This window comes from Silene latifolia, chromosome 5 (assembly GCF_048544455.1).
Source record: "Silene latifolia isolate original U9 population chromosome 5, ASM4854445v1, whole genome shotgun sequence".
In the NCBI taxonomy this organism is placed as follows: domain Eukaryota; kingdom Viridiplantae; phylum Streptophyta; class Magnoliopsida; order Caryophyllales; family Caryophyllaceae; genus Silene; species Silene latifolia.
Genome location: NC_133530.1, coordinates 37,628,904 through 37,700,992, shown reverse-complemented (window position 1 = coordinate 37,700,992; position 72,089 = coordinate 37,628,904). Strand labels below are relative to the sequence as shown.

Below are 72,089 nucleotides of genomic sequence, written 5' to 3'. Positions count from 1 at the left end.
TGAAACGGGCTAGAGCCGCCATCCTCCCGGTCAGCATCATAACCTCTTTTCGATTCCTCGGCTCCGGCAGATCCAGGATTGCTTGGACTTTGTCCGGGTTGGCATCAATTCCCCCGGCGCGGACAAGTACGCCGAGGAACTTACCCGCCGGACACCGAAGTTGCATTTCATTGGGTTGAGCTTCATCTTGTATTTTCTTAGTGAACAAAATGTCTCGTGTAAATCGGCCAAGTGCTCATTTGTCGGACTTGCTTTTTACAATAGCGTCGTCGACGTAAGCCTCAATGTTTCGCCCTTTTTGATTTTGGAACACTTTGTCCACTAGTCTTGTGTAAGTTGCGCCGGCGTTCTTTAAACCAAACGGCATCATTTTATACATGTATGTGCCGTTAGCAGTGATGAATGCGCATTTGGGCATGTCTTCCTCGGCCATGAATACCTGGTGATACCCCGAGAAGCGCGGCCCGAGTTCAAGATAGTGTAGCTTCGCCGTCGCGTCGATTAGACTATCTATCCGAGGCAAGGGATAACAATCTTTGGGGCACGCTTTATTAAGATTGGTAAAATCTACACACATCCTCCACGCCCCGACGACTTCTTCACCATTACAACATTAGCTAACCATTCGGGATAAGTACGGGGCATGATAAAGCCCGCCGAATTTATCTACCTCGGCTTTGATGGCTTCATCCTTCTCTACCGAGGAGTTCCTCATCCTTTGCTTGACGGGGCGGCGGTGGGGAGTACGTTCGGCTTGTGAACAATTACCTCCCGCTCACGCCGGCATCTCGGCCGCCGAGTAGGCGAAGACGTCTTTGTTCTCCCTCGGCAGTCAGGAGAGCGGCTCGAATTTTGGCTCCAGGTTGACACCGATAGTCACGGTGCGCCCGGGTCAATTTCCACCTCTTCGGTCTCGGCCCCCTCGACCATGTCGACAGTTGAATCCATGAAGTCGCCCTCCTGTTGCAAGGATGGGCTCTTCCCCTTTTCTGACTTCTTTGCCACTTTGAGGGATTGCATGTTGCATCCTCTGGCAAATACCTGGACGTTGACCACCTCGTCCTTCTCGTCCTTGGAGACGAGCTTATGCGCTTCCCCCCGGCCCGAGACATACATCAGTGTCAGGGCCCGGACGGACATCACAGCGTCGGTCTCGCTCAGAGTGACTCGGCCTATGAGAACGTTGTAGGAGGACGAGCCGTCAATGACCACGAACTCAGCTAGGACATTCCTAGCCACGTTCCCCTCGCCGAACATCACCGGGCGGTCGATTTGACCCGTGGGTACCAGGCCGGCCCGAGAAACCGTCACGGATTGGTGCGGGGGCTCAAGTCCTCAATCTTCGTGCCGAGCCCCGAAAGCACTCCCCGAACATAATGTTCGTGTAGGCGCCGTGTCAATCGTGCACCTCTTGACCAGGTGGTTGAATATGTCCAAGTGGACTACAAGTGGGTCATTTGTGAGGGGCGATGACTCCTCGTAGTCCTTCTTCCCAATAGTTATATCGGGGATGTTGGAAGCGGTGGCCGCTGTGTTGGGCACAAAGTTGATGGCCTGATACAGCTCGTTCAGGTGCCTTTTGTGCCCATGAGCGGACCCCCCGTTCTCGTTGCCCCCGATGACAACATTGATTACTCTTATCCGTTCGAAGACGGATTTTTTATTCGAGCCGCCGGCATCAGTCTTTTGGCCTTTGGCGACATATTTGCCGAGGCTCCCCTTCCGGATCGCTCTTCGATGGCATTCTTCGATGCCGCGATGCGTCGATTAAGTGGCTTGGGTGTGGCCATGGTACTCACAAGATCGGCTCGTGTCACCGTCACTCCTCTACCTGGGAGGCCTTTCCCACTTCTGACCCTCGTTCTTGCTCAGGGCGAAGACCTCGGCGGCAGATACGACCAAGGGGGTGTGGCCATTGAAACGTTTCTGGTAGTTCGGTCTCGAACTCCCCCCGGCGCCCGCCGAGTCCCGTTTCCTGGCGGATCTGTCAGACCGTGACCTATTATTGTCACGGCGTCTTTCATCTGGGTCGTCCTCCCGGCGGCCCTTACTCTTTGAGTGCTCGGCCTCGCTGGGGCCCACCCAGGTTTTGTGGTAGTCCTCCACCTTTATGGCTTGATCGGCCATCTTCCTGGCGGAGTCTAAGTTCAGGCCGCCGCACTTGATGAACTCGTTTTTTAGGTCTCCTCTCGGGAGGCCTTTCATCAGCGCGAAGGCCGCCAGTTCATTGCTCACTCACGAATCTCCGAACCTGGCGTCGAACCTCTTCACGTAACTCCGGAGAGATTCGCCTCCCTCCTGTCTGATAGTCAGGAGGTCCGATGTCTCAACGGCCCTCCTTTTATTGCAAGAATATTGGGTTAAAAATATATCCTTTAGGTCGGCGTAGCAGTATACCGACCCATCGGGTAGCCCCTTGTACCAACTTTGTGCCATCCCCTGCAGTGTTGTTGGGAAGACTCGGCACCAAACCTCGTCGGGCTGCTCCCATACCGACATGTGAGACTCGTAAGCCTCAACGTGGTCGGTTGGGTCGCCTTCTCCTTTGTACGCTATGGGTGGCAACTTTAGCTTAGTCGGCACCGGGGTCTCTAAGACGTAGGTGCTGAGGGGCTGTCTGACCACGTGTCGAACGACACGCGGCGATCGACTCCTCGCACCCCTAGTCCGGCTCCCCTCCCCGCGGCGGGAAGGGCTTCTTCTCCGACTCTGGTGAGTCGGGCTTCTTCCCCGACTCTGGTGAGTCGGGCTTCTTCTCCGACTCAGGTAAGTCAGACTTCTTTCATTCCTCCGGGGAATGCCTCGTCGGTGCTGCGGCGACGCCGTCCTCCCGTGAGTGCGGGAAGGACTTAGGTCTGCCACTAGCGCTCTGGGCTCCCCCGGCGTCTTGACAGGGCCAGCTTCTTCCAGTGCTTCGTTCAAGTCTCTTGGAGTCACATTATGGGCCCTGGTCTCCTGGACGGGTTCCGCCGCTCTTGTCGGTGTGACAGTGTGAGCCGGCGTACTACTAATTAGGTCCAGGAGTTGCTTCAGTTTTGCCGCATCAACCATGTGTCCCATGATGGTGACCTGCTCGGCGGACAGCGGCGTATCTGGTATTATTGGCATCCCGAACTCCGGCTGAATTACTAGGCCGGTGGAGGGCTGCGCAACACCAGAGTTGTGGACGGTATCCTCTTGGTAGAATTCGGTTTCGTCAGTCACGAATACCTCTTGTTGTTTCGACATCTTCTTAGCTTTTTGGGTGGGTTTTTTTTTGTTTGGGAATGAATGTGACTAGCTTCTAGTATCTTTCCCCACAGACGGCGCCAATTGTTCCGGGTGTAATTCCAGAGCAGTTATTTGTTACCACCCGTGCTTGTAGAATGACGTCTCTGGTTGGCTTCTCCTTTCGGTCTCCTGAAACAGTGAACAAACTGAGGGCTCGGCTTTGGACCGAGCGAACTCACTCCGACGCTCAAGTTAGTAACTTAGAGAGGTAAGTTGTTGTTACTTGGCGAAGTGTGTGCTGTAGAGAGATAAGGAAGATATTACCAGATGAATAGTGATTCTTAGGTTCGATTGTGGATCCTTTCCTCAATGATAGTTGAGGAGTATTTATAAACTTTCACCTTTTGTCACGTAGTGGCCAAGTGGCTAGCAGGTGGAAAGACTGAGCTACCCTCGGCCGAGGGGCCATGGCAGGCCGACGGGCCCTATTGACTCGCCGCCGAGGGGTCTTGGATACGAGTTCGCGGATGTGTGCCTCGGCTGGCTGGTTGCCCCGGCCGGGACCCAAGAGACAGGCCGACAGGCCTCGTCGGTTAGGCTGTCTAAGCCGTTGACTTGCTGTGGGTATCTCTGACCTTGCTCAATATGCTGACTTGGTCAGCGGGTGCAGAATATGCCCCATTAGTTGCGTTATTTGATAATAAGATATTGTGACACATATATTGACTATAGATTATATATTAATTATATATTAGGCCCAATATATGTTTAGAATATCCTCAAAAAAGCAAGTCCAATTTCTAACTAAGAGTGTTTAGGCGGGAAAAATTTGTAGTTTTCTTATTATTTTAGTAGATAGGAGATGATAAAGATCATAAAGCTCAACGAGTGTTCAGGTTCAAGATGGAATCGCCCTAGATGATCAAGCTCAACGAGTGTTCAGGTTCAAGATTGATTTGACACCGCTGTTTGTCCAAACTGATTCTAAAGACGGGTTAAACTCACTTACAAGCTACACATTTACACCCGTATATCGGTATATGCCTAATTTAGAAATAGCCACGGGTTGGGCCAAGAAACTTAACCAGTGTTATTTAAGTTCAAGATTGAGTTAGGCCCTGTTCTTTTGGACTGAAACTAATCGATCCGAATCAATCAACTTATAGGATCGAATCAGATTGAATCAACTTATAGGATCGAATCGAATCGAACTTATAGAATCCGAATCGAATTGAACTTATAGGATCTCGAATCGAACTTATAGGATCTCGAATCAATCGAATCGAATCGAATCGAACTTATAGGATCTCGAAGTGAACTTAAATTAAGTGAGGTATAGGATCCGAATCGAACTTATAGGATTCGAATCGAATCGAATCAACTTATAGGATCGAATCGAACTTATAAGATCTCGAATCGAATCGAACTTATAGGATTCGAATCGAATCAATCGAATCGAACTTATAGGATCTGAAGTGAACTTAAATTAAGTGACTTTAAGTCCAAAAGAACAGGGCCTTAATAATGTTGTTTGTCCAAATCGACTTCAAAGACGGGTCATACTTACTTACAACTTTACACGTTACACCCATATATGCCTAATCTAGACTTGAGCACGGGCTAGGCAAAGAAACCTAAACCCTCGTGGGGTAAGGTAGAGTCGGTCTGGGTTGGCTCATGCTTGGTCTTAACATGACCAATTATGCCTATTTTTTTTTTAGCGGGTTAGGACGGCCGAGCCAGACCCAACTTTCTGAGCCCTGAACCGACCAGTGAGACCGCGACCCGCAACTTAAAAAGTACTAATGATATTTGTCTAAAAATGAGTCAGTTACCATTTTGATTTAAAGGATCTCATATCCAATTCCAAGATGAACTTACACAGATGCCTTACAAAAATCAAACACAGATTCTAAAAGTCATGGCATCTTGTGCACACAAATGTACAATAATATGTCACATTTCTGACTTCATTTACAAGGAAAAATCTTTTGATATGAATGTACACTCAGAAAATTTCAGATTCTTGTTGAACTAAATAGTCACAAAATTGAAAACTTTGCATATCACCCTTTAAATTTCAACACTAAATTATCTTTGCTTGAAAAATTTATGTTCCTACTTCTACCAACCAACCTGAAAAAGCATAAAACAAAAAAAAAACATTCATTACACTAACCAACCCCACTATTAATTACTTTGGTGTTCATCCTCTCCAAATATACTCCATTCAATTCAATGTCTTCAAATTTATACATACATATACCCTATCTGCAAATTCTCAAATAAGACGGTCTCATTCCGTGTTAAGTATATCATTTAGCCATAACATAAGTATGTTGTACAACATTGTTACATAAAATTAATCGCTAGCTTAACTGGTAAAATCATAAAGAGTGGTACTTACGATTTCTGTTCAAATCTCGTCAACATCATAAAGAGTGGTACTAGCTCTATGAACATTATTCAAGCTGAATTAGTAAAGAAAGGCTTCAATAATAACAAGTCAAAGGGGTAATGAATAATGACAGAAGAACACAAATTCTTGTATTACACTGTCTTACCGCGATTTCAACTTTATTATCCATATTGTAAATACCTAATATCGTTGAATTAATATCCGAGTTGGTTTTACAATAAGACAGTCTCATACAAGCGTACTAATAATAGTTAAAACCTTAGAACAAACAAATTAAAAATCAAAATTTGTTGATATACACTCTAGCTACATAGCTAACATACATAAGCTGCAAACTTATCTATTATGAAGAGGATTTGGACCTGTACGAACTTTCCTTTTATCATCTTCAAAAACATCTTCACCTGGCTTTGGACCTGTACGAACTCTTTTATATGAAGACGGCGAGGAAGGAGTGAAAACCCCATTATGCCCTTGTTGTTGATGATTAAACTTGTTAAATCTGCCATACCCAAGTACAAATTTGGGATCTTTAAGGATTATCATGATCAGCAACAAAAGAGATAATAAACAAGTTAGATGCTGTTGTTTTCTGAGACCCATCTTTTTCTTCCTGTCCCAAATCATATGGGATGGTGATGGAATAACATGTAAATAATGAGACCGTGATAGTCTATCACGTATACTCGGGGGTTTACTGGTCGTTTTTGCAGGAATTTGAAAGGGAATTTAATGTAAAGTCTGCTGGTTTGTTACAGTAGTAAAGAAATGAGATGATTAAAAAAAGAGGTGGTGTTTTGTTGTGGTATGTTTGGATTATTGCATTAATGTTGGCGCTTATTTATGTAAAGAAGCTTTGAAATTTGGAATTTAGGAAGAAGATACTTGTATGTAGTAGTCAATTGGGTGAGATGCATAGGGTTTTGGAGCAGCTGCTGTTGCTGTTACTGAAGAAGATGTTTTAGTAATGTTTATTGGAAACTTCTTTTGGTTCTGATTTCAGAGCCTAATTTCTTGCTACAAAGTTTCTTATATTTAAATGAAGTGCACAAAGAATGAGGGAACATGTAGAAGAGAAAGAGAAAGACTTTGAGTTTTGTAGACTTGTTATATATAAAAAGTTGTTTAGCTTTGCTGTAACCTGTTCAGACTTTGGGAGAGCTGTGGGGAGGCTAGAAATGGTAATTAATTGAGTCGGTTTAGTTTCGGGTTGGATCAATGTATTTGGTGTTTCGTTCCGAAGTTGTCCTTTTGGTTTCGATTATTGTTGTGACTTGTGATGGTACCATGCTCTTTTCAGCTGAAAGGAACTGAACTGAATATAACTGAAGTAAGAGTTAATTTGTGAAGAGACGAGTTAAACTTAGCTGAATGAAGTTGAACGGAACTGAATAGAGTTGATCTGAATTTAATTAAGCCAAAAAGAAAAGAACCTTGCGGATCAGGTCAGGTTTGGTTCATCAAATTCTCATATTTAAGTGGTTCAGTCCTTGTCTTTTATGTTAGAATTGGCAAACGCCCCTTTTAACCAAGGTAGTATATGAAATTTAAATCGGGAAATTTTGAAAAATTCGGAATTGACCCGACCCGTTGTACACCAATGCAGAATGCTGAAAATATGGTTTCTTGGTGGCTGGAAATTTAATGCAAAGTTATGGGGCTATTTGTTGAAAGTATTGGGCATGTACTCATGTGAGATGAATGATAAAACAATCAATTGGTCTCCCTTGTGACGGGTTACCATTTGTGACGGATATTTTGTGAGATAAAATGGTAACAAAATGGGTTAGTGGAGAAAGGGGACCACATGAATAGTGTTGCAGAGAGAGAAAAAGTGGGTACATTGTGAGGTAAAATGATATCCGTCTTCAGCTTGTGACGGATATGTCATGTCTTCAATGAGAATTTGTGTAAAACAATAGGGAGAGTCAGTCATTACTTTAGGTATAATAGTTAGTGTAGTGGAGGTTTGGGGTTTATGATTTTGTTGAAAAAGTTGGTATTATGTCTTATTTTTTTTAAATGCTTTTGGTGGCTTGTAGTATAAGGGAATGTTGCCTTATTTAAGGAATTTTTTCTTTGGTTTTACATGGATAATGCAATGGAACATCACCTAAAACTAAAAGGACCCTAACCTTTTTCTCCTTAAAAGGTTGCCACAAATCAGGTTTTGGGTGAGAAAATATTGGTTTAATTTATCATGTCCCAATTTTTTGAATCGTTTTTTAAAATAATGCTGAAAAATAAAATAATTATTGTTTTGGGTCGGAATAAAAGTTAATTGTCAAAATGGTGTCCAACTAGGATAGGAACACCCAAACCTAAAAAAAAATATTAACCCCAACCATATGCCCCCATATCCATCACCATTTTCACCCAACTTCACTCTAACCCCACCATTACCACCATTACCACCACCACCACAATCACCACACCCCACCGCACCTACCAACCCGACATACCACACGCCTGCACCCACTGACCCCACCCATCCATCGCCGCGCCACAGTCATCGGAACACCACCGCACCCACTATTCCGGACATCAGACCACCGCCGACATCCACCCCACGAATGCCACCGCCACTTCCATGCATCCTCCCAACTCTCCAGCCCCGCTTTCCGAAATCACATGTCACACACACCAAACTCTCTCATCTGGGTCGCTACACTCAATCGACGCCGTCGTTTACCCAGACGTCGTCAGTGACGTCGTTCACCTCCCCTAGGCCTCTCTTGCGTTTGTTGTGGGCTGCTAGTTGCGTGGTGGTCGTTGGGAAATAGTGCCCGGTTTGGGTCAGTGGGTGCAGGCGTCGGGTATGTCGGGTGATAGGTGCGTTGGGGTTAGAATGAAGTTGGGTGAAAATGATGATGGATATGGGGTATATGGTTGGGGTTAATTTTTTTTTAGGTTTGGGTGTTCCTATCCTAGTTGGACACCATTTCGACAATTATCTTTTATTCCGACCCGAAACGATAATTATTTTATTTTTCAGCATTATTTTAAAAAACGACTCCAATTTTTTTTATACTACTTTAGGAATTATAACACTTAGGAGGTGTTAAGTAAAAGGCGGATTGAGAAATTTTTAGCATATTCAAGGCTTTTAGCATGTTTGACTCACCAATCTACTATTTTGAGTGTTTGGTAAATGATATATTAAAAGAGTAGATTGGATCGGAGCTCAATCTACTGTTTTCCAATGCTGCTCTACCCAGCATATTCACATTAGTAGATTGTGAAATATGAATCCGTCAACAATCTACACATAGATATAACAATCTATTAACCAAAATCTGCTAATTACCAAACACTTCTACTAAATCTGCTAATTGAAATATACTAGTCAAACCTGTTAATCCAATCTGTCATTTATAATCTGCTTGACCAATCTACTTCTGCTAATATCAATCTGCTGATTACCAAACAGGCCCTTAAACAATTTGTTTTTCGTCAAACAACTGCACTTGCATTTTTCTTGAAAATTCGAGTTTTATTCTACTCGTAACTCAGACAGAAGTCATAGTAAGTCTTAACAATGGCAAAATTCAACTTCTCTGATCCATCATAAAATAGAGGCGTTGATTAACAAGTTCAAGAGATTTTCAGATTTTTCAAGTCCAATGAATTTGCATAAATAAGTATACGAAACTTTAACTTGTGGCAACACCAAGTACTGCTTTCTTAGATTTTAGGCCTTGTACATTTATTTTGTGTCAAACCAGCCACAGGGGCAGTAAAATATCGGAGGTGGGAATTCTAACCTAGGACTTACTGTCCACTAATGCCTTTTTTCTTAACCATTAGACAAAGACATTTTCGATTCTTACATCGATATTTTGGAGTATTATGGAAATTGGAGTATATCATACAATAATTTTTTTGTTATTATGCGTTGTCATACTTTAAAGCGATATCGACCGTAGTTATGACTCAAGTAGTCGTAGTGCAAAAATGAAATTCATGATTATTGCTTGAGGCCGACTATATTAATTGGAGGACAATACATAATAGCACAACTACATATAGATCTGGCAAACAGATCAGGTCGTGTCGGATTTATGTTCGTGTCACATGTAAACGGGTCGTGTCGGATTAATGCTCATGTCGTGTTTATGTCGACTCACTTACATAAATGGGTCATCATGCTCAACCCTAATCCATTAATTTCGTATCGAGTTCGTATCGTGTCATGATTTGTCAGCTATAACTACATGTATACACACGTAGAGATTCAAGTGAGTCCTCAGGAAGTGAAAGTTGGGTTGACAAAAGTAAATGATAATACTAGAAGATTATTATTATTATTATTATTATTATTATTATTGGGTGTAAAATGGTGGGGACTATTAGCTGTGGAATGAAGGTATTTCGACGATGTCTTTCTTAAGGGAAATGATGCTGTTTTTTGTTTACTTTTATCCTTAATGCCCTTGTGAATCATGGATGAACATTGATTTAAAGAATGTCCTGGATGTGATACGGATCATTTCACCTTTTGTCATCCATTCTCATGTCTATTACGAGTATTAATTTTTTAGATGTTTGGGACTTCTCCCGTAAAACATCACTAGCCTTTATTATGCACACTTTAAAGAGTGTAATGATAAACGGAGTAGAATATTATACTTCTTCAGTTCCGGTTATTTGTTTACCTTTGATTTTAGCCCAAATATTAAGGAAGAAGGTAGATGTCAATTATTATGTGACAACTGGACCAAATTAGGTATGGAGGATTAAATTGTCCATCAAAATCATTTCCAAAATAAAAAAAGTAAACAATTAACCAAGACGCCAACAAATAATCGGGACAAAGTGAGTATAATTCTAATATTGCCTAAAAGTTCAAATGGCATGAAGCCTTTGATTTACGCTTCACTAAGGCATCAAAGTCAAAAAAAAAGTTGATATTTTACTTAAAAAGGTGTTTGATTTTAAACTTATCGGAATATCATTTTTTTGAATATCTGTCTTGTGTCTATAGTACACATTAAGAAATTAATCACAGAAAGAAAAAAAATAATGTTGTATATCCTTTTCTAATTAGTTTTTTTATGTGTGTTATTGGAATACACTTAGAATAACTGTTGTAATTTCTCTATAAGACCGTCATATTAATAAAGAGTAGGTTGGTCTGAATGATGAGTACTTTCATCTGCTAAACAAATGGTAAAATGGTCAGGGGTTCGATTTTGACCTCTTGCGAATAAAATATCAAAAACTTAGAAAAAGTTGGTTAGTATGAGTGGTAAGTAATTTTTCGATTTTGGCTACCCGACTTGTCGGTAATTGCTATGGAACTCCTTGTCAGCATAAGAAAAAGTAAACACCAATTCTCATTGAAGATGGACACTTTTCGTCACAAGTTGAAGACGGGCCAAATGTCGCCATTTTAACGACAAAATGTGACCATTTTAATGACTAACTGTTATAGCTTAGAAATTTGTTTTGGTAATTGTTTATCTAAAATGGTTACATTGACGTCTTAAAATGGATCAAATTTTACCATGTCTTTAACTTGTGAGTTGTGACGAAATTTTACCCCGTTTTCAGCGAGACTTGAAAAGTAAAACCGTTGCATAGAACAATGTGGACTGAGTACTACTAAGGACCTGTTCTTTTGGATTTAATTTCAGCTCTATTCAGTTCAGTTCAGCTTTATTCAGTTAAGTTCAGCTCTTGTCTTCACAAATTAATTTTTATTACAGTTCAGTTCAGATCCAATAAATTCAGTTCAACTTCATTAAATTAAGTTCAGTTTAGACAGTTTTAATTCAAAAGAATATACTCAACACATTGGAAATGAGAGAATAAGGCTAGGACAAATTGAGCCCATATGATTTAGACCAAGCAAACCAAACCCAATTACCCTCTAAACTAGAACCTTCTACCCATCACACTTTTGGGGGAAAAAACATAAATCTTTACATAAACCCTAAAGTGCTCCAATTAGGGTTTTTCAGTTAATCTGCAATTTCATTTACCAATAACCTTCACTCTGATAAAATGGCAAAGCGTTTGATACCCATGTTGAATCGTGTTTTGGTTGAAAAAATTGTGGCACCTGCTAAAACTACTTCTGGAATTCTGCTTCCTGAAACCAGCGCTAAGGTTGTTGAAATTTCTTCAATTTTTCAACATTATTGTGTTAGATTATTGTTGGGTTTTTGATTTTATGTAACTTTATATGTTTAATTTATCTGGGTTGTTGTTGGAAAGTTGTTTTCTTGTGTTAAATCTTCAAATTTGTGCAATTTATTGATTTTATTAATGTGTATACTTGTAATTTATTGATTTTGATTTTGTGATATTGTGAAAAATAATGCTGGGTATTATTGTGATGTATTAGTTGTATTGTTGGTAATTAGTTTTGTGGATTAAAGTTTTGATTTTGATGTGGTACTATATCAGTAAATCACATGGTTAATCGAGTTTCACTAGTAATGTATAGGTTGATTATACCTCTGATTCGATAGGTAAGCGGCGGAACGTATAAACGAAACATAATCTCACTCGACTAACGAATGAATGTATCCCGTCAGACTGAGATTACTAGTGAATTTTGATTACTAACGAATGAATGTATCCGACTAACGAATGAATGTATCCCGTCACACTATGATTACTAACGAACGAATGTATCTGTTTTCGTGCCATACATTTGAGGACTGTAAACGGTGTTTTAGTCCGTTAGAAGTGCGTTGTTTATCTAGTACGATTATATACACTGTTTCTTCTTCGCGTGAAATTTCAGCTGATCACTATCTCTTATGTTAACTTGGGTTATGTCTGTCTCTCTGATATTTGGGTTATGATTTGGTAATGTAGCTGAACTCTGGGAAAGTTGTTGCGGTGGGTCCAGGTCTTCGTAATAAGCTGGGGGAGAATATTCCTACTTCTGTCAAGGAAGGGGAAACTGTTCTTTTGCCAGAGTATGGAGGCACTACAGTGAAGCTTGGCGAGAAAGAGTATGTCATCATGTTTATTTGTTCTTATGCAATCACCATAATTTGTTTGTTGATGTTGTTTGTTGTTTATCTCAAAATTGTATGGTATTGAAAATTCCGAGCGTATGCTCGCTCTTAACACATTATCGTGTATCCTAGCCAATGATAAACATCCTTCCTATTTTCCTCAGATTCTACTTTATTATACTCCGTATATGGGAAGTGGTGGCTCACAGCTCACTTGTCATATTTCTTGAATGTATGATTGTGGTGGTAAAATTTCTGTTTTGTCACAGTCGTGATATCAGTGGTATCGGTTGTTGCCGTCTAATGTAGCTAAATTCGCCTTAAAACGCGGTAAATGTGGGCGTTGTAAACATCAAAAACTTTAAAATTTGGTTGAAAACATCGACGTTGCAGTCGATATTTAAAACTGTGGTGGCACGTTTGAACCTTGGCACTGTGGTGCCTTGAGCACGGATTTAAATTTTGGCCACGTCTCTTAGCCGTGATCAAGTTTTCAAGATTATGATGACCGCATTTAAATGTTTCATTTGCTGCATCACAGCTAGATTTCATCATGAGGACTGATTCAAAGATCAAGGCTAAAAACGATTTCTAAATCCATTTGGTTGAATACTTTGTATGATCTTTAATAGTCAACATTTCTTGTAAATTAACCACCATATCTCTTGTCTCGTATTCATATCTACGTGGTCAGCCACTCAAGTGCCTATTTGAATGTAATTCCACTCTGCAATGTGTTCTACTTTCCTTGTTGCTAGTCAAACTTGTATGCCAGTACAGGGATCCTTATATTCTGAGTTTTGATTTTGTGCCACAGGTATCATTTGTACCGGGACGAAGATATTCTCGGCACCTTGCATGACTGATGATAGTTGCCTGCCTTTTCTGGACGAAGATAATCTATTGCTATAAACACTATCGAGTATCAATTGTATTTGCTTAGGTTTTTCAAGGGGCACTAGCTAATTCCGTCATTTGAACACGGTTAAAATGAGACTAATCAAAATTGTTGTTTGAACTGCAAATTATGCTCTTCATTTTCAGTACTAAATGATATGATGGATTACAATCATTTCAACACTTATACTTTATCCAATTGGTTATATTGATTGTCTTAAGGTGCCTTTGGGAGAGGCTTTCCTTGAAGGAAAGAGCTAAAGAGCAGCATTGATCGTGCTGGTTGCGAAAATGGAACTTCATGCGCTGCGCCTCTTACGGTTGCAAATGTCAAGATATTGTCTCCAAAGGCTTGAGTCCACCCTCCAATCTGTGAGTCACACCCCCCTTATTAAACCATCAAATTGAACTTCCGAACGGTAATATTCGGGTCAATAGGTTGTGGCATTGCCATCCAACATGCACATTTTAAGTTGGGCCTGGTCAAGTCTTCGGTTCAAGTGCATATGGATTGACTCATGTTCCAATAAACACTTATAGCGCATGACTCACGTCGATCGGGTTTGAATCGTGTTTGTGTAACTCAGTGAAAGACCGTCTCTCACAAAGTCTGTGTTTCTTTGATAGAAGAAGAAGTAAATTGCATTTTCAGATCAGTTCTCTAAGATGACATTATTTTGGTGATTGGTCATTTCAGGTCAGACTATTTCCGGGTCCAAGATTGTTCAAATTAGACGGCTTGTCCGTTCTTGGATATATGTTGGGTCTGATCTAGTTTTTCTGTCTTGCCAATTTTACGGAATTAAATAAAACGGCGAACCTGGTTATCTTGTAACCAAATATTGTATGGCACGGTCTCGTTGAGCCCCATTTCCACTGCCAATCGATTAGCAAGGGTTCGTGTTCCGGTTAGTGGGATCACTGTATCTTGGTCACCACTGTTTTAAGAAAGAAAATCATTTGGTTAACTGAGCTGGTTTAGTTTTTAACCTGGCTCTTTAAATTAAATTATTGTTAAATTAGCAAGTTAAAGAAGTATTTACCTGTATAGAAGAACCCGAACACCAAGCCTCATTAAAGTGGCCAGTAAAGGAAGCGTAGACACTTCAGTGTCGTCCACATGATAGTTTACAACACTGTTTCAATGTGATCAACAAATACATGATAGTCACTAAGTAACGTTATTTTAGGATCTGAGTCCAAATCGACAAATATGGAAAACAAGCATAATATTATGTTGAAGAAGTGTTACCTGCTACAAATAGTCCATTCAGTGACACCCACAAGCTGTGCATGTAAAGCCTTCTGCACTTCTTGCTTTTTCAGGTAATTTGTTGTTTTATCTTCTTGACAAGCATCAAGTTTCTCATCCTTCTGTTATGTTCAAATAAATATCACAAGGTATAAAAACGGATAACGGACTAGCAGGTAACCGCCCATATGTAATAGAGATAACATGATTCGAACAAGTCAATTTGTGAAAGGAAAATGATGAATAAACGAGAGTTTAAATGATTTATTCTTACCAAATAGTGAGCGAGAAAGCGCTTTTGTTTGTATAAACAAACATCAACAATAATGTCATAAGGATTGAGGTAGACGCTCATTTCAGAATTCATTTTGTTCAACACCATACCGCATTCCGGTGTAAAAGCTTGTTTATAATATTGTCTTCTAATTTGTGAATAATTGCATACATTTTGTAGAAGACCATATGTTGCATCTGATATTATACCATGTGACCAAAGGTACTCTCCTCTTGAATTGAAGTCTGTGTTGAATTCTAGTAACGGATTTCCTAGCTGCACCAATAAATTTATCGTCATTTTCGAATTATTTCAAAATAAAATTTGATAAAACGGCCCTAAAATAGGCAGGAAAGTACATGTTTTTCTGCTTTTGTTTTGTCAAGTAACAATTTGAATATGTAAGTCGTCTTTTATGCTTTTGTGTTTCACATTACAAATCGTCGTCTTTTCACCATACGTATCAGTTATCACTAACAATGTATGAACTTGAAACAATTTAGGAACTTACAGCAATTCCCTTGAGATTTGATCCGAGGTTCGTCTTTAAGATCAGGTCGGCAAGCTGTGGTACATAATGCCCTGTTTCATCATTTTAAATTGGTTTCAATTTTAATAAACAATACTTTTTCCTGGATAAAAAAAAACAAGAAGTAAAAAAAAGGTAGTTGAATATAACCTGCATAACTCTCTCCTGTAATAAACAAGTCACTCTTTTTGTATTCAGGAAATTTAGTAAGCCACTTCTGAAGAAATTCAAGATTGTCTTTTGCTGAATGAAATAAAAACAAACTCAAGTTTATTAACTCACACATGGGAGAAATCACATAAAATTTGTGTGTTGTCGCGTTCAAACAACGTGGTTAGACTTTAGGTCACGTGTTTGAATCTTGTCTTTCTTTTCTATACTGGCGTTTGCGCCTCATTAAAATCAACTGATGAGAAACATGAACTAGGAAATAACCTGTAATTTCATCATTAACACTGTTATAGAATGATTTGTTAGAAGAATAGGAAAAACCAACTCCTGCTGGTGTTTCCAAGTATAACATATTTGCTTCTGGAATCATCAACAACAAAAATTATACACCCAATTAATGAATTCATATTTTTTTTTTCGTCGAGAATCTTGGTATAATCCAATACTCTACATATGATTGTTGTTTGTACCTTTGTTCCAGCTGTATTCATTGGTGACCAAGCCATTTTCACTAGGTCTGAAAGGTCCATGTTCCAAGAAGGCTCCATATCCAACAAGATGAACAACAGGCCCCTGAATTTAAAATTAAATATTAAAAATTAACGACATTAACAACTTCATTATCGTATGACATCAAAGGTTCGGATGTACACAATCTTGATTTTGCGTTGATAAACATAAATATCTTAAGAGTTTTGTTTACTAAGTGTCTTTGTTGAACACTTCTGTCTAGTAAAAAAACAGATTTGGAACGTTATAATACAAAAATTGCACCAAATGAACGAGTGATATATGTAGTAGAGAAAACGGGTTTGTGAAGAAGAAAACCTCCATTAAGCCAAAGAACAAGGGGCTTAGAGTCTGGATTAGTTTCGGCTTCGACAAAGTAGTAAAAGAGATGTCTTTGTTGGGCTTCGTCAACAGTGACATATCCAGCAAACTGCTTGAAATTCACTGTTGGTTGTCCTGGTAAATTTTTGATTAACTCAGTTTCAGGATAAGATGTAACTCGAGTTGTATAATGTATGAGAGTTGAAAAAAGTAGGAGGCATGTTATGGGTGACATTGATTACTAGAGGGAGTTAAAGTAAATGATTGATTTGTGAAAATGTTGTGAATAGTGTACTTAAGTTGATGGGTTTATATAAAGGGTTTGATTTGAGGAAAGGTGATTAATGTTATTTAAAGATTGTATTGGTGAATTCTCAAAATTTATTAATTATTGGTTTTGAGTTAGTTCATACTATATGTATAAGATGAGATTTTAGAGTATGGAATGGACACCATGGGGGTTACTAATTCGCTGAAATCCGGTGGATAGTGACTTGGTTCATTCACATTTGTATGATTATATTGCTTACTTGATATCTATAAATCGGGTTCTTCATTTAGTTTGTACTGTGAATTGAATATTAAGGTATTTTGATCAAGTTTGACAATCTTTAATTAAGCGAAAAAAGCTTGAAAATGCACCATTTTAAGGCATTCAGCCTCAACAAATGATATATCAGGTTTTATTTTGGTTCGTTTTTGTGTCCGAAGAGCAGAAAGAGTCAAGGTCAATACAATATAATGAGAAGAAGAATTCAAAGTTAGAACCTAATATCTAACCTATTAAGGTCCGAAATGGTGCTGTAAATTGATACGTATAACCGCCTCACAGTGTGTACGTAAGATATTAGTCAAATTCATAATGCTTATCTTGCAGTCACGTTCTTATTGAGGCAATGACATTAGTTTGTTGCAATTTTAAGACTGACATTAATAATTTAATACGTTACCCTAATAATAATTCAAATGCTCCCACAGCCCGCCCAGGACTTGATATATAACATGCCTTTTTTTGTTTACAAAAAGATGTTACCTTTCACAAATAAGTATTGCTCTATCTATCTCGATTATTTATTTATGGATATCTCAATCATTTGTTACTTTTTATATTAAAAATATTTTAATCATCCATATAGCTTATTATCTAATTGTCATTCAACAACAATATCTACAAATTATCCCTTATATTTTCTCATTGGTGTTTGTGTCAAAACTAGAGGTAAATAAAAGAACAGAATGAAGATGCCTATGACTGGCACAAACTTTAATCCATACCCAACTCCAGGAATTTCCATTATTACAAAGGGCTAAAAATTCTTTTAGTTTTCTCTCCAAAAACTCATCTAGCTTAATAAGTTAGCTAACTCACAATCGTGTAGTATTCAAACGTATATAATGTAGTAACTGACAAATGTTAAGTGTATTATCGAAAATATATGCTACTTCAGATGGTGTACTACTCGCAAAGAAATTGATTTCCTCTTAATAACAAATAATTTATGTATTTTTTATAATCGTGCACGTACTTTCTTTGTGAGTCATGGATAAAGTTGCTAAATTTTGCCTTTTTACTTTAGAAATTGTTGTAAAATAGTACTCCCTATGTTCCGGTCATTTGTTATCCTATTTCATTTGGGGTTTATTGATGGGTAATTAATTTCTAAATAATATAATGCGAGTTCGGGAAGTACGAGTATACGCTTGTATAATTATTTACGGGATTGTGGAATGGTTTTCGTTCGAATAACTATGACGTGGGTCTCGCTGCGTAATTTAAATACTTTTAATTCGAATTTATGTAGAGTTACAACTCTTCAGAAATGCATCCCCAATTTTCCTATTTCCCAAATCATTTCTATATAAATAGATAAAGGATGTGAAGAAAAAGTTACAGAAAAATATACTCTTCTAGTGCATCAAAAGAATGATAGAACATTCTACACAAAATATTTCTATATTACTTTTCTGAAAATCAGAGGGCAACATCTTATCTCAATAGGAAATTCGGTTTCACCCAGGCACTAATAAGGCTCGAATTATTCTATTAGAAAAGCGAAGTCGATTCGGTGCGGTCTTATTGTCAATTCCTGTTCGTGCATATACAATATCTAACAATAGATATATCATATTATATAGTATTTTTTATTAGTTATAATTTATATCCTAATTCTAAAGTTTATTTTTATATTAATTGATTTTAAATCAAGTAGTTCGTAAAAGCTGGAGACTCTATAATCGCTCGAAAAAAAGCTTCCTTTAATAATATACTAGATTTAATGCCCGTGCGATGCACGGGCCTATTTTTTCGATATTTACATAATTTCTTTACTTGGTAAAACTTTTTACTGTTTAATCGAAATCTGAAAATCTAAAAAAAAATTAAGAAACTTCTCTATGTGAAAATTATGTCATTAATAAGCACTATTGTAGTTTCATAGTTATTTTTTCTGGCAAGGTTCTATAATTTTGAATCTTAAGAAATTTAATAGGAGTACTGCTTATTGTTTTGTGGTACATACAATTAGTTAGTGCCATACATAGAGAGACACAGAGTTAGCAATTTTGATTTCTAATTTAGATTAACTTGTAGTGCGAATAATTGATTAATTATTCTTTTGATGGGTTTGTTGGCCATTGGCCTTTGTTTTAAGATTTTGCTTGACGGCTTTAATGAACACCTTTCTTACGATTGTAAAACTCTTTTTCTATTTAGAAATTAATTTGAAGTGATCGCAAATTACGTATAAGAAGTATTCACAATGAGAGCTAATAGAGTGCATGGTCGTGGACTCGTGGTCCTCGTGGATGGTTTTATTTCTTTTTCCTAATTGAATTGGTAATAGCTATTAACTATTGTCAACCAGATCTATTGTTTACTTCTTGTGTAAATAAAGGTAAAAAACGAAAGAAAAAGGGTGTAAATCGATTTCCCTAATTTTAATAATTATCAACACTTATTTTTATATAAATAATCATTCTTAAATTGAAGAGCTCCTATATTACTCTATTAGACAATCCATTACCCAAATGACTCGACTATAACTGAACCTACACGAACCGAAGATTATCTGGTGTTAATAGAACCCTAAACGACCTAAGTAAATGCTTTTAAGTAAAGAAAATCTTCCAAAAAAAAAGCTAACTCATAGTGGGTTATGTTTAATCGTTTGATGAAGGGCAACAAAAATTACACTTTTTCTCGTTGTCATATATAGTTAGGATTGTTTTCAAATTCTAGAGTATTTTATATGTATGTATGTACTCCATATATTAGTTAGGATTCTTTTCAATTCTAAGGAATTTTATATGTATGTACTCCATAGTCCATATATTATCACCCTAAGACTAATTTATTTGAGACTAATATAACTCTTAATCAATGGAAGCTCAAGATACCAAATTTGTGAGGGAGTTGTCAAAATTAAGTTTTTTTATATCCTAGGCATACCGTTTTTATCACTAAACGAAATAATGTATATTAATGAAATAATATGGTATGTCCTCATCCTCAACTTCAAATTGAACTTATTTGACTTTGAAATTGCAAACCTGTGATAAAAAGATAGTTAAGTTAGTGCTTAACGGTAAAATCCTACCGTACACATATTATTAATATGCAAGAATTTTATGCCAACTAAAATTCATATCTTCGTATTATCTTCTGTAATTCATGAAAGCAAAATATTACTCCGTATCTAATTTACTAATCATAAGAGCTTTAGAAATTCCTTAAAGAAACAAAGATCTATGAGCAGGCCCGTTCCTGAGTATTCTGGGGCCCTAGGCAAAATCGTAGATCGGGGCCCCTTTAAAAAAAATTATTACTGCATAATAAAAAAAAAACATACAACGTCAATTTTATTAAAATCCATTGTTAACTCGTGGTAGATTGTAATCGTAAAAAACGGATTCTGCGAGAATTCTGAGATGCAAAATCTTTGATGATAACATTAACTTCAATGTCTTTCAAAAACTTCCTTCTCGATTGATAAATTGCAACATCATTCAATCGTTATTGTGACATTGATGACCTCAAGTCGGTTTTGATCAACTTTAACTTCGAAAAACTTTCAGTTGAAGGCACTGTCACTGGAACTGTTAAAAAACTTTTATAAGCAATAGAAGCAACTGTTAAAAAATTCTATAAGCAATAGAAGCATTCAGATAACAATTTGCACTAATAACAAACTAAAGAATTTCAGTCGCTGACATTATATTTGACAAGGTAGATTGTAGCACTTTCAATTCAGAATAAAGATCATTTAAGTCAACAACGGATACGTATATAAGTAGAGTGAAAAGTAACATAACATTCTCTCAATTCATTTTCATCCAAAGACTTTAACTTACTTGAATCAGATACAAAACCAAAAATATTTTCAAAAGTCTTTAGTTGCTCAAATCTGTTTTTTAAAGAAGAAATTGCCATATCAACAACAACAAAAAAATACTCATGCCTAAATAAATCTTCAGGTGATGACTCACTGGTTTTGTTCATCGTCTCGATTGTTTTCATCAAAATGTCTCTTTCTAATAACACGACGCTTTGTCGAAAGGGTATGTTCTACATCCATATCAAGTGCTATACTTTTAGCAATGTTCATACTAGATGTGAAACCTTCATCTCTAAATATTTCAAAATATGACAACATGCCTTGAACTTGTTCTATGGTGTATTCATTCACATGTATTAGATTTTAGTTTCTTGCTTACCACATATATAAAAAACAAAATTTCGTACCAGATAACAATATCAAACAAAAACTGAAAACGCTTCACTTTTCGACTTTGCATCACTACCACAAGAATCGTATAAAACTGACAAAGTCATTCTTATCTGAGGAGCTTGAAATCTAATAGATTTAACACTTTTAATTCGACTCTCCCAACGAGGATTATTAGATAAACATTTCAAAATAAGTTCAGGAACATTAGCAAGCAAAATTTTCCTTCTTTTTGTATAACCAGAAAACAATGTATACAAGCGTTGAACAATTCCAAAAAATGAAATAGCTCTAGTTCAAGAATGTGTCATATAGCTAAGAGCAAGATTCAAACTATGACAAACACATGGCATATATAACGCACTCGGGTTTATTTCAAGTAGACGCATTTAAAATATATTTATTTTTCTTTTTTTTAATATGATTTTTTCTCTTTCCTTATTTCTAATTATACTAATATTATTATAAGCCCTAGAAGAATGGCCCCCTTTCTACCCAGGGCCCTAGGCCACCGCCTCTCCAAACTACCCTCAGAACCGGGCATGTCTATGAGTAAGTAGGTTACATAACAAATACTCCCTCAGTTTTTTTTAATTGTCATTCTCACTTTTTGAGACATTCACTTCTCTCTTCAATATCTCTCAAAATATATGACTAAATATGTTGAAATGTATACTCATATTAAAGCTCGATTCGTAAGGAATTTTATGGTGTAATTTTTATAATTTTTCGACCAATATATTTTTGTATAAATTGCATTCAAATGTTCACCTCGTAAATTGAAAACGTCAATTATTTTAGAACGGAGGAAGTAGTAGGGTAAGTATTCGTATAAAACGGTGCTTATATAATTTAATGCGTAAGACAAACTAATCTACAACTTAAGACATGTTTTGCGCCATTCAGGTTTGGTATGTGTACAATTTATGGTGTAAATGTTGTCTCTTTTTATGCTCTTAAGATTAAATCTCTCCAAGTTTAGATAAGATAAATCTAATTTAATTAATTAATGGTCAATAGACCCACGTAGTCAATAAAACACCGAAATTAAGAGAAATTACCTTTTATGCACGTTGAAATTTACCTCTTATCAACCATGGTGTGCTCATCGGTTTGATGCTAATATCGTATCGCTTTCTGAATAATACCTGACATAAAAGGCCAGGAATGTATTAGAATAAAATAAAAATAACGATAAACAAAAATCGACTAATTGCACGTACTACATCAAAAATCACGTAATTAGATAAGCAAAAATAAATCAGTTGCTCATACTATATGAAAAGTCACGTAATTACATTAGTAACAATCTACTAAACTGTCAATAATAATATTGAAAATAATTTTGATAAACGTAATTTAGACATGTATTGGCATGACAAATATGGGAAGGGTATTTGTATTATATAGGACAATGCTATAAGAATCCTACATTGATCTGATGTTTCCCAAACTACATCTTAGATAGATCTAATGTTTCCCAAACTATATCTTATATATAATAGCAGTAGCTTGTTTATCTTCGGTTTAACTAATCATTATTATCTACAGTTTTTTAAAGTTTTAAAAATTAAGACTTTTATAAAAGTTGAACTCGCTATAATCGCTCGAAAAAAGCTTCCTTTATTAATATATATATATATATATATATATATATATATATATATAGAGAGAGAGAGAGAGAGAGAGAGAGAGATTGAATCATGTGAGGCACCCTTCTTAGGGTGAGGCGGCTGGACACCTTCTAAACCGTCAGATCTAATAACTATAGACGCACTTTTGATGATCCGCCACGTGTCCCCTATTTAATCATACACTCAAAGCAAATGCCAGCAAACAACTTCATTTACGACATTTTACTCTCTCTCTCTACTCTCTCTCTCCCTCTCTCCCTCTCTCTGTCTTTCACTCATTTACTCGCTTCACTCTCAACACTCAACTACCGTTTTTCGATTAACCGTTCATCATAAATCTGAATCACACGCAGTTCATCATCTGATATTTTGATCGCGATCGTCATCATCATCATCATCATCATCATCTCTGTTCGGTCGTCCTTTTTCGGATCTATGTATGTGATCTTCTCATTCGTATCACTATTTTTCTTCATTTTCGATCAATTATTGTAGATCTACTATTTTAGGACGCTTTTCAATCTACTATTTTTTTCGATAATGTATTACTAAATCATTTTCATTATAATGCAGGTTTTAATCATCCTCGAAGAATTATCCGATCGATTTAACGCAACAAAATCAATTTCGGAGCATTTTCGATCTACTATTTGTATGTCCTGTTCGCTCTCTTCAATACTTACTTCGTCAATTTTTGTTTATTAGGTTTTTCTCATTGTTCATTGCTTAATATGTTTCGTTTTTGTTAATATTGTGCTTTTTTGTTGTTGCTGTTGTGGTGCTCTGTTGATTCTGCAATGTCGATATAGTTATGTGTTTTTGTATCATGAAACTTGGAGGTGATATTGTGAATATTGGACTGATGTGTTGTTGTTAAACCTGAGTTAATTTTGTGAATTTTGTAGTCGTTTTTGTGAATCTGGTGGAATATTTTGTGAATCTGGTGGAATATTTTGCGAATCATTCTCATTATAATGCAGGAAGTTAAACCTGCCTCATGATTGTAATCTTTTTATGATGAGTTTATGTGAATGCTTGTCTGAAGCATAGACCTTATCTTGCGAAACCTATAGACCACTTTGTCCATAGTTGGTCATTTGTAAAACTTCATCTGAATGCTTTACCTTGTTTTGATATGGCTTTTAATCCTACTTATCTGGAATGTACTTATACGAAACATGACATTTTGTGTATGTGTATGAAATGTATTACTTATTATGTTTTAGTTATTTTCATTTATTTTTGTCTGAACTGTTTTAGTTATTTATATGCCTAGGTCAATTGCTCCTGTCTGCGTATACATTGCCAACTATGGACACTTGGTGTACGGGTCGGGTAGTCGATATCTTTGAAGAGGCAAGTTTGAGCTCATTACATGGATATGCTATTTTGCCGGACAGCTTCTTGTTGTAGGGACTAATCTTGGTCATTTGAAATATAATTTAGTAGCTACATTCCCTATCACGCAAGGGTACACTTTTAAGTCTTACAAATGTGTTCTTAAGGTATTACTATGCTCAAACTCTGCCTCATCTGTACAATTCCTTGGGTTGTATTAAAACGAAATTTTAGGTTACCTTTCTTTCCATGTACTAGTAGAAAGAATATGTATCATAGATGAAGATGATAACGATGAAGATCGATCCCTACAAACAAGCCTTTCTCACGACCTATATTTTTCGCCATATCCCAACATTTGTGTTGCTCATTTAGCCCGGCCTTCTAGTTGTGACGGTTTCCTGGCTAAATGAGCAACACCAAATGGTGGGATATGGCAGAACATATATGCCATGAGAAAGACTTGTTTTGGAGGGATCGATTATCTTCATCGTCCTCATCTTCATCTTTGATATATTTGCTTTCTTGTACATCTAAAGAAAGCTTGCCTACAATGCCCTTATAATACAACACAAGGAATTATCTGAAGCAGCTGAATATGAGGACAAGTAATACCTTATGAACACAGTTGTAGGACATAAAGTTGTACCCTTGCGTGATAGGGATGTAGCTACTAAATTATATTTCAAATGAACCTATTATGTTTAGTTGTCGGTCGGTGTACTTAGGTCTATCATCGTTAGTATTTAATCTTACTTTTGTATACTTGCTAAGGCACCCTTGTATAAATATGTAATCAGTAGTTTTCTATTTCGGATGTTGTATCAACATAATGTATGAATACTATGTTCTATTAATCAAGTTTATTTTCCTTTTATTTTGTCAATCCTCGAGCATCTATCTTTCATAATAACTTCGAATACAACTTTCATAATAATTTAGCTGGCATGCACTTGATGAGATTCTGTTCTGTCTCTCAATGCTGTAATGTTGATTCATAATTACGTGAATCCTATACTTGATTTTGTGAATCTTGGAGTAGTTGTTGTGAAACCTAGATCTGCCATTGTGAAACTTATTCATTTAGTTACTAACCTACTATGCGTTCCTATTATTATTTTTAGTGAATTATGGAGTCTTGGTGCAAAGGGTGTGTCGTTAATGCTTTTGAAGAAGACGAATCGTCATTTCGTGCAGCTTATGTCTGTCAAAAACAAAACGCAATCAGTTTGTCTTTTAAGGAAGCTGATTTGGCAGAAGTTAAATTATCTTCCCCTCGCTATCACTCACAACATTCTGTTTTCAATATTCAAGGAGTTATGCATAATATATTTTCTAAACTTGATGCCTTTGAAGACAAGGCAAATATGGCTATTGTGTGTCGGAATTGGTCTCAGTTATTTCTTATTCATCCCAATGCTCCGGTGTAACCATTTGCATATTGGCTTTCTCTTGAAATCAACCATGTGGAGGGTATTCTAATTATTCATAGGGGTGCTAACCTAATATTCCAAACGTGCAAATGTTTTTTGACCGATAATATGTCAGCTAAATTCATCCTTCATTTTCACCAATATAACCATCCAAGTGTCATGAACCTTCTGAATGCTATTGATCGCGCTACAATTTATGAGAACTTACGTTCTTTACCTCCAGTGATGTCTACTGAACGAGCCACTTTGTAATTGCTATTCTTTGTCAACTTATTACGCAATTGTATAGATGCATGTTCTATTGATTTACCTTCTATTATGGACCTATAGCCTACATTTGTATCCCTTTTCCTAAAATACTATCTTTGTAATTTTCGGCATTGAACTTTCTATCTTGTTTGCCGTGTTCTATTGTCGATAGTTTATAAATATAATGTATGACTACTATGTTTTATTAATGAAGTTTGCTTTGTGTTCTTTGTTTTTTGTGAATCCTTGCGTTCCCTATTGTTTCATAATAACTTCAAATGACAATTTCAATAATAACTTCAATAATAACTTCATGCCCCGTTGACATTTCCGGCCCCCTACTGTTAACCCCGTCCCCCAAAAAGGGTTCACCCGTCCCCTCCTAGGGTGTCTTTTGGTCTTGGCGTTGGTCGAATGACTATGTACAACCGCGGATCCGCCTAACCCAACCCTAAACCCTTTCCCGTCCCGTTTTGTTTTAGAACACCCGACCCCTACTGTTAACCCCGTCTCCCAAAAAGGGTTCACCCGTCCCCTCCTAGGGTGTCTTTTGGTCTTGGCGTTGGTCGAATGACTATGTACAAGGGAAAGGGTTTAGGGTTGGATTAGGCGGATCCGCGGTAGCGGATCCACCTAACCCAACCCTAAACCCTTTCCCGTCCCGTTTTAGGACACTCGGCCCCCTACTGTTAACCCCGTCCCCCAAAAAGGGTTCACCCGTCCCCTCCTAGGGTGTCTTTTGGTCTTGTCGTTGGTCTAATGACTATGTACAAGGGAAAGGGTTTAGGGTTGGATTAGGCGGATCCGCGGTAGCGGATCCGCCTAATCCAACCCTAAACCCTTTCCCGTCCCGTTTTAGGACACCGGCCCCTCTATGTTAACCCCGTCCCCCAAAAGGGTTCACCCGTCCCCTCCTAGGGTGTCTTTTGGTCTTGGCGTTGGTCGAATGACTATGTACAAGAGAAAGGGTTTAGGGTTGGATTAGGCGGATCCGCGGTAGCGGATCCGCCTAATCCAACCCTAAACCCTTTCCCGTCCCGTTTTAGGACACCCGACCCCTACTGTTAACCCCGTCCCGAAAAAAGGGTTCACCCGTCCCCTCCTAGGGTGTCTTTTGGTCTTGGCGTTGGATCAAGAACAGTTTTGGACTATAAATCATATAGCTTATTTTTGAATCCTATAGCTTATTTTTGAGACTGGGGTTTATTTTGTGCATCTCGGGTCTTATCCCCGGATTCGGACTATATAAATTTTATGCCTTATTTTGTGAATCATAGAGGTTAATTTGTGAAAGTGGGGAGTTATTTTGTGAATCTCAGGTCTTCTCCTCACATTCAGACTATATAAATCTTATGTCTTATTGAAAAGAATCCTTGAGGTTATTTTGTGAATTTCAGGTCCTATCCCCCCCAAAATAGACTATATAAATATTAGTTCTTATTTTTGTGTATCCTTTCAGCTTATTTTGTGACGCTAAAGATGATTATTGTGAAACAGGCTACAAGATGAAGCGACCATCACAGGCGGTTGTTGAGCAAGCTGCCGCTCCTCCGCCAGCAAAAAAATAGAGGGTGCGTACAGAGGGACTGCCTACAGTGAGGACTCGAATGTCGCCAAAAGGGTTGTACAACTTTCTGAAAGATACGAAAAATCCACCGAGCGATCAACAGATTCAAGCTATAAAAGACATGGGCTTTGGCGGTCTGTTAATGATTGAAACAGACAAGGTTCCCGGGGACCATGCTTATTGGCTAGTGTCAAATTACAACCCAGCAAAGGGATGGTTATTTGACAAAAAAACTCCCTGTATTAGAGGAGGACATCCATCTTTGCATGAGCATTCCAATGGGTTCAAGACCTGTTGAGGAAGCGTCACATGTGGATAAGTGTCCTGCTTATTTAGCTACGTTGGAAAACTTCCGAAATCAATATCCACACAAATATATCGATGATCACCACGTCTTGAACAAATTATCCATGCAGAAAGATGGTGGAGATAACTTTAAACGAAATTTCATCGTTTACATATTCTCATCTCTGTTGGGTGGTGTGCAAGGGAATCGCGCAAGTTTGAGGATTTTAAAAAGTTTAGGTGATACTTCATCGATTCCGAATTCAATTGGTGCAATTTCATCAAAGCAGTTGGTGACCAAGTTGAGTCTTGGCAAAAGGAGGAGTGGAGAGATGTCAAACGCTTGAAAGGAGATAATTTTTTTGGTGGACCCATTATGGTGCTCGTGTACATTTACTTGGACCGTTTCGTCTACAAATCAAGATTGGTCGTAAGAAAGTTTCCAACTTGTTGTAATTGGACGAAAGAAAAAATTGCAAAAAGAATTAAACAGGAGTTGAAGGCAAAAAAAGGTTTCGGTCAAGGTTACGTGGAGCCTCCCTTGTCATGAGCTACCACACACTCGCACCCGCACCTCAGCCACCGGTCACAAAGCTTGAGCATGTTGGTCAAATCAACCATCCAATACCACGAAGAAGGCAAACCGGATATAGGGTCCGATATTCCACATTGCGGTGACAAGGAAACCGATGGCCTTAGTGATGTAAGTGTGAGATTGTTCACAAATTTTGAAGCCGCAAAGGTAGCGGCTGCAGCTTTCGCTAGCTACAGATCTCTTGCTATTCAAGCTACGATCAAGCTACCTTCCTCAGCAGCGGTTTCTACTATGGTGGCAGCCGTTAATGGTATTGCGGACGGGTATATTTCATCCCAACAGGATGAGTTTGATGAGAATGTTGGGGATGAAGAAAATGCCGATGATGGGAATAAGGAGGAAAATATAGAGATGGGTAATAATGAGGATGCTAAGAAGGATGAGGACGGTGAACTGAATTTGGACAACGTGGTCAATAATATCGTTGGAAACACGTTATCCATTGCAGCGAATGTTGTGGAGAATGATCACGTTGTTAATGACGATGTGGACAGGATGGGTGGATGGTCCGACGCTGATTTACGTGCGGCATTGGAAATTATGGATGACACTTTTGTACCGATTCGTGCACCAGATCCCAAAGTGACAAGCAAACCCATTCGGAAACGTCGTAAACCAAGATTGACAACCCCATCAGATTGCCCACGGTGGAGGCGCTAGCAGGACGACGATCATTTTTGTCTTCAAGAAGACAGATCTATTGATCCTCGGTCCCAGCCAACACCAACACCGGTTGTCGAACTGGCGAAACCCCAATTGTTATTGATTTACCGATACTCCAATGATTCCAGTCGTCGTCCACCATCTCCAAAGTGTGTGTGGAAGAATCGAGCAATTGCCACGAAAAACCATTGGTCACTCACCGTACATTCGTCGTCGTCATGGAAACCGTTTGTCGGGTGATGAAACCACCGGTCCGTGCAGAAAGCGAAGAAGAGGGACCAGGTGAGGAAAGCATACAAGGTGAGGAAAGAATAGATCAGTGTCAGAGGGAAGAGGATGAGGGAACCAGATTTCCTACATTATCGGTACCATCAGTTTCTGATCATGTTGATGTCAATAATGTTGATGTCAATAATGTTGATGTCAATACTCCTGCTATTGTGCGTCCTAGAAGAGAGATAATTCCATTTGCCGCCTATCGATCTCCGTATCTCCAAAGAAACATCGGTGTTATTACTCCTTTTAATAGGGAGGAGAAAATCTTTGTTGGATTTCGGGCTTTGCTCAACAAAGAGAACAAAGGTATTTGACTATGAACTTGTTTTGTAAATCTCAGGTCTCATTTTGTGAATCGGACAATTTATAAATCGTAGGGCTTATATTGTGAATCCATAGACATTTTTACGAATCGACGGCTTATTTTGCGAATCGATTGTTTTGATTGTTGAGTGCGGTGATATTCTTTTTCAAAGTAACACTCGAGAGATTGACAAGGAGCATGTTGAGGACTATACCCGAAGGTGATCGAGTATGTTCTGAAGTGTAAATATTTGGTGTGAGATCCTAAACAAGTAATGAGAAGTTGAAATCACCGGATTCTCTCTGTTCGTTTATTTGTTCCATACTCCAATGACGGTGTTAGTTCCCCGGGTTGTCTGGAAAATATTGATGTTTCTTGATTCAATTAGTAAGTTTTGGTTTGGTGTTATTATGTTTTGTGAAACCTATTTTCATCTTTATGTTCTTCTTTTCATTTCATCTTGTCTTGTTTTCAGATTTGCACTCCAATCATGTCTACATCATGCCCACCGTTCTTCTTTTGTTTCGACCTTCGATGGAATAAATTGACAGTCATACACCCTATGAATGGAGTAGATGTTAACTATTTATTATGTGCAACCTACGGTGCGTCTTTTCCTCCATTTTCGGTTATGCAAAGCTGTGAATTTACTTTTTTTCGTGAATTCACGATCAAAGTGTTTGACAAGCATGTAACACATCCACATAATTAAGTGCTAATTTAGGTTGTGTCGTGCGAAAAGACAGACTCATTAATTGGGTTTCACCAAGATTCGCAGCAGTGGCCGACATGATGCTGAGTTGTTTATCCCTCCTTCAATTTTGAAGTCCGGTGAAATGGATACCGGCGTCTATTTGTTTCACCTGTTGGAGCATTACAAAGGGAACAAAACTGACTGTCCTTTAATTATAACTTCTGTAAGATACCTTTACTTAACCTTGTGAACACGAGAGTTAGATTTGTCGGACACTGGAGTTAATTTCTGAAACACGGGGGCCGATTCGTGAACTTTGGAATAATTATAAGTACTTTTTGTTTTGCATTTATAGGTAAGTCACCTGAAACGCTATGCATTGAAGTTATGCCTTCGAATTATGACCTCCGGTGACAACATGTTGAAAGCTACTGTCGAACGAAGTGCAGAAGAGTGGAATTGTGTGCCTATGTATGACCCATTCCCTTATTAATCATGTTTTGTGAATCTTAGATGTTATTATTGGTTTTATCTGTTGTTCTTAATTTCTGAATCGTGGGTCTTATTATGTGAATCAAAGATCTTGATTTGTGAATCACAGATCTTAAGTTGTCTTATTAATATTTGTCAGGGGCTACCGGCGTCTACCTTATTCTGAAGACGACCTTGTGAAGTTTATTTGGCACCGCAAAGGAAGAGATGTCACACAGTAAGTATTTTTGCCCTTTACTTTTATTTTTTTGTGCTTTTCCCTTGCCCCTTTACTTTAATTTTTATTTTTATTTGGATAATTCTAGTAATGTTTCTTAATGTGCCTTACTACAGCGAGGCTATGGTGTGTACTGAGTGGATGGAAGTCACACGAGCGGCTTTATCTACGTTTAGACCGCGTCAGTGGGTTATGGATCAAGTAAGTAGACTACTATCAGCGTTCATTTCATTGTATTATCTGTAATCTTTTGTTTCATTCCTAATATCGTTTTTTTAGGTGATTGATATGTTTGGGATTAAGACGACACTTCATCGACCAGATCTTCTGTACTTGCCATCGACTGTCATCGTGGTTAGCTTTGAACTTGTTTTAATATTCAAGTATCTTGATTATCCCAAATTGATATGGTTTGTAAAATCACCTTTTGTGGTATGTAGAATTGTACAAAGAAGAAAACCCTTGTATTTGGAATCAATACATCAGTGGGACATACAAACCGGTGAATGGTGCCACAATCCGAAAGGTCTGGTCCCTCAACAATTTTTTTTTTTTTTTTTTTTTTTTTTTTTGTGGCGGACATGTAGGGCTTTAAATTGGAGACTAATCTTTATTATATCAGGTTTTTATACCGCTGATCAAAGACAAACATTGGTGGGCTTGTATATGCGATATGGAGAGTAAAACGAATTACATCCTCAACTCAAGCAACAGCGTACAGTCTTATGATGTACATAATACAACCATAGACACGGTATTAATTATTTGCCTAATCTAACCCTTGACAGTTTGTGAATCAGAGTATATAAAACATTTTTAGTGTACAATCAGTATTAACTCGAAACATTTTCAGGTGGCCAAATTATCTCCTATTTTGGCAAGTAGTTCCCCGTCATATTATCCCATGCGGTTTCTGCACTCTCACAGGGTTATAACTCTCAAAGTTCCTCAACAATCAAATAAGTAAGTTATTCCCTAATGTGTCCGCTTTACGGAAATTAAATATTGTTTACTAAACCGTTGAACACTATACTACATTCAGTTTTGATTGTGGAGCTCACGTGTTGAGGTATTTGAGTATGTTGAATTTGTGAGCTCGGTGATTGGCGAGAATCCGGACAATTATCAGGTAAGAAACAAGTTGAAAAGATATACGTACATGAAATCTGTATTTGAAACTGTGTTGTTCATTAATTTCAACTATAATTTCTTACAATTGCGAGAGAATGCCGATTTTCGAAAGTCCGTAATGATGCAACTACTTTCATGGGATGCAAATACTAGAACAGTACAGTCCGGTTCTTTAATAACTTTTGCATATCAAATCCCCATTCATTCATAGTATCCGCGATATTTTGAATAGTAGCGAGCCATGCTTGTCCGTGTATATATTTTGAAATATTTTATGTGTTTTTCGATATAGGAGTATAAGTAGCAAGATGTGCTTGTCTATGGTGGTGATATGATGTGAAGCAGGGAGATCGTTCTTCAGTGTATGCTTCTCTGGTTGGGAATTTATTCTTCATGATTGTCTTTGTGAGCGTGTAGTAAAAACGGGGCAGCATTTATTCTTTTGCTGTGAGTTTTGGGTGTTATGCAGTGTATACTTACTTATCTCTGGTTGGTTCGTCGGAGGCATTTGTCCCTTATGCGTGGAATTTAACTTGTGGTGGATACAATCAAGTATTATGTTAGTATAGTATTAGATGGTATATGCAGGATCTATCAAGTATTCTAGTGAATATGTTATTAGTCATTTAGTTGGGTGCTAATCTGCTTATTTAGTATATCTCCTTTTGTAATAGTTGATTTTAATCAATGGAATTGATTTTAATCAATGGAATTGATTAGTCGCTTGAATTTGACGTGGATGATTTATAAAGCGTCTGATTCGCAAAATGAGACCTGAGATTCACAAAAGAATGTCTGAGATTAAAAAAAAAAGACGATATTCACAAAAAGATGGATTCACAAAACAAGTCGACAAAATGAGACCTGAGATTTACAAAAGAATGTCTGAGATTCAAAAAAAAGACGATATTCACAAAAGATGGATTCACAAAACAAGTCGATTCACAATATTAGACCTTGGATTTATATATTGTCATTCACACGGTAAGATTCATGAAATAACGTCTATAATTCACACTAATCCATTTTATATAATATTTAAATTGTGTCATTCACAAAATAAGACCGTTTAGCCAGTCGACCGTTCCTTTCTAATAAGATTACGAATCTTCCTAATAATCGCGAAAATTAGACCCAGGATTCACAAATTAATTCCAACAAATAAGATTTCCAGGTCTTTTGTACATATTAAGATTTAAGATTCATAAAACAACCTCTTACATTCACAAAAGAACCTCTCAGATTCACAAAAATAAGATAAACAAATAAGATGTCCATATTTTTGGAAACCAATAATATGTTGCCAACCTAAAAGACTGCTCCTTTCAAAATTGTCAGTGTCTTCTTCAATCATCATATCTATTTCTCAAGGCTTAAGAAGACTCTTTCCTTCATTCTTCATCCTCATCCCCTTCCTCTTCTACTTCTTCGTCCGCTAGCTCTCCCTACGTAAAAGACAGAGCTGGAATTAGAAAGATGTTTACAAACATTAGATGTACAATAATAAAAGTGAGGATCATGCAAAATTGGGTGACACGACGTGAATCACATTCATATAAGCCAACTGTTGTCATTTATGTTACAAAGTGAGGAATTATATCAGGTTACTACATACAATCAGTCTCATTTCTGTGATTCACAAATAAAGATATGTGATTCACATAACAAGACCCAGGATTCACAAATTAAGACCTGGGATTCACAAAGCAACCTCTGGGATTCTCAAAATAAGATAAACAGATAAATAAAATACTTGATTAATATCAGATGTAGTTGCGTAGATGAATACAAACCTGATTCACTGGAGGAAGGTCTGCAAAATCATATGGACAATTCCTTTTGTCGTGGTTACCCTTGCGCTTACAGTTAGCACACAACCTTTTTGCTTTTTCCGCCTTCTTGATTGCCTTATTTTTCTTGCTCACCAACCGTTTACCACGGCCTTTGTTCCTAGACACATTAGGCGGTAAGATGTTGGTTTCTTCTGGAACCTTGCAGCCCAGTAGAAGCTCAATCTGTTGTTGTTTTGTCAACGGTTGAGTGTTTCCCTCTAGTTTTGTCCTGAATTCCTTGATTAACTTGGCAAACTCTCTCACATCCGACTCTTCTTTCCTTTTGAGCATACCAACAGTTAAATGAATCTCAGACCATACCACAGACATTCCAATTTGTTTTGTACTGGTATTATTGTATTTCTCTAACAGATTCCCATTCCAATCATAAACGTCACTTTTGAGTGCATTCTTGCTCTACCTTTGCAAAATATATTTATCAGGTATGTCCTTAAACTTTCCCGAACAAACCCAAATGATGTGACTGCATAAAATACCTCTCCTTTCAAACAGTTTACATGTGCACCTTACATCATTCGTGCTTCTACCGCACTCAATCGCAAATTTTAGTCCTTTCTTTGCATCCTCAACTAACGACACTTCAAAGTTCGTCACGGGATCTCGGCGGAGTGTATCCAACCAAACTGCAGGTATTTATTGAAAGCTTCACATGGTTTTGGAACTCATAGAACATCGCATGGGTATAGCTTCTCACTACTTGTGTCTCCTATTTTGACCCATATAGTGTTCGGGGATTGAATTCGCATTCTCCTCTTCACGGAGCTTCGGCAGTGCTTTTGGTGGTCGTGGCGCTTTCATAGCGCACCAAGAACTCGATTAATGTCCCGTATTTGTTTTCAAACCGCTTAAAGAAACTATTAGCACTCTCTGACCTTTGTGTAGTTCGTAGTAAACCGCCCATTGGCACATTTCTGAAATAAGCGGGTATCCATGTGTGTCTATCAGCGAACTTCCCATTCAACCACGTATTGTCTTCCAAGGAGAAATCGTTCATGACTTTAAGCCACTTCTCTTCAAATTCCCCGGGCTCCAGGTCATCGTCCCATACAACACCGTTCAGACGGGTTAAAAAGTCGGTATCTCTACAAATTTTACTCCCAACCTTGTCGGTTATTTTCTTCATGATGTGCCACATGCAAAACCGATGTTTCGCTGTTTTGAACTTAGCTGCAATGAACAAAATCAAATTATCGACCGTCACCATCATTTTATAATAACTAAATTCACGCAGTTTCACATAACAAAGTCATATGATGCACTATTATGTAAATCTCAAGTCTTATCCTCAGATTCGGACTATAAATCATATAGCTTATTTTGTGAATCCTATAGCTTATTTTGTAAATCTGGGGGGTTATTTTGTGAATCTCATGTCTTATCCTCGGATTCATACTATATAAATTTTGTAGTTAGTTTCAGAAACATACCTGGAACTGCTTTAATTATTCCTGGGTCTTCGTCAGTGATGATGTAGTTAGGCTCCTTCCCACCCATAGCCGCTTTAAAGCGGTCAAATACCCACATGAATGACTCCTCGTTTTCATGTTCTATAAGCGCACATGCAAATGTGATTGACCTTTTATGATGGTCAATGCCCGTGAAAGGCGTGAACGTCATGTTGTACTTGTTTGTACCATAAGTTGGGTCGTATGAAACTCCATCCCCAAACAGAGCATACGCTCTTTGCATGTTACAATCCGTCCAGAAAATCCTTGTCAATGCGTTCTTGGAATCTTTTTCATAAACAAAGTGGAGCCCTTTTGTTTCAGCTAGGGTGTCTAAGCGTGATTTGAACATTTTCCCATCATGACTGTTCATTAGACACTTTATTTCCCTCTGAAAATTTTTGAATTGCTTGACTGTTGCCCCGACATTTTGAAAACCACCCAATTGTTGAGTGCATAGTTGGTGTGTTAAGCTAGGACCAACATTTGCTTTTGAATTGCTGACAATCATTTGCATATGAAATTCATTGATATTTTCAGCAAGTTGCTCAAATTCCTTATTTTTCACAACATCAAGCGGGTGATTGTGACCCTCAATAAACACGTCAACCATGTACTTGTTCTCATGGAACTTGAACTTTATCATTCTTTGGACAGCCCCACCTTCTAATCTTTGTTATTCTTGTGGTTGACCCTTTGTTGGAACTCTCTGCCTCTCCTCCACCTTTTTTCACCCTACGTTTAGCATTTGGTTTTTTCGGTTTGCTCTTTGTACCACCTATTTCGTTATCTCGATGCAACGGATTCATCCGCCTTTTCTGCAACACCAGTTAGGGCAGGTCGTCTTTTCTTCTTATTACAGCCTTCCCGATTGCAAACCATGCACTTTGTTATGATAATATCATCACGAAACCTTTTGCTTGAAGATTTCCTTGATTTAAACTCACAAGCAACAGCGTACGTTTCATAAAACAAAGATATTTGAGTCTAAGTCAATAAATGTTTTCCCAATCATTTGGTGTAAACTTTTCATCAATCCTATTTATCCATCGTTGGTCGCCACTCGGTGTGTAAGTTATAAGAGTAGTAGGTGTGGAAATAGTTGGTACTGTAGGGCTTGTTAAAACAAGAGAGGTAGAAGCTTCATGCAATTAACATTGGAATCAACAATCGAAAATTGTAGATTCACAAAATAAGCCAAAAGTGCAAGATAGGAGATTAACAAATAAAGTTCCACAATATTAGCATATAAGGTTCATAATCTCTGCCACAAACCAAGTTTCAGAATCTTATAGTCTATATTTCAATAAATAACCTACTAGATTCAAATAATTAGCTCTTATATTTACAAAATAAGCACTCTGATTCACAAAATAGACAATGTTAAACAATCTCTGCCACAAACCAAGCTTCATAATCTTATAGTCTATATTCACTAAATAACCTATCAAATTCACATAATTAGCTCTTATATTCACAAAATAAGCTATCTGATTCACAAAATAAGGAGAATAGCAAAACAATCTCAAAAAAATAACATCTCAAATTCATAAAAGATTGATGTTTCTTCGGTTCAATTAGTAAGTTTTGCCAAAAAGAGCAACATAGGAGATTCACAAATCAAGTTTCACAATATTAGCATCTAAGTTCCTCTGTCACAAACCAAGTTTCGGGATATTAGTCTATATTTTTCAAAATAACCTCTCAGAAGCACAAAATTAGCTCCTAGATTCGCAAATAAACTTCTCAGATTCACAAAACCAGACCAAAATAACGTCTCAAATTCATAAAATAGGGACAAAACAGAATACTTGTTGCAATAGCACTCTTATCGAGTCGCATTTGTAGTATCGGGAGTTAGACTGCAACATCGCAGAACACTATAATAAGTAGGACGAAATTGATAAATTTTGATCAAATTCAGGATATTATAGCATACATTCACGAAATAACTTCTCAGATTTACAAAATTCACTCTTAGATTCACAAAATAACCTCACATATTCACAAAATCAGGATAATAGCGAAAAAAAGGAGATTACCTGTTTCAACAGCAATATTATCACCAGTTACTGTAATGTCTGTAATCTCCATTGAAATTGAAGTCGCAACGTCAATTTTAGCCTTATTAGCTCTTATATTAACAAATAAAGTTTCACAATAATAATGTTTCAAATTAACAAAATAGTAGGAACACCATAATAAGTATGACATCGACAACCATAGATAAGAAAGCATGCAATATTATGTCGATACAAGACAATTAAAGCATTCAATGGTGCGGACTTGTGCAAACTTTTCAGAATTTGTCATCTTATTTAGTTTTAATCTTACCCAGGTTGTATATATTAGTTATTTAAGTTTCACAAAATAACCTTCTAGTTTCACAAACTAGGGTCTCTGATTCACACAATAAGAAATAAATAAATTGCATCAGTAACATTTAACAACAGAGATTCACAAAATAAGGCCCAAGATTCACTAACTATAGGCTGAGATTCACCAAATAAAGTCCGAGATTCACTAAATAAAGTATCGATTATCGGTTCAAATAATTAAAAAAAAATTGGTGAAGATTATGAATTCACTTTTAAGAAAAGGTCAGATTGTATGTATCTAGATATTTTGTTGATTTGTTAATAACAGTTCCATTCCCAAGAAAAGGACATTGAACAATCAAGCATTCAATCAAAAAATTTAATATATGGGTAATATGAACAGCATCTTTGTTGACGGTTGTGCCAAATACCATGCCTATAAATAACTAATTTACGAAACATAATAGTATATACCAATAACCTCTCTTCTCTCTTCGGTAAAACATTTCAAAAATCCCTATTGCACACAATGTCTCATTTATTTGTATTTCCCTATACTTGTGTTTTGCGAATGTTCCAGGTTATATGAATCAAAAAGGGAAGTATGTTTGTCCTGACCTCTCTAAATTGGCAGATTGTTTAATGAGCCAAGGTTATGAGATAGAGTCTTTGGTGCCTGTTATCTGCGCAGCAGACTTGTCATTTTATGGGATTAGTACTAATTCAATTTGGCACAAATGACAATGGCTGCAAACAGGCTTTTAAGTTGCAGGAGAAGTTCGAGCAATTTGGGCGTACTAGATCTCGAATGGTGGCTACCTATTCCCGAGTTCGGGGGCCCTTTCTATGGGTAGCATCAAGGCTTGATTCAAAATATTTTAGCTACACTCCAGTATGTAGAAGAGTCCCATATTCATCTAAACATGCTGGAAGATCACTCGTGATGCGAGATGAACGCGCACCTATAGCTATATCAATATTGCTCTATGTGCATTGCCTCGAACAAATAGGGGTGATTGATAAACTAAACAAATATCATATCTTGTTTAATTTTTCAGCTTTTCAGTTTATTTTATTTTTGAATGTTGTTGTTTAGTTAATTCGAAAGCCATGAACCTGCGAAATTTTATGTGATGAAAAATTACAAGATTTTTAAGTTTTCTGAATATTATATTTAGCTCTTATATTCACAAAATAAGCACTCTAATTCACAAAATAAACAATGTCAAACAATTTTCGCCACGATCCAAGTTTCGAGGATATTATAGACAGTTTATATTTTCAAAATAACCTCTCCGATGCACAAAATTAGCTCCTAGATTCGCAAAATAACCTCTCGATTCATAAAAAAAGTTTATATTTTCAGAATAACCTCTCAGATGCACAAAATTAGCTCCTAGATTCGCAAAATAACCTCTCAGATTCACAAAACCAGAACAGTTTATATTTTCAAAATAACCTCTCTGATGCACAAAATTAGCTCCTAGATTCGCAAAATAACCTCTCAGATTCACAAAACCAGAACAAAATAACGTCTCAAATTCATAAAATAGGGACAAAACAGAATACCTGTTGTAATAGCACTATTATCAGAGTCGCTGCAGAGATCGGGAGTTAGACCGCAACATCGCAGTAATACCATAATAAGTAGGGCGAAATTGATTATTTTTGATCAAATTCGGGATATTATAGCCTACATTCACGAAATAACTTCTCAGATTTACGAAATAACTTCTTAGATTCACAATATAACCTCACATATTCACAAAATCAGGAGAATAGCAAAACAACTTCATAAAATAGCGAAAAAAACGGAGATTACCTGCTTTTCAAAAGATATTATCACCGATTCTTTGTAATGTCCGTAATCTCCATTGAAATTAAAGTCGCAACGTCAATTTGAGCCTTATTAATGAATGAATTATAATCAATTAATGAATGAATTAACAAAATCAACAAATTTTACACCGCGAATGACGAAATTGCTCAATTACTCAGTTTTGATCGAATTCAAACCCTAAACTAACGAAATACTTCAGTTTTTGATCCTTATAAATTTACAAAACAGTTCGATTTTGTTCAAATTTGATCATTATATCATCAATTAATGAACGAAGTTAAGAAAATTAATTTTTCATCAAATAATATGAAATTACCTGGAAATTACCTCGAAATCTTCTAAGAAATCGATTAATTTGATGAATTCGCCTCTTTGATTGTCAGAATTTGATTATTTTGATGAAATCGTCTCACAAATTTGATGATATCGCCTCAAACTCAGTAGTTTTGGAAGGAAAGAATTTGAGCCTTTTGTTTAGATTAGAGAGAATAAAGTATTTGGGCTTTTTTTTAGATTAGAGAGAGAAAGTGTTTTGGACCAAATGAAAAGTTTCTTGTTGACCCCTAATTTTCATCCTTGTTTTTTCAGTCCAACATTACAAAATCAGCCCATCCATGTATAATGCAAATCAGTCCAATGTAGTAATTTGGTGAGACCGGCCGCCTCGCCATAATGAGGTGTCTCACCGGATCCGGCCTCTATATATATATATATATATATATATATATATATATATATACATTGATTGATTGATTGGTAGTCTTGTATGAGTCTTATCTTAAAGATTTACCAAAGTTTTATCTTTAGACTACCAATAATATTATCCTTACCAGCCACGTCTTTTTCTAATCTAATAATTCCTAAATATTGGTGCATACTGTTGTGCCAAATTGGGGCAACGCGCCCGGTAAGACACGGCACAACAACTAGTAAATACTAAAAAGTAGCAAAGTTTAGGTCCTACATTTAACATTAAGGCTATGTTCTTTTGGACTGAAACAGATCTGATCTGAACTGAACTGAACTGAACTCATAGGATATGAACTGAACTTATAGGATCTGAACTGAACTGAACTGAACTTATAGGATCTGAACTGAACTGAACTTATAAGATCTGAATTGAACTTATTGGATCTGAACTGAATTTAGAAGATCTGAACTGAACTGAACTTACAGGATCTGAACTAAAATGAATTGAACTTATAAGATCTTAATTGAACTTATAAAGTCTGAATTGAACTTACACAATTCGAATTTAAATTAACTTTAATTAATTTAACTTCTTGTTGTTGTTGTTGTTGTTGTTGTTGTTGTTGTTGTTGTTGTTGTAATTGTTGTAATAGAGTTTTTTTTGTTAAACACAACCTTTTTTTTTAAAAAAATATTTTAAAACACCAACTTTAAAAAAAAGTTTGTCAAATACAACCTTTAATAATTTTTTTGTCAAACACAACTTTTATGATGGATTTCAATTTTTTTTAAAGGTTGTGTTCGACGAAATATTTTTTTAGAGGTGGTGTTTGGAAATATTTTTTTTTAAAGTTATGTTTGACAAAAAAAACTTTTGTTATTATTATTATTATTATTATTATTATTATTATTATTGTTGTTATTGTTATTATTATTATCATCATAAAAAAGCGCAAACTTTTATTGAGATTAAACAAAAAATTTATAAGAAATTAGTGGGCAGCCAAGAGAAACAATGATAAGAAAATATAGTCTAAAACACAAGGTAAGATAATAACATTTTACCGCTTTATATACATTGGTTTGTTCATACATTATACTACAGTTACATTACAATAAAAAAATAATGACTTAATGAGAATAGTGATAATTTTGTTTTAAAAATAATAATGTACATATGTATCGAATAATTAATAATGTCAAATGATTTTCCGTCGGTTTTTAAAAATAATACTCTGTATATAACTTTTCGAAACTGAATTTATAGGATGAAATAAACTGAACCTATAGAATCTGAACTGAACTGAACTTATGGAATCTGAACTAAACTGATATGATCTTCAAGCTAATCAATGTCATCATCGCAGTCATCCAGTTGATCTAACTCGTCAATCAACTCTTCGCGCAGATTGTCCCAGAATAGATTATCATTCACTCCAGAAGTCTTTAGTTCCTTCTTAACACGTGTTGAAAGAATCCCACCATCTTTCCCAAGCGCTATGTGTTAGTTTTATGTTTGATTGATTGTTTGTAAAAGTTTGATGTAGGCGGAGAGGGAGTTAGTGCAATTGTTTGTATTAATTGTGTTGTAATTGTTGGGTACAAGTCACCTTACAAAGCCATTACACTGCCTATTTATAGGCACATTATGTCGGTGCACAATGCACCATTTTCACCTTCATGAATTTTCTAGATAATTCCTTCTAATCTTATGGCCCTAATTTAGAATTTTCCTAATACATGTATAATCTAGATTTCTCTAAATTATTCCAACACTCCCCCTAATTTGAGAAATCTAGAACTTTGAGTAGCTTGTTGAACTCGACAATCTTCCCGGCTAAAATTCTTTCTGTGAATGATTGTTGTAACTGCTCCCACGCCTTGGAAATTTGTAACTCGATCTCTTCGTTTTCCACGAGCTCTGAGGTATAGTAATGACTTATCTTGAACTTTGACGGACTGTGTGAATTTTTTATCATTGAAATAATTGTTGCGGTATCTTGATGTTAGGTGGCCTATAGTGTTCCGCCGAGTCTTGTAGATGGAGCAATCCTCGTCATGCTTGGTCTTGTATGGCTGTTTTCGGCCCATGACTTCTTTGTATTTTGATTTGTCCACAAGCTCCCTTCTTTTTTCAACTTTAATTGTTTCTTGAGAATTTGACGATTCCCGAGCTGTGAGTACCATTATGGCTTGGCCACAATCAAAGTCATTTTGCGAACTCAGGGTTTGTTTTTCTTGATATTGTGGACTTCGTAATTTCTGATTTTTTGAAGATGGGTTTAAAGTTTTTGGTTTTGGGGAGTTTGAAATGTTTGATATTTGAGGTGTGTTTTTGTGTAACTGATTTTTGTGTGTTTAAGGGCATTTTTAATGGAAAAGTTTTGTTTGCGGCCATGTGTACGGAAGCTATTAATTGGCCACTTTTCTTGTCGTAAATAAGGCATTTGTTGTAGTCAAATTTCACCATATATCCTTTTCGTATCAGTTGTCCAACACTTAGTAAATTTTGTGCTAGGCCCGGGACATATAAGACTTCATGAATGAATTTAGTGAAGCCGTTTTTAGTTTTAACGGCTACAATTCCTTTACCCGCAACTGATTCGCTTCTCCCGTCGCCAAGAGTAATTTGAGATTTTACATTTTCATTTAGACTGACGAATGCATTTTTATTGCCAGTCATGTGGTTGGAACAACAGCTGTCAATATACCAAATATCTGTGGACTTTTCTTCCGCATTTAAGCAAGAGTAAAATAATTGTCCACTCGGTTCATTTTCTTCAATGAAATTTGCCTCATCATTTTTATGGAACCAACAATCTTTTTCAAAGTGGGTGTGTCTTGTACACCTCTTACATTTATACCAACAATTTTCTGTTTTATGATTGTTTTTCTTGCATAATTGGCAATAAAACTCTGTTTGATTATATGGTTGGTTCCCTAGATTGTTATAAACACCTCTCCCCCTAATGTGATTATTTGGATTTCTTTTGTTTTGATAGTTTTTGTTATTGTTTTGGCCATTAAATTTTAATTTGGCCTGAAATGCTTGTTCTAGTGGCTCGTCGGAAAATCTTTTCATTCTTTCTTCATGAGCTTGTAATGAGCTCATTAATTCAGTTATTGTAAGTTCTTTTAAATCTTTTGACTCTTCTATGGCGGCCACTATGTGTTCAAATTTTTTCGGAAGACTTCTTAATATTTTTGGAGTAATTTTTGTGTCTTCAATCGTATCACCGTATGAACGAATTTGATTAACAATGTTAGTGGTACGATTAAAGAATGCTTCTATATTCTCGTCTTCTGACATTAATAAATTTTCAAAATCTCTCCATAAAGTTTGAAGTTTAATAGTAATTACCTTGCCAGAGCCCTTGTATGTATTTTCCAGGATCGTCCAAGCCTCCTTTGATGATGCAGCGGAAATGACTCGTGGAAGTATTGTCTCGTCGAGTCCTCGATAAATCAAAGAAAGGGCATAGTGATCCCTCTTTTGATTTTCGATATATAAATTTTTCTTCGTGGCATCCCATGATGCTTCCTCGACGGTATTTTTGGGTTTTTCATACCCTGTTTGGACTAAGTCCCATAGTCCTTGTGAGATAAATATTGATTTCATTTGGATACTCCAAAGGTCGTATTTCTCGCCTTTGAATGTTGGTACCCAATTTACTTGTAATGTGTTTGACATTATTTTGAATGTGTGATTTTATTTGGGACTAATTTTTATTTGTGAATGTTTTTTTTTTGTTTTTTTTTTTTTTGCTTTTTGTTTAGAGTACTTGGATCGTCGGAGTTTTCCAGTGGCTCTGATACCACTGTTAGTTTTATGTTTGATTGATTGTTTGTAAAAGTTTGATGTAGGCGGAGAGGGAGTTAGTGCAATTGTTTGTATTAATTGTGTTGTAATTGTTGGGTACAAGTCACCTTACAAAGCCATTACACTGCCTATTTATAGGCACATTATGTCGGTGCACAATGCACCATTTTCACCTTCATGAATTTTCTAGATAATTCCTTCTAATCTTATGGCCCTAATTTAGAATTTTCCTAATACATGTATAATCTAGATTTCTCTAAATTATTCCAACAGGTTGACATAACAATCACAATCATGAGTATGGACGTAATAAAGGAACAGTTTGATGGTGTCCCAAGCTTTCTTAACAGCTTTGACAGGCATCATGGGCCATGGCATCTTAGGCAATTTAACATCTGCTCTTGGTTTGCCGGTGCCACTAATATTCAAAGGAACATATACAACTTCGCAACCCATTGCCTGAATTTCAGGATAATGCTTCATAAGCAGGTGCCAAAGTTTAGTGTGCTTGTCTGATAACTGAATCCGGTCAACATATAGGAGCAAGTTCTTGCCTTTGATTGCAGACTCAGGAACAACATTACTATTAGGGTGTGTTTGGATACCATTTTAGGAGGGAAAGGGAGGGGAGGGGGAGTGAGGGGAAGGAAAGGTAAGGGAGGGGAGGGAAAATAAATTATGGTTGTTTGGATAACAAAAATGATGAGAGGGTGATGGAAGGGGAGGAAGAGGGAGATGGTAGAGTGGATGGAGGATGATGATGAAAGGAGAGTCAAAAAAAAGTTTTCCTTCCAAATCTTGCCAATGATGGAAAGATTTTAGTTTGGTCTAAAGGAGGGAAATTAAATCCTCTCATTCCCCTCCCCTTCCATTTCCCTCCTTCCAAATATTGTAACCAAACAAAGGAAATTAAACCCCTCCCTTTCCCTCCCCTCCCTTTCCCTCTAATTCTCTCTATCCAAACACACCCTTAGAGTCGACAAGACAGGTGTGCGTCTCACAACTACCTTTAAACAATGAAGCGGGGGTGACTGACTTGAGAGCAGCCAACCATTGCTCCAGGAATGCACTTCTTGTGAAGGGATATGCGTGAATATCCCTTTGGCTGAAATGTTGAACCACGCTTCTTCCCAAAAGCTCCCCCCCGGACTTGCCTTTAGGTGGCACAATGATAAACCTATCTACGATGTGTTCAAAACCAAAGACACGCCACAGTCTGCGGCTAACGTTGTTGTCATACGGGAAAATAAACCAGGATTTTATACGAGGACATTGAATAAGTTGTTCAAGGTAGAGCTTTGGTTGATCATAAATGGGCAAGCATACAAGCACTATCTCAATCTCCTCCTTATTTCGTATGCATTTATGATGGATGTATTCAAGTGTGGTTAGAAAGTTAAAATTAAGGCATAGGTACAAACCCACATACTTTTTGCTGAGCTGTGACACGGTCAAAGATCGGCCAGATAATGTAAAGAGCATGAGAGACGGGTCGCAGAGCAGAATATCCTTATCAAGGGAAAGAGGCTCCCTTGTAACAGCTTCGGGCAAAGTATAACCCTTAAGCTTGTTATGAAAAGGATCCAACCTGGACCTCAAGATATCGTCTTGCAGTGCAATCTCCGTGACATTACTAGTAAACCACTCAAAACCATAATTGAGGAAAAGAGTAGGGGTGCCATAGTAGTGCAAAATGATTCCAGCGGGATTGACGACAATGGCAGAAACCTCCGTGGTTGAGTCAAACTTGTCCATAGGGAAGCCAATGAAGGAGCATATAGAAGTACGAGTGTCCAAGTCAGGGAATGGTATGGCAAGGCAGGGTAAGGACGACAAGAAATCATCAAAAACAGATTCTTCTTCATTATTATTATTTTTAATAGTGACAGCAACAACCATTTCAAAATCATTGTTATGGGAAGAGTAAGTGTCTGCCATGACGCGCCAACATGACTCAGAATCATCAACATCCGTAAAGGGTAGGGAGACGCAAGAGATGACAAGGTGTTTTCCCTTAACAAAATCTAAACCAACAAAACTACCATCAGACTTAACCAAGTAATTAGTGTTACCATTATTTGATAACAATGATATCACATCCAAATATGTGCCTGTCAGTTTCTTACAACAATCGTTCCTGAGTCTAAACAATCGTTCTTCCTCTTCCTCTAGCTCGGATTTTTTACTGCTTTCATTCTCCAAATACTTATACCTAAACAATCGTTCTTCCTCTACTTCGGAATTTTTTACTGCTTTCATTCTCCAAATACTTATACCTAAACAATCGCTCTTCCTCTGCTTCGGAATTTATTATGTTCCTCCAGCTAAATAAATAAACTAAGTACGGCGTTTGAATAAATATATAAAAAATATAAATTAGATGAAAATACTCTGAGCTCAGTTTTTGCTCCTGTTTTTCCCTAGAGCTAGAACCAACTCAAAACCTACCTCCTCGGAATATTGAAACGGCGTTGGGTATTTATATACCCCTCCAATTCTAAATTAACTCCACCTTCTATTTTGACACAAAAATTAAGAAACACATTCTCCTATAATATAACGGATTTTCTAAGGCACATGATATAAGTTAAGTAGGGAAAGTTTGTTGAGAAGATATTATGACAAATTAGAATTGAAACTCATATATTTACCATAATTAGTGATATAATATTGAAAACTTTCCTTACTTAAAGCTTCTTATTAAGAGCACATGTTAGAAAAAACTCTATAATATAATTAAATTAAATTTAGACCACACTAACATTTACCAAAAAAGGAAATAACAAAAAGAAAATAACACCACATAAACACTTAACAAAAAAAAGAAAATAAAAAAGTTGTATAGACAAAAAAAAGAAAATAAGGAAGTTTATTGTGAATTGGAGGGAGTATGAGATAGTATCAATGTTTACAGTAGCTAGTTCATGAGGGCGCAGCAAACTTACCAAAATATTGTGACCACCAAGGAATGGATGCTTGAATATAGCCTATAGGCAGTGGGCTGCAAATCTGCAATTGAGAATAATTTAGTCAAGAAAGATGCAGTCATAGTTATCCTTCACTCTTTTTTTTTTTTTTAAAAAAAAGGTTATTTAATATGAATACTCTGAACTATGGGGTGGTTCTCAAAATACTCCAAACTTTCGTTTAACTACCAATAATATCAACTTTTACACTCCTTCTCCATAAATAGAATATGTGTTTTTTAACTTATTGTAGCAGGTAATAACCTTTGTCCTTTAAGCTATCATCATCTTCCTCCTCCTTCCCTCTTTAGCTTTTGGAGTGACGGATATCATTTTCTCTCACAAATGACCCAAATAGAGGAGAGAGGGAAGCACATGGAGGTGCCCCACCTTGTCCCCCTATCCGTTTTGTGAGTGACATTACCCGTCACTTACTCCGACCCGTCTTCAACAAGACTTCCTGATCTTTCTTACCTTTTTAAATTTTGACTTAGGCCCTGTTTTTTCTGGCTTATTTTCACCACTTGATTCAAAGCTCTATTGATTGATTCAGCTAAATTCGATTCGATTCGGCTCGACTCCATTCGATTCGATTCGATTCCATTCATTGATTCGATTCGATTGATTCAGCTCATTTCACTCCATTTAGTTTAGTTCAGTTCAGCTCGGCTCCATTCAATTTAGCTCATTTCAGCTTTATTCATCTTAAATTTAATAATTATTATTAATTTTGTTATCAATAATACTATTTTTTAATATTATTATTCTTTATTATTTATTATTATTATAATTATAATTAATAATATTGTTAATAATAATGTTATTAATGAGAGGGCACAGAGACCTTAGTTTCAAGCAAGGTCCCGACTATTCACCAGTACCGTAAGACATCAGAGAAGGACCTCTTGCGAACCCTCCGAGGCCCTGTTTGTTACGCGTGAAAGATCCATCTGAAGAGAGCAAGCATAGGTTCGAGGTGCCATCTGAGAGGAGCGCGTTAACCCAACCCGGATTTGAGCAACGCTTACTTGAGTGTTTTTATTCGGAACAATTATTTTTACTAATATCATTTTTAATATTGACATTATTATTTATTATTGTTATTAAGAAAATTATTAGTAAAAAACTAGTATAGATTCCGCGCGAATGCGCGGTTTTTTAGATAGAAATATTAAAGAAAATAACAATTATACAAATGATATTTTAACTCAATTTGAAATTTAATTGTAAAATTTATTATTAATGTTTTTTTATTAATCGGTGGAAAAGGAAAAGATCAGTATGATCTAGTTGTAGATATAATATAATAAAAGCCCAATTACAGATATGATATAATAAAAGTCCAATTACAGATATGATATAATGAAAGCCCAACTAGGCAACTATAACCAAATTCATTTAGGCGGGAAAATTTGGGAGATCTCTTATTCTTTTAGTATAAGGGGGATTACTATTTTTTCATTATTATAATTTATGATTATTCATATATAATACTCCCTCCTATTCCGAATAACTGTCTCATTTGCCATTTTCGTCTATTCAGATAACTGTCCCATTTGCCATATTTGGACATGTTTTTGGACTTTCCTACCCTTGACTCTTTTCTTTATTTACCACCCCAACCACCCCTAAACCATCATATTTAATACTTTTCATTATTTAACTCCTATATTCTTACTCCTATACAATACTTTTCATTATTTTAACTCCATTCCTTAATTTTCGTGCCATTGTCCAAATGGGACAGTTATTCGGAATAGGAGGGAGTATTATAATTTTTTTTCTTATAAATATTAGTATTAGTATTAGTATTATACTATGAATATTAGTATTATAATAGTTGATAATTAATAACAATAATATTAATTATTATTATTATTATTATTATTATTATTATTATTATTATTATGATTATTTCGATTTGATTAAACTCAATTGACTTTATTGATTAAATTTCGATTTCTTATTGATTGATTGATTCACTTAGCTCCATTGATTGATTGATCGGCTCAGCTCCATTCGATTGATTAATTCAGTTCAATTCACTCGAACTTCATTCGATTCGATTTAAAAAGTCAGAAAGAACAGGGCCTTACTGAGTACAATATTGGGAGTGATATACTCTACCACTTTTACACTTTTCCCCACTCTTAACTTAATTAAAACTACAAAGAAAACATGCTATAGCCGATTTATGTGAATGCTGCACTTTTTTCAAAAACAAAAGCACCAATGCCTAGCTCCTTAGAGATTCAGGAGAGAAATGCACTCATATCACGTGCTTCGTTGGCTAAGGTAAAGAAAGAGTTGACATTTCTAGTCTAGCCAGAGACAATACTCCAAATAGCATTTAGGCGAAAAATTGATCTTGAAAGCCCAAAATTGAAAAAAAATCAGTAGCTTAACTTACCCCAAATTAGACAAAAGTGGTTCGAAAACCCAATTTAAAACTTTGATTGAAGAAGTCATTGATATAATTGGTACAATAGGGGGATGAAGGGGAAATATGCTAGATCAATTAAAGGGAATTTCAATTTTGAATTTTAATTGATTTATAGGATTTGCGATTTGAAGAAAAGAAAAGAGATACTAACATATGTCTTTTTTGTTGGTAAAATAGAGACGATGGATGAAGAAGATGAAGGAGGAAGAGAAGCAGAAGGTGTGAATTGGGAAGAAATGACAATTTTATGGTGGTCTGAAAAAAGGAGGAAATTGAGAGATAATGGTGGTTTAGTGTTGCTGTTATTATTATACTAGAAAAAGGAATGACGATGACAAAAAAAAGAAGGAAAACAAAGGTTTTAAAGGAGAGATTATAACATCTTTACCTGCTAAGCAGGTAACCCGTCCACATATTTTAATATAAGCGAAATGGTGTAAAAGTTGGTATTATTTGTAGTTAAAATAAAGTTTGTAGTATTTTGAGAAGCACCCCCCATAGTTCAGAGTATTCTCATTAAATAACCCAAAAAAGGAAAAACAGAATTGTATTATATACTCCCTCCTATTCAATATAAACTTCTCTATTTCATTTTCCGTCTATTCACAATAACCTCCCTATTTCCTTTTTTGGTAAGTGTTTGTGTGGTCCAAATTTAATTGTATGGTGGGATAGTGTATTTGTGTGGTCCAAATTTATTTATATGGTGGGGTAGTGTGTTTTCTTAATTTTTGTGTCAAAATGAAATGAGAGTATATATAACGAAATTCTCTCATCATGTTAATAAAGAACAACTTGACTATCTTCTCCAGATGGGTGTCCTGTGGTAGACTCGTCATAATCTTATATATCATGGTCACTGAGATTGAATTACAACAATTAGTTCTCTTTCTCAGTTGAAGCAATAAGAAACTAACCACATGTATCCTTAGCAAACACGTCTAAGGCTTCTACACCCATACGGGTTTTACACAAGAAACATCAAAATTAATGCACTCAGTGAACATCAAACAACTTTCATCACTAAGCTGTTAAATTATTCATCGTAATTATTGGTTTACCTGTTTTAATTTTTTGGTAAATGACATGTCAATATAACTGAGATTGAGAGAGTATCTAAGTAAAACAATACACATACATCCTCTATTATTCCGCCAAAAGTAACATCTTGTAAGGAAAAACAGCAGTAAAGCTGATATAACAGAAACCATGTACATAATACCCAAATCACAACTCTGGCATCCGCAATACACCATGTTATTAACCTTTAATAATCTTGGGAGGAGTATTTTAAGCAAAGGTAAATCAATGATTAGGACGGAGGGAGTAAACTAAAGATCTTGGATATAAGGTTCAAATTTAAGGCAAAGCATATTTGAAGAAGGAAAATCATCAAACATATGATATGCATCAAAATAAGCAGTTAGTCTTGCTGAAGACGGGTCGGAGCAAGTGATGGTTAATGTCACCCACAAAACGGATAGGGGGGACAAGGTGGGCAAGACCCCCACGTGTCTTCTCTCTCCTCTATTTGGTCGTTTGTGAGAGAAATGGTATCGTCACTCCACAATGATGACGGATACGTCCGTCTTCAATGAGACTTGCTAAATCCCGCGCATTAATTTACTCAATTCCGCGCATTTCCCCTTTATTCCGAGTATACCCCTCTCATTTCCCACGGAGAAATTACAAACCAAAAAAAAAAACACTCATCCCCTACGTCTCCTCCCAATCACCCTCCTCCACCCCTTGCACCGGCCGCCACTCCCCCTGCCGCCACCATCTTCACCGGCCGAACATCAACGCACTTTCCCAACCACTACCTGTTGAAATTGATTTGCAGAACCCTAAAAGTTGAATCAAAATTCGAAATTAATCTCACCTAATTATTATATTTATATTGCAGCAAGATACTTGCAACTTTTAATTAACTCATCATTGGTTGCTAAACATGATTTGGGTCAAATTCAGATTTGAGATTCAAACAAGGGTTTTCAAACACACTATAAACAAGGGTTTTCAAACACACTATTGGTACTGCGTAATTTCAATAAATGTTTAATTGGCATGTTTTTTTTGAATCTCAATGATGTTAATTGTTGATAAAACGGAAAAATTACACGTCTTATGTGCAAATTACGATTCATAAATAGGCACCGAGAGATTGATAAAGCAGAATTGAAGCTTACTTTCTCCGAGAAAATTTGGAGCTATGTCCAAGCGAGCACGGAGCACACACTATAAACAAAGTCAAAAGGAGGTCAGTTGTTAATTGGTAAGTCTTTATGTTGATGACTTAATTTTTACCGGAAATGATAGAAACATGTGTGATAAGTTTAAAAGATCATCTGAGTTTGAGATGTCTGAGTTGGGGAAAAATGAAATATTTTCTTGGAGTAGAAGTGAAACAATGTCTGAATGATATGGATTTTTCATTTGTCAAAGAAGGTATGCCAGAGAAGTATTAACAAGGTTTGGAATGGAGAATAGTAATGCGGTAAAAAAAAATCCTATTGTTCCGGGTACAAAGTTGTGCAAAGATGAGAGTGGTGGAAAAGTCCATGACTCGAAATTCAAGCAAGTGGTTGGATGTCTTATGTATCTCACTCTAACTACTAACTAGACCCGACTTAATGTATGTCATCAGCCTAATAAGTAGATTTATAACTAATCCAACTACGTCCCATTGGCTTGCAGCAAAAAGAATTCTAAGGTACGACTAATTTAGTAATTTTCTATAGAAAAGGGAAGAATGATTTGAAGCTGAATATATAGCAGCAGCTTTGTGTGCTTGCCAATGTATTTGGCTGTGAAGGATCTTAAAGTATATCAAGGTTGAAGAATGAGACTATGATCATGTGTGATGACAACTCCACTGTACAACTGTCCAAAAATCCTGTGTTTCATGGTAAGGGTAAACATATTGATGTCAAATTTCATTTGCTCAGGGACCTGGTCAATGACGGAATTGTTGTTTGAAGGGGCACTCCCCATATCGCTTGTACTTGGTTAGGTTTTTCAAGGGGCACTAGCTAATTCTGTCATTTGAACACTGTCAAAATGAGACTAATCAAAATTTGTTGTTTGAACTGCAAATTATGCTCTTCATTTTCAATACTAAATAATAATGATGGATTAGAATCATTTCAACACTTGTAGTTTATCCAACTGGTTTTATTAATTGTCTTAAGGTGCCTTTGGGAGAAGCTTTCCTTGAAGGAAAGAGCTAAAGAGCAGCATTGATCGGGCTGGTTGCGAGAATGGGACTTCATGTGATGCGCCTCTTACGGTTGCAAATGTTAAGATGTTGTCTCCAAAGGCTTGAGTCCACCCTCCAATCTGTGAGTCACATATACCTTAATAAATATCAAATTGAACTTTTGAAGCTAGGATCGTTGGGGTCGGCTAATATTCGGGCCAATAGGTTGTGGAATTGCCATCTAATCATGCATGTTAAGTTGGGCTATGTATTGACTCATGTTCCAATGAATAGCTATAGCTGACTACCCGCGTCAGAATTCGTTTTGAATAACTTAGCGACTCTCCCAAACTCTTTATGTTTCTATGATAGAAAAAAGTTAATTGCATTACCAGATTAGTTCTCGGATTTCAGGTTGGATTGTTACCAGGTCCTAGATCGTTCGAATTAGGCGGATTATCCTGTTTGGATATATTTTGGGTCTGATCTAGTTTTTTGTCATGTCAATTTTACTAGGACTAACCACAAGTGTGGTCGTATATGGAATTAATTAGGAAGGCAAACCTGGTTATTCTGTACCCAAATATTGTATGGCACTGTCTCATTCAGCCTCATTTCCACTGCCAATCGATTTGCCAGGATTCGTGTTCCGGTTAGCGGGATCGCGGCATCTTGGTCACCACTGTTTTAAAAATCAAAATCACTTGGTTAACTGAGCTGGTTTAGTATTTAACCTGGCCTTTTTATAGTGCCAGGCTGCTAAGCTATTGCGCTAATTGTAGAACTATTGTCAAATTATCGAGTTAATGAAGTACTCGTATTTAAAAGAGTAATACAAAATATATGCTAATATACAGAATATTGTGCAATGAATATAGACATATTCTAATACTCCCTCCAATTCACAATAAACCTCCCTATTTCCTTTTTCGGTTATTCACAATAACCTCCCTATTTCCTTTTTTGGTAAGTGTTTGTGTGGTCCAAATTTAATTGTATTATGGGGTAGTGTATTTGTCTGGTCCAGATTTAATTATATGGTGGGGTAGTGTGTTTCCTTAATTTTTGTGCCAAAATAAAATGGGAGGTTTATTGTGAATTGGAGGGAGTAGTATTTACCTGTATAGAAGAATACGAACACCAAGCTTCATTAAATTGGCCAGTAAAGGAAGGGTGGACACTTGAGCGTCGTCCGCAGTATAGTTTACAACACTGTCTCAATGTCATCAACCAATACATGATTGTATCATTATTCATGATCAGGGTTCAAAATAACAAATATCGAAAATGGGCATTCTTGAAGAAGTGTTACCTGCTACGAAGACTCCATTTGGTGACACCCACAAGTTGTGCATGTAAAGCCTTTTGCACTTCTTGCTTGTTTAAGTAATTTGTTGTTTTATCGTCTTGACAAGGATCAATCTTATCATCCTTCTGTTATGTTTAAATTTTACAAGGTATAAAAATGATTGTTGCGAGGAAAATGATGAATTTGCGAGAATTTAAATGATACTCCTTTATTCTTACCAAAGCGGTGAGAAAACGTGTTTGTTCGTGCAAGCAAACATCAACAATAACGTCGTAAAGATTGAGGTAATCGGTCGTTTGAGAATCCATTTTGTTCTTCACCATACGGCATTCAGGGGTAAGAGCTTGTTTAAAAGATCGTCTTAAAATTTGTGAATAATTGCATACATTTTGCAGGAGATCATATGTTGCATCAGATATAATACCATGTGACCAAAGGTACTCTCCTCTTGAATTGAAATCTGTGTTGAATTCTAGTAGCGGATTTCCTAGCTGCACAAATAAATTTACCGTCAATTTCGAATTACAAAATCGTTATCTTTTCACTTTTCACTTTTCACTTTGAAACATAATAAAACGGCCGTAGTTAAATGTTTTCCTTCTTTTGTTTAGGAATAATCTCGGTATTTTCATTTTTCAACGTATTGGTACACAAATACTCTAACAATTCGAAACTATATAGAACTTACAGCAATTCCCTTGAGATTTGTTTGGAGGTTCGTCTTCAAGATCAGTTCGGCAAGCTGTGGTACATAATGCCCTGTTTCATCATTTTTAGATTGGTTTCAATTTTCGATAATCAATACGAGTACGATTTTTGGTATTAAAAGGAAATTAAAATAACTGTTAACGAAAAAAAATGTTGAATATAACCTGCATAACTCTCTCCTGTAATGAACAAGTCACTCTTTTTGTATTCAAAAAATTTAGTAAGCCACTTCTGAAGAAATACAAGATTGTCTTTTGCTGAATGAAATCAAAACAAAATCAAATTTATTAACTCACAAATGAGAGAAATCACACAAATTTGTGCATCTTCACATTGAAAAGACGTAAAGACAAGACTAGACGTTAAATCACGTGTTTGAATCCCGTCATCTTTTTTATACGGGTGTTTGCGCTTCATTAAGATCGACTGATGAGAAAGATGAAGTAGGGAATAACCTGTAATTTCATCATTGACAGACTTATAGAATGATTTGTTTGAAGAGTAGGAAAAACCGACTCCTACTGGTGTTTCCAAGTACAACATATTTGCTTCTGTAATCATCGACAACAAAAATTACACATCCAATTAGTGAATTCATATTTCTTTTTCATCACGAATCGAATAGTCCAACTCTATATATGATTATTGTTTGTACCTTTGTTCCAGCTATATTCATTGACAACCAAGCCATTTTCAGTAGGTCTGAAAGGTCCATGTTCCATAAAGGCTCCATATCCAACAGACGAACAACCAGGTCCTGAATTTTAATATAAATATTAAAAACTAACAACATAAAGAAAATGATGTTGATTTTACAATAACAAGTACATTATCCTATCGCATCAAAGGATCGAATGTACATAGAATATGTTGAAATTTGCGGATCTCTAAGAATTGTGTTTACATGTAAAAATAAATAGATTTCGAGCGTTTTAAGACAACTATTTTGTTGTACGTTACATGTACAATATCTCATGTGACATGACCTCTGTCCGTAGAATGAATTCTCCATTGATCTTGATTGACCCATAATAAATATTATCGACTACTGACTTTACAAATAAAAAAAAATAAAGTGATTTGGGAAGAAGAAAACCTCCATTAAGCCAAAGAACAAGGGGCTTAGATTGAGGATTAGTTTCGGCTTCGACAAAGTAGTAAAAGAGATGTCTTTGTTGGGCTTCGTCAACAGTGACATATCCAGCAAACTGCTTGAAATTCACTGCTGGTTGTTGTGGTAAAGTTTTGATTAACTCAGTTTCAGGGTAAGATGTTACATAATGCATAAGAGTTGAAATAACTATGAGCCATGTTATGGGTGACATTGCTTACTGGAGGGAGTTAAGTAAAAATGAATGATTAGGTGAAATTGTTGTGAATAGTGTACTTGAGTTTATAGGTTTATATAAGGGTTTGATTTGGGAGAAGATTGTATTGCTGATTTCTTAATATTTATTTCCAATTCTGTTAAGAAACTCAAAGTCACACATTCGAGGGGTACTCCCTCTATTGTCATTTGGTTTTACGGTGGAACCTTCTTGGACTTATGAAACAGACTCTCTCTCTCCTTTATTCCAAAACTTTCATTAAGAAACAATCTCTCCTTACGGTACGGCCTGAACAGAACCAAGCCGAGGAAGAAGAAGCCGGGGAAGAAGTCCAACATGCGCAGAATACGCTCAACACTCATCGAAGGTCCATACCACGGCATAGACTACGCTGGGGGCAAATTGATGAGGCATATTCTGCACCCGCTGACCGAGTCAACATATTGAGGAAGGTCAAAGCAAGTCAACATATTAGGCAGCCTAACCGACGCAGCCTGTCGGCCTGTCACTTGGGTCTCGGTCTCGGCACCTAGCCGGCCGAGAGGCATATCCGCGTACTCACATCCAAGTCCCCTCGGCATGGAATCAATCAGGCCAGCCGACCTGCCATGGGTCCCTCGGCCGAGAGTAGAACAGTCTTTCCACCTGCTAGCCACTTGGCCACTACGTGACAAAAGGCGAAAGTCTATAAATACTCCACTTCTCTCATTGAGAAAAGTATCCCAAAAACCTAACATAAAATCCGGTATAAACTCCCTTATCTCTCTACAATATACTTCTTATCTCTTTAAGTTTACTGACTTGAGCGTCGGAGTGAGTTCGCTCGGTACCAAGTCGAGCCCTCAGTTTATTCATTGTTGCAGGAGAGAGCGAAAGGAAGAGACAAGCAAAAGACGTCATTCTACAAGTTTACGTGGTCAAAATCCTGCTCCGGAATTACACCCGGAACACTTTCATTAAGAAACGATTTGAAATTTTTACACGCTTCTTTATCATTGCCTGACATAATTATATCATCGTCATAGACCAAAACACCTAAGAAAATATCATTATTTCGGACAAGTGTAACAATGAATTTTCTGCGAGGGATTTAGTAAAACCATACCGTTTCAAGGATTGCGTTAATTTTGCAAAGCAGTGTCTCAAAGCTTGTCTTAAACCATATATCGACTTTTGTAGTTTGCACACTTAATTTTTTCGGTCCACTTGAAACCCTTGGGACAATTTCATATATACTTCTTCATTTACATCCCCATGTAATTAGAATGCATACATCTAATATTCTCGGTTTGTGATAGTCGTTCTCTTAATATTAAATAATGCATATTTTGGTCTAAAGTGAGGTGTCCAAGTGTCATACCCAAGTATCGAAGTAACATTGTATGCCAGAACAGGGAGCCTTATGTTCCGAGTTCTGATTTTGTACCACAGGTATCATTTGTACGAAGATAATCTATTGCTATAAACCCTATCGATTGTAGTTGCACTAATTCCGTCATTTGAACACTGTCAAAACGAGACAAATAAAAATTATTGTTTGAACTGCAAATTATGCTCTTCATTTTCAGTACTAAATAATATTTTGATGGATTAGTTACATTTCAACACTTATACTTTATCCAATTTATTATAATGTTGGGACAGTAGGTTCGTGTGGGAGAGGTTTTCCTTGAAGGAAAGACCTAAAGAGCAGAATTGATCGGGCTGGTTGCGAGAATGGAACTTCATGCGCTGCGCCTCTTACGGTTGCAAATGTTAAGATGTTGTTTCCAAAGGCTTGAGTCCACCCTCCAATCTGCGAATCACATACATCTTAGTAAACATCAAATTGAACTGTATGTCAAAGTTAGGTTATATTATATTTTCCAAAGATTGTTCAAATTAGACGGAATATCCTGTTTGAATTTATTTTGGGCGTGATCTAGTTTTACTGTCATGCCAATTTTACTAAATATTGAATTTAGAAGGGCAAACCTGGTTATCTTGTAACCAAATATTGTATGGCACGGTCTCGTTCAGCTTCATATCCACTGCCAATCGATTTGCAAGGATTCTTGTTCCGGTTAGCGGGATCACTGTATCTTGGTCACCACTGTTTCAAGAATGAAAATCACTTGGTTAACTGAGCTCGTCTAGCTTTTAACCTGGCCTTTTTATAGTACCAGGCTGCCAAGCTAAAGCGCTAATTGTATCATTATTGTTTATGAAGTACTCCGTATTTACCTGTATAGAAAAACGCCAACACCACGCTTCACTAAATTGGCGAGTAAAGGAAGGATGTACACTTCCATGTCGTCCACATTATAGTTTACAACACTGTCTCAAATGTCATAAACCAGTGCATAATGTATGTTAGTTCCTTTTTTCATGCGTATAATAATTAGCTAGTTTATGATCTGAGTTCAAAACGACAAACATCGAAAATGGGCATAATGTTAAGAGTACTTGATGTTGAACAAGTGTTACCTGCTACAAAGACTCCATTTAGTGACACCCACAAGCTGTGCATGTAAAGCCTTTTGAACTTCCTGCTTGTTTAGGTAATTTGTTGTTTTATCTTCTTGACAAGGATCAATTTTATCATCCTTCTGTTTGTAAGATCATAGATCCATATTAGACTCTCTAATAAAATTAATTTATCTTCATAAATTGTTATTTAGGTGATCTATGTAATATGCATGCTAATATAAAAGCATAAAATGAAAGTATAAGGAAAAATAATTTCCTTACATTGAATTTATGGTAAAAGGGGCACAAACTAGTTCACCTTACTAGCTTGTTCTTGAGCTTAAACCAAATGGAAGATCCTCCTTGCAAATCTTCAAAAAGAAGATCTCCTTCTTGTTGCACCCAAGAACTTACCCAAAAATAATAACAAGTATTTAACTAGAAACTTGTTATTATTATACCCTTGATATTATTTGTAATATTACTAACAAATCTTAGTAATGAAAGTATTACTAACCTCTTAATAAAGTTGAGTAATTATTTTAGAGAGATCAATTTATTTTCAACTCCACAAAACTTGTTAAGGTTTTTTACGGTAGAAAATAAAACAACACAAAATATTGTGTTATATATGAAGGGAGGACGTATTGGGTGGGAGTATGTGAGGGAGCACAATGCACTACCATTTAGTGTAGAATGCACTAACAATTAGTGTCCAATGCACTACAAATTAGTGTAGAATGCACTAACAATTAATGCACTACAAATTAGTGTAGAATGCACTAACAATTAATGCACTACAAATTAGTGTACAATGTCGTAGTTGTGTTTAGAGCACACAACCTCATACACAATTTACACGGTCCATATTACCCATTTATGGGTCCATTTTGGTTCTTATATTTGTCACACAAATACGTGTAAATTTTATTTAAACATCGTTTTATGTTTAAATGCTTCCCGATTAATATTGTCAAATAAACACTCCGTAAATATATGTGTACCGCTACAAATATATTTTACGTACCAATACTAATCTCATTAGTCAATTAGTACATATCTTAAAAATTAACTGCTTAATTATTAATTCACGTCTCATATAATTTATTATTCAATTATCGCATAATTAAATAATAATTTCCGCACCTCGAGTTCACAACTCAATATCTCTCTATATCGACTAACTTTTCAGTCTATTTATCAAGGGACTAAATACATTGTATCTCATACAATTAATTAGTAGTCAATTGGGTTCCGTTCCTTTAGGTGTGACCGAAAGGGGTCAGTTGATCACCGCCGTCACACGACAATAACGTCAAACTCTAGTCAGCCAACCGTTATCGATTTTACGTTAATCAACTGACGAGGATCAAATAATTAAATATCTGATGATATTCCATTAATGAGATTTAATATGTTAACGCACTATTGTGGAGGACACTAACTCCAACAATCTCCCACTTGTCCGACACAAGGTGTGCGCTACCAATTCTCTTGTCCGTTTTAATCTCCCACTCAATGCAAGATGTCTTTCAGGTCGCACCTGCACATGAATACATCGCGAGTGGTTTTCTCGATCGGGAGTGTGACTACCTGACCGGAAAAATCTCTCACAGATTACTTCCGAGCGTGGCCACGCATTTGTAGTCATTAACTCCTCGAGTGGCCTTGAGATATAGCTACCCAACGTGGGTGGACAATTCCTGTATGCCCTATCTATCCTATTGCATAATACAGTTCACCATGACCTAGTAAATGCCCTTTTGGCCTCCTTTCACGGCACGACCTAGGACAAAAACCAAGGTCACTCGGAAACTGTACCTGCTCAGATAATAGTCTCCAGTCAAAAGAATTGACTCATTAGAACATCTTAGAGATCCCCGCCACGACCAGGCTTCTATAATAGAACTTAGGGATTCTCTAAATGGTCACTGTCCGGCAAAGTGTCACACACTCTGCCTATGTAATCAACCAGTCATCACATATGACCTTATGGTGTTGAACAACCATCAATCGACTTACAATCTAGTCACTCCGAGACGTCACCTCATTAAGTGACTAGGGACAAAATACAATGTTCATCTTATTCACTTGAATAGTGTTCAACATTGTCTCTACAACTTATTCAGATAAACAAGGTATTAAAATTTAGTCACACTAAATCAAGATTCATAAAAGAATGAATACGAAAACAATGAATATGATTATCATATATATAATAAAAGATACACTATCCAATTATTACATATCCATAATCTAAAGAAAATCTGGTACTCGTCTCAATCCCATAGAGACGACATGACCATCATGCTTAGCCTTTGATAAAGGCTTGGTTAAAGGATCAGCAATGTTGTCATCTGTCCCAACCTTACAAATGTCAATTTCCTTCCTTTCCACATAATCTCTAATTACATGGTATTTCCTTTCAATGTGTCTAGATTTGTTACTAGACTTAGGCTCTTTGGCTTGAAAAATAGCTCCACTGTTATCACAATATAGAGTGATAGGATCTTTGGCGGAATGGACTACTCCTAGCCCCTCCATGAATTGCCTAATCCAAACAGCTTCCTTCGCAGCCTCAGATGCCGCAAGGTACTCAGCCTCTGTTGTAGAATCCGCAGTAACGCTTTGCTTGAAACTCTTCCAGCAAACAGCACCTCCATTTAACATAAACACATAGCCGGATTGGGATTTCATGTCATCCCGATCGGTTTGGAAACTTGCGTCCGTGTAACCTCTTACACGCAACTCAGTTTCTCCTCCAAACACTAAGAATGAATCCTTAGTCCTTCTCAAGTACTTAAGGATGTTCTTTACGGCTATCCAGTGACTCTCACCAGGCATGGCTTGATACCGACTTGTCATGCTCAAGGCATACGCAACGTCGGGACGAGTGCAAATCATAGCATACATGATAGACCCAACAGCGGAAGCATAAGGGACGGTCTTCATGTGTTCAATTTCCTTAGGGGTGGAGGGAGACTGTGACTTGCTCAAAGTAATCCCTTGGCCCATAGGTAGAAATCCTCTCTTGGAGTCTTTCATATTGAACCGGTCAAGAATTTTGTCAATATAAGCTTCTTGACTCAATGCTAGTATCCTCTTGGACCTATCCCTATAGATCCGGATACCTAAGATTCGTTGTGCCTCTCCCAAGTCCTTCATTTGGAAGTGTTTCCCTAGCCACTCCTTAACGGACGTGAGCGATGGAATGTCATTCCCAATGAGCAATATGTCATCCACATATAGGACAAGGAATACAACCTTACTCCCACTAAATTTCATGTATAAACACGGTTCTTCCACACTTCTAGTGAAACCGTATTGTTTAATGACATGATCAAAGCGATGATTCCAACTCCTAGATGCTTGCTTAAGACCATAAATGGACTTCTTGAGCTTACACACCTTCTTAGGGTTAGATGTATTCACAAAACCTTCGGGTTGTATCATGTACACCTCTTCTTCTAGAATCCCATTCAAGAAGGCGGTTTTGACATCCATTTGCCAAATCTCATAATCATGAAATGCGGCAACCGCTAAGATTATCCTAATGGACCTAAGCATAGCGACTGGAGCGAATGTTTCGTCATAGTGTAAACCATGAACTTGGGTAAAACCTTTTGCCACCAATCTAGCTTTGTAAACATCCACATGTTTATCCACGCCGAGTTTAATTTTGTATATCCATTTACACTGAAGAGGTCGCACTCCCTCAGGTAAATCCACCAAGTCCCATACTTGGTTCTCGTACATGGAATCCATTTCGGACCGCATGGCTTCTAGCCAAAGCGAGGAGTCGGGACTAGACATGGCCGATTTGTAGGTAGTGGGTTCATTACTTTCAAGAAGTAACAAAACACCATCCTCTTCGATGTTACCAAGGTAGCGATCAGGTGGATTAGAAATCCTACTTGACTTTTTAGGAATAATTACCGTTTCAGAGGAAGAGGGAATGCAATCCTCCACGTTCTCCTCTACCTCATTCTCGGTTTGTGGCTCTCGAACTTCTTCAAGTTCAAATTTTCTCCCACTTTGTCTCCTAGAAATAAATTCCTTTTCTAGAAAGACAGCATCACGAGCCACAAACACTTTGTTCTCGTTTTTATTGTAGAAGTAATAGCCACGTGTTTCCCTTGGATATCCTACAAAAAGACATTTGTCAGACCTGGGTGCAAGCTTATTGTCAGACTTGATCTTAACGTACGCTTCGCAACCCCAAATACGCATGAATGACAAATGAGGGACTTTCCCTGTCCATATCTCATATGGAGTCTTGTCGGCCGCTTTAGTCGGGCTTCGATTTAGTGAAAATACTGCAGACAAGATTGCAAAACCCCAAAATGAACTAGGAAGCTCAGTTTGACTCATCATTGACCGAACCATATCAAGTAAAGTTCGGTTTCTCCTTTCGGCCACCCCATTTAATTGCGGTGTGCCAGGAGGAGTCCATTGTGATAGTATACCACAATCTTTTAGGTGTGAATCAAATTCAATATTTAGATACTCACCACCACGGTCGGACCGTAGAGTCTTTATCTTTTTATCCAATTGGTTTTCTACTTCTTTTTGAAACTCTTTGAACTTGTCAAAGGCTTCACTCTTATTCTTCATCAAGTAGACATACCCATATCTACTTAAGTCATCAGTAAAAGTAATGAAGTAGTGAAAACCTCCTCTAGCGGTGATGGTTAATGGTCCACACACATCCGTGTGTATGAGAGCCAAAACCTCACTAGCTCGTGTCCCTTTTCCCGCAAAAGGTGCACGAGTCATCTTGCCAAGAAGGCAAGACTCGCATGTACCATAAGATTCGAAACCAAATGGTTTGAGCACTTTTGATGAAGCAAGTCTCTTAATGCGTCTTTCGTTTATGTGGCCTAAACGACAATGCCAAAGGTAGGATTCGTTTGGATCACCCTTTTTGAGCTTTTTAGTTTCCATATGATAAACGTCATTAACATCATTTAAAACATAAATGCCTCCAATTGAAATGGCCTTGCCATAAACCACTTCATTAAAAGAAAAAGTACAACACTTGTCCTTGATCATAAAACAAAAGCCTTCCGCGTCTAACGCGGAAATGGAGATGATGTTCTTGGTTAAAGTTGGTACAAAATAACACTTATTTAAATACAACTCTAAACCACTAGCTAAAGTGAGCACATAGGTCCCTACGGCAACGGCGGCTACTCTAGCTCCATTGCCCATCCGGAGATCCACATCACCTTTTGCTAGTGCTTGCACGTCCCTTATACCCTGCAAATGGTTACAAAGGTGAGACCCACATCCGGTATCAAGTACCCAAGTGGAAGTACAAGCATAATTAACGTCTATCACATAGAGAGAGGAAATCGTACCAATAGGCGTCACACGCCCTTCCTTGAGATCCTCCAAGTATTTGGGACAACTCCTCCTATAATGCCCCTTCCCATTACAATGGAAACATTCGGCCTCGGAGAGCTTGACATTTTTTGCCTTGGGATTGCCATTCACAACGGCCTTCCCCTTTCCCTTGTCATGTTTCTTTGACGATTTCTTGAATTGGGACTTTTCTTTCCCTTTTCCTTTCTTAACTCCAAGAGACATGTTTTTTAACTTCATAGCTAAAACATCTCCTTTTTCACTCCCACTAGCCTCCATATCCCTCTCCGCTTGGGTGAGGAGTGCATGAATTTCATGAAAACTCTTATCCATGTCATTCATGTTGTAGTGAACCCTAAAGTGGGCAAACTTGGTGGGGAGTGAGTGAAGGATACGATCCACCACAAGAGTTTTAGGAATCTTACACCCTAGACGCTCTAGGATGTCAACATATTCGACCATTTTAAGTACATGGGGACCAACCTTTTGGCCCCTCTCAAGCTTAGCTTCGAAGAAGCATGCCGCCGCATCGTATTGACGGACTTTTGGTGTTTGTGAAAACATAGTGATCATACGAGTGAATATCTCGTAAGCATTTAAAGAAATGCATGATGGCTTGAGCTTTGGCGATATTGACCATATCAACACATTCTTGATATCATTCAACATCCTCACATAGTCATCATAGGCGGTTCGCACCGCCGATGTAGCTCTTGCACCGGGCTCAATAGGAGGAGCATCGGTCAAGTAAGTGAGCACATTGTCAGACAACGCGGCACTTTTGATGTTGGATTCCCATTCAAGAAAGTTACTACCGTCTTCATTTAAAATACATTTGTCCATTACGGACCTTAGCCATGAATCTTTGCCTAGTGAAATAGTCGATGGAGTTGATGAAGTTGCCATTGCGAATTAAAATGCTACAACAAAAAGGAAAAATTAACATTCATTGTTTTAAAATTACTTGTAAAAACATGTTTAGCAAGTTTTAGCATTTATATAATGACCTCCCACTTAATTATATAAATGATTCCAAGACCCAGATTTTAAACAAAAATGAGCATCGCTTGGGCGAAACATCCCATAATTGCGTATATTCGGTAAGTCACGTTGACTAATTCTACCTCTAGAATTCTTGGTCGACGAATTTCCTCAAATTCATCTACTAGCCCCGGAACAAAAGACCGTCTTATATCCCGTTGAGTCCAACCAATTTTGGCGTGTGATAACCTCTTACCACCCTACTTACCCAAGGTAAAAAGAGAACACCCCGCTTGGGCGAGCGTGGCTCTAATGAACAAGAGATTAATAGGTGTTATTAATTGGTAAGGCTAATCTCAATTTTAGTTATGTGAGAGATCTTGTCAATTTAGTCATAAATTCCTTATAAGTGATTTAATTCGGTGAATGTAAATGACGTGAATTGACAATCGCGAAAATAAAATGCATGTGAATGGCGATTTTGGCATGCGCGAAAAATAAAACAAGCAAACATGTAAGCATATGAATAAATCCTAGTATGGCCTCCTAGTTAATAAAAACTAGTCTATTACATTTCGGAAACCAACTCCTTGGTCCCTTGCCTCTTCCTTGTGGGAATTTGGAACACCTTCCAAAAATAGACTCCGTCTCGTTGTAATCCATCTTTTGGAAACGCCAGTAAAATAACTATTACAAATGAATTACATAGCTATTCCTTTTATACATTAATGAATAAAATGAATAAAACTATTAATTAATTAAAAACTGACGATACGAGATCGTATTTAATTACAAACAAATCGATATTCCCATTCATTTCGGGTAATAACGATTAAAATTAACTAGGCCATACTAGGTACAATAAATAAATACTTTAAATAAATGACAATCATTCATTCAACTTAAATAAATATGCTTAAAATGCTGTAAATATGATGCCAAAATCGCCCTACCTATTACTCATTGGTATCCATCTCGGTTTTTGTGGATTTAATCGATTTTTAAACATGTAAAAATCAATAATTAACTCTTAAATCTCATTTAAGTCCAAACTAATTGTCCAAACTGTTTTGAACCTCAAAATTAGTCCTCACTAATTTTATGATAAATAATTAGTTTGATTTGGTGATATTTTGCTAATTTAATCGGTAAAATCATAATATTTAAGTAAAAATCCAAAATCATTGAAAAATTACCCAAAAAATTGACACGAAAATTTTTAGTATTCTGGAACACTCCCAAGAACACCAAAAAGTTAGAAAAATTGCCCAAAAATTCCGGATAAATTTTGTGATGAAAAAGATCGATATTTATCGGTTTTTAACCACTAAAACCAATAAACATCAAAACAAAGTGAAGACACACATAAAAAATCACTTTTGACATTTAAATAATATTCATAAATGTACATAAATTTATCATGGGCAGAATCGAAAATTTCGAAATTATGATTAATTAATTTGACTTTTATCGACTTTTTACTCAAAAAATCAATAAACATGCAAAAATTCGAACCATCCTTCAACCTTTTGCATACAATCATTAGAAAACATGCATGAACTACCATAAAAAATCCATGCACCGAATCAACATATAACTAATTTTAGTCAATTTTTCACTAAAATGCGTCATTTTGACTCGGTTTTCTACCAAAAATCATTAAATTAACAAAATTACTTCACAAATCACCAAAAAATTCCACAAACCTTTTGAGATCAGTAGGTATGCATGACCAAAAAATTTCGTGCTAAAACCTCTTCCAACACAATTTTTGAGTTTTTACTAATTATCTCATAATTCATTAAAATGCTTAAAATCAACAAGCAAATTACAAGCCTAAGCTCTGATACCACTTGTAAGATCATAGATCCATATTAGACTCTCTAATAAAATTAATTTATCTTCATAAATTGTTATTTAGGTGATCTATGTAATATGCATGCTAATATAAAAGCATAAAATGAAAGTATAAGGAAAAATAATTTCCTTACATTGAATTTATGGTAAAAGGGGCACAAACTAGTTCACCTTACTAGCTTGTTCTTGAGCTTAAACCAAATGGAAGATCCTCCTTGCAAATCTTCAAAAAGAAGATCTCCTTCTTGTTGCACCCAAGAACTTACCCAAAAATAATAACAAGTATTTAACTAGAAACTTGTTATTATTATACCCTTGATATTATTTGTAATATTACTAACAAATCTTAGTAATGAAAGTATTACTAACCTCTTAATAAAGTTGAGTAATTATTTTAGAGAGATCAATTTATTTTCAACTCCACAAAACTTGTTAAGGTTTTTTACGGTAGAAAATAAAACAACACAAAATATTGTGTTATATATGAAGGGAGGACGTATTGGGTGGGAGTATGTGAGGGAGCACAATGCACTACCATTTAGTGTAGAATGCACTAACAATTAGTGTCCAATGCACTACAAATTAGTGTAGAATGCACTAACAATTAATGCACTACAAATTAGTGTACAATGTCGTAGTTGTGTTTAGAGCACACAACCTCATACACAATTTACACGGTCCATATTACCCATTTATGGGTCCATTTTGGTTCTTATATTTGTCACACAAATACGTGTAAATTTTATTTAAACATCGTTTTATGTTTAAATGCTTCCCGATTAATATTGTCAAATAAACACTCCGTAAATATATGTGTACCGCTACAAATATATTTTACGTACCAATACTAATCTCATTAGTCAATTAGTACATATCTTAAAAATTAACTGCTTAATTATTAATTCACGTCTCATATAATTTATTATTCAATTATCGCATAATTAAATAATAATTTCCGCACCTCGAGTTCACAACTCAATATCTCTCTATATCGACTAACTTTTCAGTCTATTTATCAAGGGACTAAATACATTGTATCTCATACAATTAATTAGTAGTCAATTGGGTTCCGTTCCTTTAGGTGTGACCGAAAGGGGTCAGTTGATCACCGCCGTCACACGACAATAACGTCAAACTCTAGTCAGCCAACCGTTATCGATTTTACGTTAATCAACTGACGAGGATCAAATAATTAAATATCTGATGATATTCCATTAATGAGATTTAATATGTTAACGCACTATTGTGGAGGACACTAACTCCAACACTGTTAAGTTCAAATAAATTAACGAGAATTTAAAAGTTACATGATTCGAACAAGTGCAAGTCAATATGCGAGGAAAATGATGAATAACGAGAATTTAAATGATTTATTCTTACCAAGTCGGTGAGAAAACGCGTTTGTTCATACAAACAAACATCAACAATAACGTCGTATTGATTGAGATAGTCAGTCATTTGAGAATTCAGTTTGCTGTTCACCATACGGCATTCAGGGGTAAGAGCTTCTTTATAAGATTGTCTTCCAATTTGTGAATAATTGCATACATTTTGTAGGAGACCATATGTTGTATCTGATATTATGCAATTCCCTTAAGATTTGACCCGAGGTTCGTCTTTAAAATCACTTCTGCAAGCTGTGGTATATAATGTCCTGTTTCATAATTTTAATTTGGTTTCAATTTTCAATAAACAATACTTTTTCTTGTTTTAAAAATAAATAAGTAAATAAAGTCGGTTGAATATAACCTGCGTAACTCTCTCCTGTAATAAACAAGTCACTCGTTTTGTACTCAGGGAATTTAATAAGCCACTTTTGAAGAAATGCAAGATTGTCTTTTGCTGAATGAAACCGAAACAAAAATAAAATTAATTAAGTCACAGAGAGAAATCATATAAGTTTTTGTATCTTCACGTTTAAAAGAGGGGAAGACGGATCTTGTCTTCTTTTTTATACTGGCATTTGCGCCTCATTAAGATCGATTGTTGAGAAACATGAACTAGGGAATAACCTGTAATTTCATCATTGACGGACTTATAGAATGATGTGTTAGAAGAATAGGAAAAACCGACTCCTGCCGGTGTTTCCAAGTACAACATGTTTGCTTCTGCAATGATCAACAACAAAGATTACAAATCCTATTAGCGAATTCATATTTCTTTTTTGTCACGGGTTTCAAAATAGTCCAATACTATTATTGTTTGTACCTTTGTTCCAGCTATATTCATTGGCAACCAAGCCATTTTCACTAGGCCTGAAAGGTCCATGTTCTATAAAGGCTCCATATCCAACAGATGAACAACCCGGTCCTGAATTTAAAATTAAATATTAAATATTAACATCATTATCGTATGGCATTAAAGGCTCGGATGTACACAATCATGATTTTATGTTAATACATAGAATATTTTGAAATTGGCGAATTTAAAGAATTTTGTTTAGTGTTAAGTTGAACACTTTTAACTAGTAAAAATAAATTTTGAACTTTTTAGACAAAATTGCACCAAGCGAACCAAATATTTTAATGTACATTAGATGTACGATATCTCAAGAGTCATGAGTCATGACCGGTGTCACTACAATGAATCTGCCATGACCCATAATAAAAAAGACTACTGAATTACAAACAAAAAAAAAGTGATTTGTGAAGAAGTAAACCTCCATTAAGCCAAAGAACAAGGGGTTTAGAGTGAGGATTAGTTTCGGCTTCGACGAAGTAGTAAAAGAGATGTCTTTGTTGGGCTTCGTCAACAGTAACATATCCAGCGAATTGTTTAAAATTTACTGCAGGTTGTCCTGGTAAATTGTTGATTAACTCAGTTTCAGGGTAAGATGTTACATAATGCATAAGAGTTGAAAAAATTATGAGGCATGTTATGGGTGACATTGCTTACTAGAGGGAGTTAACTAAATGATTGATGAAATTGTTATGAAAAGAGTACTTAAGTTGAAGGGTTTATATAGGGGTTTGATTTGGGGGGAAGGTAATTAATGTTATCTAAAGATTGTATGGGTGATTTCTTAATATTTCTTAATTATCGCTTTCGAGTACATACTATATGTATCAGATTAGATATTAGAGCGCTGAATAGTAGTTACTAATCCACTGAAATCTGGTGGATAGCGATTTGGTTCGTTCACGTTTCTATGATTATGTTGCTTACTTGATGAAGTATCTATAAATCGGGTGGAGTATCTGTAAATCAGGTTCTCGATTTGGTTTGTGCTGTTGCTCGAATATTAAGGTATTTATATCGAACTTGACAATCATTGATGAAGTGAAAAAGGCTTGAAAAGGCATCATTTTAGGCTAAAGGCATTCAAAGCCGACAACAGTACTATACAACGTATGGAGAATAAGAATTTAAGGTCCAAAATCGTGTGTAATTTGATACGTATAACTGCCGCCACAGTGTGTGTGCGTACGTTATTAGTCAAGTCCATCATGCTTGTCTTGCAGTCACCTTCTTATTGAGACAATGACATTTGTTTGTTTCAAATTTACTTGTATAGTAAGACCGAATGACATTAATGCGTTACTCAAGTAATTCAAATGCTCCCATAGCCCCGGGATTTGGTATATCACAAAATTTCATATGTGATGGGCGTTTTTTATCACAAACTTGTAACCTTTTATAAGCTGCAAATGGGACAACATGTGGGAAAGTGAGTGGGAGAGGTTGTGAGAGGTCACAAACTTGTGACGGTTACAAGCAAGACTTATTGTTTCCTAAGGTCAAGATTTGAAAATCTCAACCGGCGACCCGAATCTAAAATAATCCGTTATTTTAGGGTCGAAAGCCGATCCGAACATGTCCACTCGTTGGATTGAAAATAAATCAAGAATGTATTATGACCCTAACTCGACCCGTGATCTGTATGATTCAACCCGCTCGACTTATTTAGCAGATCTAAGTTTGATAAATAAGTATTACAATTAATGAATTATACCACTGGTTTAACATGTGATACTCATAACGGGTATAAACTTTAATACATACTCATCCCCCAGAAATCATATATCAAAGTTTTACCAGTATTTAGAGCTAACAATTTGGGTTGGGCACGACGGGTGGCCCGAGAACGGCATGACAAGGCACGAGATACTGTAGTGGGTCGGCCCAAGAACGACACGATGGGTGGGCCACGACGGGTGCACGACACAGACCGAAAGCACGATTGACCATGCATGAGCTGGGCCAAAATTGTAGCTAGGTACGATAGGTCGAGACCCCGACCGACATGACGCGGCACGGCCCATTGCCAACTTTACCCGTATTTTCAACAATTGAAACGAACGCGGTGCATTATCTACTTATATCCGTCTCCTGACGTCCATATTACTAAGCACAATATTTTGTTTTAGACGACAATATCCGTTTTTATGGCGCTGTTTTTTTCGGATGAATGGGGATGAACTGAACTGAATAGAGCTGAACAAAGGCTCTGTAATTTTGGACTAAGAAGAGCTGAACTAAACTAAATAGAGTTGAACTGAACTGAATAAATCTGAATTAAATTTAACTAAATAGAGTTGAACATAACTGAAATGAACAGATTTTAAGTGCAAAAGACGGACCTTGTTAATTTGTAATAAATGAACTGAACTGAACTGTATAAAGCTGAATTGAAGTGAACTAAACTGAATAGAACTAAGATGTACTGAAATAAGCTAATATTAAGTCAGAAAAAACACGGTATATATGCAGGTGTCATCATACTTGACCCGTTTTCATTAAGATGGATACCGACGGCTCTCGAGAAACTTACCTGGATATTTTAAGGGGGGAAGATAGTAATACCTGGATATTTTGGGACCCGCAGAGGAATCTTGGGATGCGTGAGAGGATCCTTGGGTTTGATGAGTCTACTTGGGAGTGAAGTATGACTATAAAGTGGACAGAGTATAACCTATACTAGATTTAGTGGAGTTGTTATAACGTACGCCTATAGAAGGGTCGTCTTAAAACTGTCATAACTTGAGATCTAAACACGGTATTTCTGTGATTGCAATTGAAGGTGATAGCGTGTTCTCTTAAGATTCCAACGATTGGTCACACGCCCAAAATGACCAAGAAACAAGTGAGATGTGACTGTTTTATGAAAACTAATCATTGCTGAGAACTGCGTTGTACTCGACCGAGTGGATTGAAAACTCGACCGAGTGAGGGTCACTCGATCGAGTGGACTCAGCACTCGACCAATTGAACTCGGCACTTGGTCGAGTGCACTCTGGTCAGACGGGTTGTATAATTCACTAAATACTTTCTTTATTTAAACTGTTTCTTAATTGCAACTCCGATTTCGCAGCCTCGGGAAACCGAGATGGTAACATCCTCTCATTGCCTTGGCCGGACAAA

At 36.7% G+C, this 72,089-nt stretch overlaps 3 protein-coding genes, 1 long non-coding RNA gene and 1 pseudogene across 4 annotated transcripts; 2 read left to right on the top strand and 3 right to left on the bottom strand.

The window, feature by feature from the left end:
* Positions 1 to 11,458: 11,458 nt before the first annotated feature.
* LOC141657274 (10 kDa chaperonin, mitochondrial-like) lies at positions 11,459 to 13,687 on the top strand. Its single transcript, XM_074464445.1, has 3 exons — positions 11,459 to 11,740; positions 12,458 to 12,597; positions 13,421 to 13,687. Exons 1-3 carry the CDS (start codon positions 11,636 to 11,638, stop codon positions 13,467 to 13,469), a joined length of 294 nt encoding a protein of 97 aa, XP_074320546.1. The 5' UTR covers positions 11,459 to 11,635; the 3' UTR covers positions 13,470 to 13,687.
* A 24-nt stretch (positions 13,688 to 13,711) lies between these two features.
* LOC141657275 (serine carboxypeptidase-like 45) lies at positions 13,712 to 16,934 on the bottom strand. The gene is made up of 10 exons (XM_074464446.1): positions 16,535 to 16,934; positions 16,197 to 16,299; positions 15,991 to 16,086; positions 15,706 to 15,798; positions 15,538 to 15,608; positions 15,027 to 15,302; positions 14,753 to 14,874; positions 14,544 to 14,636; positions 14,321 to 14,438; positions 13,712 to 13,870 (listed from the first exon to the last, which is right to left on the bottom strand). The coding sequence occupies exons 1-10, from the start codon at positions 16,790 to 16,792 to the stop codon at positions 13,718 to 13,720; spliced, it is 1,383 nt and encodes a 460-aa protein (XP_074320547.1). The 5' UTR covers positions 16,793 to 16,934; the 3' UTR covers positions 13,712 to 13,717.
* Positions 16,935 to 30,468: 13,534 nt separating this feature from the next.
* On the top strand, positions 30,469 to 31,028 carry LOC141656065 (uncharacterized). Its single transcript, XR_012548317.1, has 3 exons — positions 30,469 to 30,542; positions 30,675 to 30,790; positions 30,951 to 31,028. It is a non-coding gene; the product is annotated as an uncharacterized LOC141656065 (long non-coding RNA).
* A 22,596-nt stretch (positions 31,029 to 53,624) lies between these two features.
* LOC141655230 (serine carboxypeptidase-like 45) lies at positions 53,625 to 56,075 on the bottom strand. The gene is made up of 8 exons (XM_074462319.1): positions 55,847 to 56,075; positions 55,406 to 55,507; positions 55,206 to 55,301; positions 54,915 to 55,007; positions 54,731 to 54,822; positions 54,261 to 54,533; positions 54,046 to 54,167; positions 53,625 to 53,945 (listed from the first exon to the last, which is right to left on the bottom strand). Exons 1-8 carry the CDS (start codon positions 56,073 to 56,075, stop codon positions 53,849 to 53,851), a joined length of 1,104 nt encoding a protein of 367 aa, XP_074318420.1. The 3' UTR covers positions 53,625 to 53,848.
* Positions 56,076 to 57,602: 1,527 nt separating this feature from the next.
* On the bottom strand, positions 57,603 to 69,616 carry LOC141655229 (serine carboxypeptidase-like 45; annotated as a pseudogene).
* Positions 69,617 to 72,089: the final 2,473 nt, after the last annotated feature.

Excerpts from the sequence above, each read along its gene's own strand:
- LOC141657274 (XM_074464445.1), top strand. The coding sequence starts at position 11,636 with ATGGCAAAGCGTTTGATACCCATGTTGAATCGTGTTTTGGTTGAAAAA. Across the intron at positions 11,741-12,457 it reads TTCCTGAAACCAGCGCTAAG|CTGAACTCTGGGAAAGTTGT; the intron begins GTTGTTGAAATT and ends TTGGTAATGTAG. Across the intron at positions 12,598-13,420 it reads GTGAAGCTTGGCGAGAAAGA|GTATCATTTGTACCGGGACG; the intron begins GTATGTCATCAT and ends TTTGTGCCACAG.
- LOC141657275 (XM_074464446.1), bottom strand. The coding sequence starts at position 16,792 with ATGTCACCCATAACATGCCTCCTACTTTTTTCAACTCTCATACATTAT. Across the intron at positions 16,300-16,534 it reads GTTTTCTTCTTCACAAACCC|GGGCCTGTTGTTCATCTTGT; the intron begins GTTTTCTCTACT and ends TTTTAAATTCAG. Across the intron at positions 15,303-15,537 it reads CAAATCTCAAGGGAATTGCT|CTAGGAAATCCGTTACTAGA; the intron begins GTAAGTTCCTAA and ends TTATTGGTGCAG.
- LOC141655230 (XM_074462319.1), bottom strand. The coding sequence starts at position 56,075 with ATGTCACCCATAACATGGCTCATAGTTATTTCAACTCTTATGCATTAT. Across the intron at positions 55,008-55,205 it reads TGTCAATGATGAAATTACAG|CAAAAGACAATCTTGTATTT; the intron begins GTTATTCCCTAC and ends GATTTCATTCAG. Across the intron at positions 54,534-54,730 it reads CAAATCTCAAGGGAATTGCT|CTAGGAAATCCGCTACTAGA; the intron begins GTAAGTTCTATA and ends TTATTTGTGCAG.